At 44.4% G+C, this 72,089-nt stretch overlaps 2 protein-coding genes across 4 annotated transcripts in view; one reads left to right on the forward strand and one right to left on the reverse strand.

Moving 5' to 3' along the window:
* LOC147457315 (NF-kappa-B inhibitor-like protein) overlaps positions 1-15,547 on the forward strand; it is a 95,680-nt gene extending 80,133 nt beyond the window's left edge. The window contains exons 8-9 of one of the 3 annotated variants that reach the window (XM_086512234.1): positions 15,018-15,117; positions 15,202-15,547. In XM_086512234.1, the coding sequence (XP_086368360.1) occupies positions 15,018-15,117; positions 15,202-15,309 (208 nt within the window). In that variant the 3' untranslated portion in view covers positions 15,310-15,547. Of the gene's footprint in view, positions 1-14,960; positions 15,118-15,201 lie in introns of all 3 variants that reach the window. The other 2 variants (XM_086512235.1, XM_086512233.1) reach the window with 2 other exon arrangements.
* Positions 15,548-19,596: 4,049 nt separating this feature from the next.
* On the reverse strand, positions 19,597-53,485 carry LOC147457317 (1-acyl-sn-glycerol-3-phosphate acyltransferase CHLREDRAFT_174358-like). The gene is made up of 5 exons (XM_086512236.1): positions 53,151-53,485; positions 52,579-52,797; positions 20,754-21,160; positions 20,562-20,663; positions 19,597-19,997 (listed from the first exon to the last, which is right to left on the reverse strand). Exons 1-5 carry the CDS (start codon positions 53,287-53,289, stop codon positions 19,770-19,772), a joined length of 1,095 nt encoding a protein of 364 aa, XP_086368362.1. The 5' UTR covers positions 53,290-53,485; the 3' UTR covers positions 19,597-19,769.
* Positions 53,486-72,089: the final 18,604 nt, after the last annotated feature.

Below are 72,089 nucleotides of genomic sequence, written 5' to 3' on the forward strand. Positions count from 1 at the left end.
CAACACCACACCCACCGCCTGCCTCATTGACAGTCTCACAGGTATGAGCCTACTCAGCCGGTTCGGCCGCTACCGGACACACCCTCTACTTCACGACATCCGTCGAGAGCTACCTCACATTTAGCTATGGAGACTGACTTCCCACCTGCCATCTTCACCAACCCCTTCTCCCATTCCGTCCCCACCCACTGACACTACAATTCCATCACCCCCTACCACCCACCCAAACCCCAACCCCCCCACCCTTACCCATGGCACACCACCCTCTCCACCTCTCCTATGCACCCCACCACCCCCTCATGTTCCTCAATCCTTCATAGCTTCTGTGTCGCTAGCTTGGCAGCTCTCTAGAGTTGAGTACAACGGTGATAGGAATGGTCTGCTATTGGCTTAGCTGCACATTTTACGGCGTGCACAGTAGGCACGCTCTCTTGAAGGTAATCGGCAAAGTCCCATGCTCTCCTTCTCCCTACCTTTTACTGGCACGGAGACATGTACATAAGATTAAGTGATGGATTTTGTTATTTGCCACATCTAGACTTAGGCAGGTTGCATTCCATCATGCATTGCTATAGACAGACTGACATAGAGGATTGCTATTGTTTACCATTGGTTCATACTACCCCGACTACTTTGGTTTACAGCTCCTCACTCCTTTGCCCCAGGACAACTTCTACGACCACTACCACACGATGAGGATTGGCTCTCGTTTCAAGGCTTCGGCGAGGGATCAAGAGAGCTCGGCATTGATCCTTAGTCTTGTAGCCGTTGACACAGTTGATGTATGTCTTTGAGGTTCTGGATTCATCATTGGTTGACACATGTATTTTCTACATAATGTCACTTGGAATGTCAATGGCTTGCATCACACTAGCATCAGTGGTCTTAGATAGAATTTACTTCGTAGAGATTTGCATTCTCATGTAGACCAAGATGCGGATATACTCCTTGTGCAAGAGCACAAGTTATGTATAGACAGTTATCGTAGATGTAGCAAGTGGTTACCTCGGGACTCTCATACATTTTGGGAAAGTGCAATTGGACAGCAATATTCTAAGAGTTGTGTTCGCATTTCTGTGGGACCCCGTTGACGCCATTCTATACGTGACCATGATACTTTAGTACATGATAGAGCGACATGGATTACTTTAGAGATTGATGATACCCTGGTTGGTGTGATGTGTATCTATGCCCCCACTTCAGCTCATGAGAGAGCCAAGTTTTGGCAGCAGATTGTAAATGTATTGCGTATTGTGGATTCGTAGGTTGTTGGCGGTGATTTCAACAACGTAGAAACCAATTGGGATTGGCGAGCCATTTAGCCCCCATCTTTGCCATATGTAGCTCTATGTGAGAGAGATGCTTGGGACAGATTCCTTTTTGAAGTTTCTGGTACAAATGCCTGGCATACTTCATCTGTGGCTGGCACTCCATAGACATTGCAGTTTTCGTGGGGTTTTAGAAGGCAGTTCGGTCGTCTGCTCATGCGACTAGATAGGTTTTATGTTTTCCCTTGAGAAGCATCTCATGATGAGAGAGTTATGATTTGGTTTGGCACAATGCTCTCTGATCATGCCCCAGTTTCTTTTCATTTGAGATTTGAGACCTCTTCTATGCCTAGACGAGGATCGCGCTTACCTGACTTTGTCTTACACGATGCTTCATTGTCTCAGTTGATTCGGGATGTTTGGACACGCACTGGTTCTGTTGATCCTGCGTCCCATCTGGTTACATGCATCACTACGTCTTCCGAGGCTTACAAACGAACAACTACAGAGAGGTGACGAGGTCTATTCCGCAGGGAGCGAGCGTTACAGGACCAAGTTGCATACGCCGGCAACTCTAGGAGTTTCCAGCAGATGAGATCCTGGGAGAGCGCGAGGTTGACACCAGAGAGACACTTAGTCACAGTTTAGACCGAGAAGTCCGAATTTGTGTAGCAGGCTACAGTGTCACTTTCATAGGAGACACAGTCAGTACAGTTGATCTTTGGTCTGGTCTGGTTCACACTGGACGGACTCGTTGGGCAATGACACGTGGCAGGGATACGGACGGTGGTCTAGTGGACATCGTGGCTAGGTCACCACCACCACTCAGTTTGGAGATAGACTTAGATTGGTGAGCCGTTGTGGCTCTTTATGGTTGTATATGAGTAGTAGCATCATTTTATCTTCTTCATATATGGTCCAGTGTTGTTGTCTAGAGTAGCGAGTCCATACACACAGCACGTCTGCACCATCCTTGCACATCTGAGCCTCGAGACCCCCATTGTACCTGTGAGTTCTGGGTTGGAGCTGGGTGTGCTGCCACACCTGAGTCTGTATCGGTTCTTTGAGATAGTGGAGTCCATATGTTAAGCAAGCAGAGTTAATCGAAGAACAACCAATTACAATTGAGGACCTCAAGAGTGATCAACTGTAATACGACCAAAGAAAGAGTCCTACAAAATCTAGAACCATGCTCATCAGAGCAGCTGAAGGAGAGGGTACATGAGATACTAACACAAAGCGAAGGAGCGAGTTTTACAAAATCTAGAATCATGCCCACCAAAGCAGCAAGAGGGGTCCAAAGCAGTAGAAGGAGAGAGTGTATGAGATAGTGATGGGGAACATCCAGATCAACTTAGGGTTGAGAAGGCGGCGAGTAAGATCACCACTTGATTCGAGAACCTTGATTGTCAGCTTATAGAATTATTAACAAAGTGAATTCCCCTATCGCTGGTGATCTAGTACGTAGTTCTACACCCACTATTGGGCACTGACGACGTTAGTGGGGATGTCGTGGTATTTAGTTAATACTATGCATGATGGAGCATATGTTAGTACCTAGTTCTACACCCACTATTGGGCACTGACGATGTTAGTGGGGATGTCGTGGTATTTAGTCAATACTATGCATGATGGAGCTGATGGTTATATTGTCTTGTGGGTGACTACCATGGATCTATACCTTGCACTTTCCTTTATGGGTGAATCTGGGCTTATCCTGGATTCATCTAGGTATATGACTTCCCCTATCGTTGGTGATCTCCAGGGGACAGCCAAACCTACACAAAATATTTTCATACAAAAACTTGGCTACAGTATTGCCAGTGCCATCACTTGTCGCCAGTACCTCTGCCCACTTGGTTGCATAATCTGTAGCCACCAGTAGATACTTCCAATTACCTGGTTGGGCGGGGGGAGTAATTGGACCCACAAAATCCATGCCCCATCTCTCAAAGGGTTGCTATGGTGCTATAGTTGCGCTCTGCTCTGGTGAGCAGGCGACTTGCATAGTGAACAGGGCGATCTAGGTTGTACTTCTTACTAGGCTGAGTCAGCACAACACCCACAGCCAATTGACTGGCATCAGTATGCACATGAAAAGGGATAGACCAATCTGGAGCCACTAGAATAGGTGCTTCAGTGAGGCGTTTTTTGAGGTATGCAAATGCTTCAGCCTCAGGTTTTGACCATTGGAAGGGTACAGTAGCACTAGTGAGTCGGGTCAATGGTTGAGACACCTGTGCATACATTCGTATAAACCTGCGATGATAGCTTGTGTGGCCTACAAAGCTCTGAACACCTTTCCGATTGATGGGAGGTGGTAACTTCAAGATGGCCACGATCTTCTTTGGGTCAGGCGCTAAACCTTTGGCAGACACCACATGGCTTAGAAGTCTGCCCTCAGTGACAAAAAAATGACATTTGTTAGGATTGAGCTTTAGGCGTGCCTCTCTACACCTGAGGAAAACAGCAGAGAGCTAAGCGAGGTGCTCCTCTAGATTTTCCACTGGGGTTGAACATTGAGCACCTAAGGTCGAAAAATCATCCATGAAGATGCGAAGATGATCCGTAAGTAAAGGACAGAATATGAGATATACTACTCAATTGAAGGAAGGTGGAGCGTTTTTCAACCCAAACGACATTCTAATGTAGATAAAAATACCCCAAGGAGTCACGAAAGCCGTTTTAATCTGATCACCTGGACGGATACCCAATTGATTGTATCCATTGAACCCATCCATGAAACTGTACAATACATGCCCTGCTACATCTTCTAGCACACGCTCAGTGAAAGGAGTGGGAAAACCATCTGGGATGGTTACCTTATTCAGAACGTGGTAATCTACGCAGACACGGATTTTATTGGATTGCTTCTTAGGCGCTATCACCATAGGTGATAACCACCCAGAGTGCTCCACAAGTACAATGATCCTTGCCTCTTGCATTTTTTTTAGCTCTGACTTGACAGCCTCTGCATACTTTGGGTTGAGCTTATAAGCTCGGCCTCTGATAGGCTTACCCTTCAACCAGAGGATTTTGGTGGAATCTGTAACCGGCCTGTTCAATCCAAAAAGGGCGGTAGACTTTACTTTAAACCTTGATTTAGCTTTCACCCATTATTAGTCGTCTATTTTACCTGTACTTTCAAGACACAACCAAGGGGAGAGGGATACAGGCTGCTAGATTGCACCTGTATGAGTAGACGGACACCAGATTGGCCCCTAACTTAGGCGCCCCTTTCGGTATTTCTTTATTATTCAAAAGAGGGAATAAACGCTGTGGTTCCTACAAGCTGCCCCGCACAAACTCGGCTGAATTTCCACTGTTCCAGCCCGATTTCGGCAGCATAACTGTACTAGAACCCTTCACGGTCAGTATTCCCACGCATTGACTGACTTTCCCGACGCATACGGGCACTTTGCAAAACCTGGCGAGAATCTGCAGCACGCTGAATTCTCTGTTTTCAGCCCTGAAAATACGCCAGATCGCCTGTACAGCGGTCCCCTTGCGTCCCCGAACCTCCTGGGGGTATTAGGGTCCGTTTAGGGCCAAAACCCTAAACCTGCAAAAATACACAGCAGGCTGTAATTCGCTGTTTCGGGCTCCGTTTCGCGTGCCGGTCGCATCCCTAGCAAGTCCTCGAGCTCCCGCACCTGTAGGGCTACTTGCCCTTTGAATCGGACGAGATTTCTGGCGTGAAACCTCTCCGAATTCACCTGTACCTGCGGGGGGATTAGCCGCTAGCTAATCCAGTACCTGTACAAGAGGCTCTTGCCTCGGCAATCGCGCATGAACCCACACAACTGTACATTGGTCAAATGAAGAGCCCACTAGAGGGGCATAACATACTGCCAAAGGGGAGAGAGAGGGCAGTGCGTAGCGTGCAGGGCATCACTCCTGACACCGCACTGTGCATAAGAGGGAAAGCAAGCACTCCATAGCTCTTAACCTGTGACAAATCTGAAAATGAGGCCTTCTTCCCTTCAAATTCAGCGCCAACTCCTTCTTGCATTGGAAACTGCACCAGAATGTGCCACTTGGCACATTTACAAGCATTTTCCCGTTTCGGGGTTGCCGCCTAAAAATATCCCAACCGGTTGCCCAGTTGACTTCACGGCAGAGTAAGAAAATGTTCCCTTTGTCATTCCGGAGGTAATGACGCCAACACATTTTCAGGTCCCAAAATAGCAGTTCCCTAAATTTTAGGAGATGCTGCCATTGTATCTTTCTAGGTCATCCGACCCTCTTTGTACACTGCGGCCACATCCAAAACTGAAATGTAGCCTCTGTAGCAAAGGATTCCACTTTGGCTAGTCAATGACCCCACTTGGCTAACCATAGTCCTTGTCCAACCTTAGTGCTCTCTTGCCCTCAGGCCTGGACTCCCTCTGGACAGTTCCACACTAGCTATGCAATGCAGGGCAGTTAGATTTCCCGAGGGGTGTTTCCAAAAAGTGAAAGTAAATAGATAATAAGAAAAAAATCAACAAAAAGGATAGATAGTAGTCACACGCTGGTGACAGAATCCCTTCCAAATCCTTGTAGAACCAAGTAAAAACATCTTTAAAAGAGTGTATAAAAGAGACTACTTGATTGAGTGACGCGGGATGCTCCCATAACCAAGCTGCTAAGAGGACGTGCTAAGGGTTGTCAGGATCGCCCAGGTTGACTTCTTTGACCGGGTCAGGAGGTGTAGCTAGAGAGGGTGCCTCAGAAGATGAAGAGTGAGCTGCCTGTTGGAGCTTCAAGACATTTCTCTCTCTCTCTCTCTCTCTCTCTCTCTCTCTCTCTCTCTCTGTGTGTGTGTGTGTGTGTGTGTGTGTGTGTGTGTGTGTGTGGGTAGTCCAAGAAGGCGCAATATTCATCTCTCTCTCTCTCTCCATACCCCACACACACACTCACAAACCCTCATACACACACACACACACACACACACTCACTCTCACATAGGTTCTCTCTCTCTCTCTCTCTCTCTCTCTCTCTCTCTCTCTCTCTCGGAGACAGGCAAGAGACCACTAGAAATGAAAGCATTGCAAAAAATGTACACGTATATCATGAAGGTCAAAGCGATGCCTACTACTCGAATCCCCCGCATTGCATGGGAAACAGGATGTGCGCCACAAAAGACAAAAAAAAGCAAATTTCTGTCATCGAGCCTCATACAGGACATTAAGAAATGGTTCACTAAATGGAATGTAGAGACATATGTGGACATGCTTATTGAGGAGGGCAAGGAGGGAGAACACATGCTGAATTTTGAAATTGCATTACTAAATAGCCTCCACACCAAGTGGAAGACAACGCAACACCACTCGAAATTTGAATACTATTGCAAGCATGTCAACACAAAGTATTGGGAAGGCTATAGCACAAACCCAATGGAAGCCCAGGCCCACATACGAACACCCATGCCCCACATGGCACGAAGAGCCATCTCTTTGATGCGCACAAGGTCACATATGCTCAAAATAGAAAGAGAGGGCTGGCTGAAAATTGATGCTTCTAAACGGATATGCACATCATGTACAATGCAAGCTCCCAAAGATGAAGCACATGTGACATTGGAATGCCCAGAATACGCTCACATCCGGGCTAATTTTCAACCACTTCTAAGCGGTTGCTCTACCTTTGCGGACCTATTATCCAAGACAGACCCCTCCCCTACAACTCTCGGAACATACCTCACCCGCATACTTGAGCATCAAAAGACACTCATAGGAACACAAAAAGAGAATAACACACACCACACCATACACCCCCGTGAGGGGAGACTATGGATCACTTTGAGGTCCCATGGGTCATTTCTGGCCCCCGCGGACGTTAATACCAAATCAAATAAAATCTCTCTCTCTCTCTCTCTCTCTCTCTCTCTCTCTCTCTCTCTCTCTCTCTCTCTCTCTCTCTCTCTCTCTCTCTCTCTGTGTCGGTAGTCCAAGAAGGCGCAAGATTCATCTCTCTCTTTCCATACCCCACACACACACACACACACACACACAAACCCTCACACACACACAAACACTCACTCTCTCTCTCTCTCTCTCTCTCTCTCTCTCTCTCTCTCTCTCTCTTACACGTTCTGTAAGTATTTTGTCTGTTTTTGGATAATAGACACACAGCGTGAGCTAACGGCGCTCACTTCTCTCCTTCTCACGCTTCCTACTCCCTTCCCGGTTGTCACATTGCAGTGGCGTCTGTTGCGTTGCAACCGCAAGTAAGAGCTCTACGCATTGATGTAAGCATTTCATGGTAATCCGTAGCTTTTGGCGTCGTCGACCCGCGGCCTAATTTCATCATAAGTAGGAATTTAAGCTTAAAAATCATAAAATAAGTATAGGCGAGGTATTGGGGCATCATTGCTAAGCATTTAGATGCGTTCTGGGTCGAAAACGAGGAGATTTCTTTCCCCTTCGGTGATGTGTTATAGATTCACCAAGGCCGACGGCTTCCATCAGAGTAACACTTGAATCACGGTCATCAGGGACTAACACACTTGCTTCCTTGACTGGCACACTTCCTGATGTATTACTTGGGTCACTAGTGTCAGCCTGAGGAGCCGGGAGAGAGAGTGTTACGACACAGGTGAGGCTTGAATAGAGACCACATAGCACGGCATCGATGTGGTAGCTTCCAACCACGACAGCAGGTTTTCGTCAGACCTGTTAGGTGGGATAGGTTGCTCGGGGTCGGGGTTGGAGTGTACTGACAACGAGCTGTGATGAACTATTGGATCCATACCTCCTTCGAGTCGAATTGGTTGCATGGGGGAGCCAGGAGTCTGTATCCACATGGTGTCGTTTCCCCAATCATGAAGTGCCTTAGTATGCCGCAACCATGGTCTACCAATAAGCAAAGGAAATCCTCCCTCCACTTGGGAAAGACTGACCACCACAAAATCCAAGCTAAATGTGAAGTCTTGTACCTTCAGAGGCACCTTATCTACTATGCCCACTGGATAGACTGTCCTCTGGTCCGCCAATGTAAGAGTGAATGGAGCAGGGCGGAAATGCTGCAGACCTAAAGCCAACATAGTAAACTCTGGCATCAGATTGATCCCAAATCCACCATCCACTATGACGCCTGAGAATTGATGCCCAAGAATAGACACAGTAAAACGAGGACTTTTGTAGTCAGTGAGGGGAGCAGCTGCATAAGAAATCATGTAAGACTCTGAAGGCTCTACAGGGAGATACTCGCCACAGGCCCCGCACCCGGGTATAGAGACTAAAGGACTAAGAGGGTGTCACTTCTGAGGGTTGCATCTAGCCGGAGCATCTCATAAAGGGACACTTGTTGAAAGGTGTTCTTCAAGATTGCTTCCACTGTGGGCTTAGCTCCTTCAATCTGGGCTTCCTCTGGAACTTTGATTTGTTCCAAGTCAGCCACTGTTGCTAAGAAGGCTCCATCAATGTCCGAAAGCATAGAGACTGGCCTACTCTTAGCACCAATGAAGGGCTCGCCAGTTTGGTCAGGTTGTGGAAGTGGAGATGGACGAGATGGACATGTTGGCAAGTTGAGACCAAGAGCTGCTCTTTGTGCCGGAGTGAGTACGCCAGCGGGCTCCCCCACTTGTTGTGGCCGAACTTTATGAGTAGCAAGTGATGGCTGAGGGGTGGTGTTCACTGCGATCAGATTTATCTTCGGGAATGTGAATTCTTGTTGGTTCTGAGTTGGGCCTGAAGATGAGGATGCCCTTTGCTTGGGACTATCCTTACTGTAGTGGTCCTTAGACTCTGGACAATGTCTGCAAGGAGGAGACCCTTCAGGTAAAGGACACTTACTTTGGTAATGCCCATATTCTCCACATCTGTAGCATAAGATGGGCCGATTTGACGGACGAAACAAGGGACGAGGTGGTTTGCTCTTGTTGTTGCATGGAGTTGGGGGCTGAGGTGTAGAAGCTCTGAGGGGTTGAAGGAGCATGGGTATAAAAATTTTAAGACGGAAACGTATTTGACATACCTTGGACAGTATGGGTATTGAGCAAAGGTGGCATGTAATTTTGATGGCCATAGGGGGCAACCATATTGGATGTTGGTGCTAGCCCTTGTTGGAGAGGACCTAAACTTTGTTGTATTTGCCGCAATCCCTTGATATAGTAGCAATCCTTGTCTTCATGCCCAGACTTTTTGCAGAAGTGGCAATAAGCCCGAAGAGGGCAGTCCTGTGGAGGGTGTCCTAGAGAGCAACATGAGCTGCACCATACCATAGCCTTAGTCTCCTGCTGAGACCGAAGCTCTTTTAGCTCTCTCTTGATTTGATCCAAAGCCTCGAGATGTGGGGGTTTCTCCTGTCTAAGAGAGATTGATTTCTCTTCTTGAAGAGCACGTTGTAGTTTTAGGGCTTCAAGTTCCCTACGTAAAGAAGTCAAAGGCATCAGGCCGGAGATTCTCTCTCAGTTTTTTCTGAGAAGTCTTTGGAAGAGCCTTCTCTACCCATTTCTTGACCATGAACTCACTTGGAAGTTGGTGGTTAAGGAAGCTTGGCGACCAGAGACTTTGTTCGGGTCATGAGTTCTGCAAAAGTCTCTTTGGGCTTAAGCATCAGGTTGGCCAACTCATCCGGAACCCTTTCTTGGAAGTCCCCTGGTCTGAAAGCTTCACAAAATTGTTGTCTTAAAGCTGCCCAAGTTAAAAAGTGATTCTCTGCAAACTGACTGTACCACTTGTCTCCTAAACCATCCATTGTTGATGGAAACAGCACCAAATAAGCATCTTCTCTATTAAGACCACGACCTCTACAAAGAGATACAAACCTCCTTGCATGGTCGTCTGCATCTTCTGAGGAGAGTCCCTTGAAAGTAGGAAACTTAATGTTTACCTTGGCCAAAACACTGGTCAACGCCTCCATGGCCTCTTGCTCAGGAGCTCGTTGCTCAATAGCTTGCTGTAACAAAATGGGAGAGAGCTTTACCGAGGAAGGTGACTTGGAAGATGTGGAATCAGAGATGGAGAAATGGATGATGCCGTATGTGGAGGTATGGGTGATGAGGTTGGGGGACTTCTACTAGGTACCAAGGGTTGATGTCTTCTGTTGTTGTTCTGCAAAGGACTCAGTAGTGCGCTTTGACGCTCTAATGACCGCCTTGTATGTGCCATGCAATCACCACAAACCCAACCAAACTTTGGGCAAGAAGACCTTTAACTGGGTGAAAGAACACAAGTCTAGACTCTCTAAACCAGGGCAAGTGACTGGACCAGGGACGAGGAAGGGCTAGACTAGGGACTAGGACTTGGTTGGACGAGGGCGAGAGAGGATCAGACCAGAAGGGCGAGAGACTCGGTCAACTAGAGTAAGTTGTCTAGGGTGAAAACTGGACCAGCAAGCTGCACTAGGCAAGGCAAAGTAGGCGAGGCTAGGTAAAACCCAGCTAGCTCCTTGATTTGCACCTCAACAGAGAGTGAGACTTCAGTTGAGGTCGCACCGGGCGTGCCAAAAATGAGAGCACCTGTAGCGCGGATAGTGTGTCGTGCTCTCTACAGTGGGTGCTCCTCAGTGCAATGTGCATGACATCTCACTCAAAACAGCATGAAATCAAAGGAAACAATAGATAACGGCTGATCAACACAGAGACACAGCAGCAGACCCGAACATATGGACTCGACTATCTCAAAGAACCGATACAGACTAAGGCGTGGCAGCACACTCAGCTCCAGCCCAGAACTCACAGGTACAATGGGGGTGTCGAGGCTCAGATGTGCAGGGATGGTGCAAACGTGCTGTGTGTATGGACTCACTACTCTAGACGACGACGCTGGACCATAGATGAAGAAGATAAAATGATGACCCAACCGCTACTACTCATATACTACCATAAAGAGCCACCAATGGCTCATAAATGTCACCCATCTAAGTCTATCTCCAAACTGAGTGGTGGTGGTGACCTGGCCACGATGTCTACTAGACCACCGTCCATATCCCCGCCACGTGTCACTGCCCAGCGAATCCGTCCAGTGTGAACCAGACCAGACAAAAGAGATGAGATCCTGGGAGAGTGCGAGGTTTACACCACAGAGACACTTAGTCACATTTTAGACCGAGAAGTCCGAATTTGCCTATCATGCTTCTGTCTCGACATGGATATTCAAAGCGTATAAGATGAATTAGGATTTCTTTGCACAATTTTTGGGAGTGTCCCAAGGGGACTTCCATTAGAGCCTTAAGCACTTCTGTAGACATGTTACATATGGATCTTGATGTTGTCCTTGACATAGCTTCAGATTATTTTGAGCATTTGTTTACTGATAATATTTTGTTTGCGAGAGACGAGGTTTGGTCTCATGTGTAGCTAGTAGTTAGAGAGGTTATGTGCCATAAGTTACTAGTCCCCTTCCCTATGTAGGAGATGCATGACGCAGTGCTTGGCCTCAATGGTGCCTCTTGTCTTCGAGAGGATGGGTTGACTAGACAGTTCTTTTTGCAGTTATGGGATGCTCTCAGCCCTGCTATGCTTTCCGGTTTACAACACATATTTGACAGAGGAGAGATCCTACCTCTATGTGTTCAAGACTTATTTCTCTTATACCGAAAGGTGGAGATACATCCTCCCGGCAACACTGGAGACCGATCACTCTCATGTCTTCTATGTATAAGATCTTTGTTCGCATGATGAGCATGCCTTAAAACCCTTTATGGCCGATTTCATCCATGCTTCATAGATAGGTTTTGTGCAGGACCATTGTATTTGGATAACATCGTCCTTTCTATAAGCCAATTGAATGGGCTCGTCAAACAGATTAACCTTAGCATTCATGCTTCTTGATTTTGAGAAGGCTCGTGATAGAGTAGATTGGGGTTCTTGGAGCGCACTATGCAGAGGAAGGGTTTTCCCCTTGTGGTGGATCAAGGGTGTATCTGCATTATACCGTACTGCTTCTAGTGCTATCCTCTGTCTTATTCAATCCGAGGGATGTCCCTTGGCAGCCTACTTCTTTCAGTTTTTTGATGAGGCCATGTTTCCCTTCTTGCGCAGCAGAACACCACAGTTAAGAGGTCTTGCTATGCCTTGGGCGGACTAGCGAGATTTGCTGGATCAGGAGTATGAAGATGATACTATGCTCTTTGTAAGATATGACACACCCACTTTTGACAGTCTACGGGATCCTCTTGCTAGCTTTTGCTTGGCAAGTGGTGCTCTCATAAATTGGCACAAGTCTTTTGGTTTTCTTGTAGGAGGGGATGCGGATTGTCAGTGGGGTGCACATGATAATTTCACTTGGCTACCTAGAGGAAAGACTAAGCCGGATCGCTGCTATGGTGTGGGTCACGAATAAGAGGATAGGCTCAAGTATATATGGATGCTTTTGTAATTGGGAGCAATGTGGCGTAATACATAAAGTGTGAGCCTCCGGACTTTTCCCATGCTGTGATTCATTGTTGTTGTATGAAAGCCTGATTCACAATAGGGTATAGTGATGCATCATGAAGCAAGTGTGTTGCATTCTATTCCAAACCACTTCTTGATGTCTTGCATCCAGCCCAAGCTCAATATTTTGCTTCTATGAGTCTTGTGAACTTTGTTTTTGTGTCCCATGCAATTCTAGGGAGCCAATGTGGCAAGCTTTGGTGCATCTTATCATTCACTTCACAACTCTCTCCATGGCCATAGTCTCAATGGGAAGAAAGAGACGGAGAGTCATGCCCAATCCTCACACGGGGGCATGTTCACTGCGTCATGAACCCTAATTCAGCCCTGTGCAGGTCAACCTGTAAGTTGCCAACGCTTCTTGGGTCAGTCTTGTGCAGCTGTTGGGTCGCATGCACGATTCGGCTAGTGAAGGTCAAGCTGCTAGCCTCTCATGAGTCTGCGTGTTGTTAGTCCTCTCTGGCCTGGCCGCCTATGTTTCTTTCTTGAAAGCTGCTTGCAAGAGGCTACATGAGTAGTGCGCGGCTAGCCCTCTCATGAGTCTGTGCACTGTTGGTCCTGTCCACCCTGGCCCCCTGCGTTTCTCTGTGGAAAGCTGCTTGTGGGAGGCTACCTGCAACAATGTTTTGTATGGAGAGGCACAACGAAGAGCCAGCAGGGAGAGACCTTACTGCACAGGTTGAGGATCTTTTTGATTCCACCCTCTTCTGCACTTGAATCGTTTTGGTATACCGACACTGAAGGCTTGGTCACTGCTGCTTGTCTCGCCGCCGTTGGCATCAGTACAGTTGGCAGCCGCTTCCTACCAACCTACTTTGACCTCACTTCTACAATCGTTGGAGTGCTGGCTACATCCTTCATTGTCACATTAAAACCCGTTTCATCCCCTCGAAACGAAAAGAAATGCTTGGCAACTCTTCAAAAGAAACTTGAAACAGAGACAAAATGCGCCTCTCAGGTTCAAAAGAGAAAATGGTCTGATTTCCAAAATTCAAAAATAGCCATATAGTGTGTGATGGGCAACATATTTTATCATTTGTGTAACCATGTATATAGGATGTAACCACCTTCTGGACTCCCAAATATACATGTTCTACAGAACCTCCAGATACAGGTGTGTTCTGTATTGTGTTTCGTATTGGCATTTTCGAACCGAAATGATGAAACAACAAAACACACGAAACACTTTCTGTTACATTGCCTTCACAGTTACTTTCTTCCCTTGCTCAGAGAGCAAGGGCGAAAGAGCTGGCATGACTCCCGCAGGGTTGCCATCTTTTCATTGCGTCACTGTTGTTGCTGCCAGCCACGGTCTCCGCCCTCTCCACCACCAACACCATAGCCTTGCATTTCGTGTGCGCCTTGTTTGTGACTTTTGTTTTCGTTTTCATACTTTGATCCATGCTTTCAGGTGTATGTGTGGGTGCAGGTGTGTGTGTAAATGCATAAGTGTGTGGGTGGGTGAGTGAAGCTTGTGTCGGAATTTTGTTTGTTTCTTTTTTTTTCGTTTTCGGCTTCGTTTGCTCCCGCTCCCAGGATTATGACCCTCTCTTCATTGAAGAGAGGTCCGATTCGAGACATCAGACTACGCTAGTTCAGCTCTTGTATGGAATCTCCTTGAGTTATATATGGATGGAGACAAGGGATGGATCTTGCTAGCTTTGGTGAGGGTCTAATTCTTACTGTTAGATTTATAGGCCTCCTACCAGAGTTCTGGCTGCATCTTAGAGATTTCCAGTAGTCTGGGGCATGTCTTGAAGGAATGCTGGTGTACCATCTGATGGCGTCTACACTCCCAATCTGTGATTAATCCCTAGCCCCTCTCTTGTGAAGAATCTCCCTGGGTTCATCTCTCTCCCTACTATACATGGAGGGGACATTCACCAGAGAGTTTTCTTGATTGGGCTTCGGGGACACTGTTTTGTCTGTATTAGTAGAGCAGGGCACTGCAGCTGGATCAGGTGCAGATAAGCTAGAAGGGAGGCAAAGTAAAGGAGGAGAAGGTGACAGAGGCAAACAGAGGCTCCTTGAGTCATGTAGGTTCTAAGGAGCAGGGATTGTTTTTTACAAGATTCATCCAGAATGAGGCTCTTGGGGATGTACCTACATGTAGCTCAGATAGAGATGGGATTCCTCTTGTGCTTGTGACACATACAAGGAAAATTTTCCGCCTCTATGAACTTTTGGATCACACCTTAGTGGTGATCGATATATCTTGTATATTTATCTTGAGGACTGCGGTTGAGATGTTTATTTTAATAGAAGATTTTTTCTTTGGATGGAGAGAGAGAGAGAGAGAGAGAGAGAGAGAGGTGTTGTCATGGAAGCAGGATAGGAGTTCGAAGTAGTGACCTTCAAGATGCTTTTGAAAAAACTTTTTTTGGTAGTAGCTTCGCACTTTCTTCTCCTCGCCTTGTGATTCCGGTGGCACTGTATGGTTTATGGACATTAGAACACCAACTTGGTCAGTTGCAACTCGACTTACAGGTAAATTCTCTTATCTATGATTTTGTCTGCGGAGCTTCCGCATCTTTTTCCACTAATGGCTTGAATATTTCTATGTGCTTGCAGATTACACCATTGATGTTCGGTTTCTTTGCATACAAAGCAGCCGTACTGGTGCAAACTTTTCGGGAGAATCAGAATTTGGCCATAAATTTTGAGAAGGACAAGTATTAGAGTAGCTTGGGGGGCTAGCCATAAGCCATGGTTTTGTAAGTGTAAAGACATTCAAGACCTTAGAAGGGCATTGATTCCCACAATTTTTTTCTATTAGGTCATTTTGAAATATCGATTTTTATTTACTGAGATGTTACATATGGTTTGCGAACCTGTCGAACACCTTATCGCTAAGGCAAGATCTTATCGGTGTACTCAGCTTCTTGTGGTTATGTGCATTGCTTACTGTTCATTGGTATGTGTAGATTCATGCTGCATCTCTCTCTCTCTCTCTCTCTCTCTCTGGTCAGAACAAAAAACAAGTAGAAAGGGTAGGCTGTCGCTTAAAATTTCACACTGGTCTGCAGAAGGGGACAAGAGCTAAATATTAGTCTGTTTTTCAAAAAGTTTGTTATCAAACATTATCATCAATAAGCACATGATCGTTCCATTTTAACTACCATTCTCCTTCAAACATTTTTCTTGGAACAGTTCCCACTATAATGAAAAAAGATATACAAGTCTGGGCACCTACATACAATATGCCAAAAGTTCATTTATTTCAAGTTTCTTACATTTTAAAAGTTAGGATAGTGAAGGAACTGGACTAATCACAATTACAAGTCAAGGTTTTAAGAGCAACCTTTGCACTTTCTCGACAATCACCCCAGCTATGCTAGTTTCATGGCCTTCATGATATACTATTCAAAAGATGGTCAAAGCCTCAGTAGACCTTAGCTAGCTTTTGTGGGGGTCTGCCCTTGAGCTTTCGAAAGCAATGCCCACACTTACGTGAGTTTTCATATGTAGTTGTGCAAGGTTTTCACAATTCATCATAAATCAAAACAAGTTTCCTAGTGTACTATTTGCTCTACCTTATATTTCTTGAATGGGCCACAAATCATCCAAGCATTGTATTTTAACATTTGCAATTCTGGAAATTCCAACACATGGCTCAACAAGGTGACATTGATTTTGGGCTTAATGTAATCCGCAGTGAGGACATTGGATGGCACCAAGTTTTCTCTTTGATCTTTATTGGCCAAGCAAGTTCTTGTGGCTCAAAATCTAGAAGATTTGCGATGTACTGTTTTCCCTTGCTAGGAGATCTTTTCCTTAGCTTGTATATATGCTTCTCTATCTTCAACTTTCTTACTTAGAACAATTTAATGTTTGTGTTCAATCCACAGAACCCCATACCCAAAATGCATGTATAAGAGGTTTCTCTTGGTTTATTTTCACCTTGCTTGCTCCTCAATCGTTGTCACCATTCTCGAAGGCCCTTCTGCAACTACCAACAAGCTTGACAAACATGCAAGCGCATGCAACAATACCACATGTAAAAGAGAGAGGCACTGGCATACCTTGCATATACGCGACGGTCATATGAGCGATAAGTGAGAACAAGATTTGAAGATTTTCGTATTGAAGAGTTATCATAAGTGTTTTCATAGTTAATCTTAGGCCATTGTCAACAATTTCTTCACTACAAGCCTAGTTTCACCTTTTTTATGCTCAATTTATCTTCAAATCTCATTGGTAAACAACCAATATTATTGCTAAACTCACTCTTGTCAATATTTGAGGAAAGCAGGTTCATGTCACAAGCTCTCTATAACATCTTCTAGTATGAACTATATGGGATGTGTGTGTGGTTGTGTCTGGGTCTGGGTGTGCGTGTTATTACTAGTGCAAATAACACAAAAGAACACATGCAAGTCAACGAGACTAAAAGACCTAGATAGGACGTGTACAAATTTCTACATGCTCTAAAATTTTGTACAACAGTATGACCAGAATGGAACTTTAATCACTCGTACCTTAATGCTTGCCAAGTGGTCTCATAAAGGAATGTCTTTCCATGAGAGCACGCAGGCACAACCACCATGAAACACAATACCATTCAAGAAAAAATATCATTTCCAACAAGTATCCATTAACATCTACTTTTCAAAATACTTTCTTAACCCGAGCGAAAAGTATAAGTGTTTATATTAAGGATATGTGCATTTTCTTTTTGGCTTTCTAAAAGAAACCCTTAGTGTTGTGTTGGCTTAGGGAGACTTTCATTGTTTTCAGTGCATGATAGAGATTTACCTTTCATTTCATATCCTGCCATGTCTTTACTTTTCTTGCATTCTATTGGTTTGGAATGCTAATGTGAAGCTTCACCTTGCATAATTTTAGTAAATTTCACACACACACACACACACGCATATATGTTTTTTTTTGCATTCTATTGTTTTAGAATACTAAAGTGAAGCTTCACCTTGCATAATTCTAATAAATTCTAATATTAAGTAGCTCTTTTTATTTCACCTTTCATTTCACAACTTCACATGGCTTTACATTTCTTGCATTCTATAGTTTGATTCCAATCAATGTTAACGTTCGTGAAAATCTTTTTTATTAAGCAACTGCTGGTCGAATTTCCTCCTCACAAGAAAACCGAAAATACTAACAATTTTTTTGAGATTAGCAAAATTTTTGAACAACTTGCTCACATATTTCATCAATTTTTCTTCCGTTTACCATGATTTGCAGCTAGCTAGTCTCGATTTTCAATAGGCTCAAGACCAAGCTGAGGCAATTCTTTCCCAAACACTGAAACCAATTTCATTCAACCTAACAATTCTATCACTTTCTTATTGTTTTTGAAAGCCGTCATTACTCTTCCAATTGTTTTAGCTAGTATCATAATCATTCACTTGTGCTGCAACTTTCTAATACTTGCTACTATACAAATTATCTACTCATTTGTCTTTTCAGCAACCCATCATAAAAATGACAAAAAGCTACTCCCAAAAGCACTCTCCTCTTAAAGACCGATCGATGATGTTCTGTAGCTTTCTTCTACATTACTTTTGTTGCTTGTGGTAGACATTTTGATGTCGTTCAACAAACCAAAAACTTCCCAATTTCATGGGTCTATTATTTTGGCTCATTCCTTGCTACCGCGTACCACACAAGTACTATCTACTCACAATCAGCTTCCTTTAAAGGAGCATTTGTGTTGCAAATGTCCTTGAGATAGTACTCACCACTTGCAAACATTAATCATAGACTTCCCTTACTGAAATCTTTATTTTGACATGAGCACAATTGCACACGAAGTCGAGCAGCAAAACTGATTAAGTTTCAAGTATATTAGAACGACTATGTATGAATTTTAATGTACCACACATTCATAAAAATGTAAAGCCTTTAGAAGACCTATACAACAAGCTCGTAAGCCACAATAATTCACCTAAGAATTGAAATAGACAGTCATGCTCAATACAGCTTCTAAATTTCCACTATAAACAGTTTTGAGAATCTGCAGACCCCTTGTACGTCAACCAAAAGTTCATGTCTTTGGCATATGCAAATCACGACAAAAGTAGCAAATCAAAACTAGCTTTGAATAAAGGATCCATATACAAACTACAGAAAGGCATACAAAAATTTGTAAGCCATTCTCCCCTCTCCTCTAAAGCATGTTCTAGCATGATAAAACGAAGATCCAACATTGTCCGAGTGCAGAACAGGCGGGTAAGTTGCAATTCCCATTGAATTTGTAGGAGTAACAGATGCATCTGCTAAGGTTCTTGGCATCAGCAGAACGAAAGCAATGTGCAACAATTCAAGACTAGAGTTGTTAAATGATGGCATAGATGAACGCCTTCACATTAGACTAAAAGTTTCCATGTGACAGGTTATGTTCACCCGAGCAGCTCATCAAATGTGAGTTATAGACTGATTCTATTTAAAACCACACCAAATTGCATTGTGGGTGCACCTACACATGCCCATGTGTGAATGGAGGGGCATGAGAGAGAGAGAGAGAGAGAGAGAGAGAGAGAGAGAGAGAGAGAGAGAGAGAGAGAAGAAGAAGAAGAAGAAGAGTAATTTGACGTCGTAGGAAACTATCCCAAGAGACGTTAAAGATCTATCCGACGAGGAGAGCTGAACTCAAGACCTGTGTGTGTGTGTGTGTGTGTGTGTGTGTGTGTGTGTGTGTGTGTGTGTGTGTTTTGAACGCTTTATTTTATTCTTACTTGTAAAAATTCTGCGAATGCCGAAAAAGGTCTGTGTATACCCACTGAAATGTCTTTTGGACTTTGCTTCCTGAGAGAGAAAGATATCCGAAAGTGCACGCGGCAAAGGCCCCGGTGGGGGGGGGGGGGGGGGGGGGGGACTTGATCCATCAAACAGAACTTGATGGGGCTAGTATGGAACTATCAGAATTCTCTTCACAACACCACCGGGATCTTGACTTTGTAGTGTTGTGCATCTGAACGTTTTCTCTCTCCTTTGGCAAATGACAAATGGCCATAATATAACATCTTTCATTGCATTACACATGACAGCTCTCTTTGGCTTTGTTGCAAAATTATGACTAGCATAATCATGGGCACATTTTTGTGACAGATACACCAACCTGTGTTGGAATGAAGCTAGAAAATGTGAGATACGTGTGAAGCTGAAGCCCTACAAGGATGTCAGTGAACTTCGAGTCCATGTTGAAGAAGAGATTTGGAAATGACATTCCTAGACTGCTCGCAAAGGTCGTCAGGATTACTTCCTCGTATTGGTGGGTGTACAATCACCTTCACGGAGCCCGGTCGTAGCGTTCCCTCCAATCCATTTGGCATTAGTTTTCCGGTCCCAACCAGACTGATAGGAACTACGGGGACTTGTGCCTTGGCAGCTATAGTAAATGCTCCTCTCTGTTTCACAATTGCACACACAGAAATCTAGACGTTAGACCCTGCCGAAACATCTTGTCAATCTCTTCTGCCAAACATAACACAAATCAAGTAGACCCACTAACTTACACCGTAGCCCTTTTACACATGGTCATCAGGGTTCGAAATATACAGCTCAGGGGTCAGGAGCCTCATTATATCTACACTCATAAAGTGAAAGTAATCTAAGCCTTTCTAGCCCTCAACGGGTAAGAAACAATTTGAAATTTGATAGAAACAAAAAACGTAACCATCACAATAATGGTCTGTCTAAACTAAATAAATATAGCAAAAATAAAAGCAATCATGACAAAATTAGCCATAGCAGTAAAACAAAATTCTATCAAAGCTGAAATTTTGAAAGCACAAAAACCAGAAACGCAAGAAAAGAGAAGAACATATATAATAACCATCACAGAAGTTATCATACTCAAAAGTAGATTCGTACAAAGTGAAATGAACACAAAAGATAGACAGCATGACAGACAAAAGCTCAGTTGGAATTGATGTTTCTTTTTTACTAAACACGGCCTTCAGAAACCAAACCTTGAATTGTGCCATTTTTCCATCCCTCGACCGTGTCCCTTCAGGAAAGAAGAAAACTGGAACCCCTTGCTTGATCAGTTTCTGACAATGCCTTAGACATTCCTATATTCAATCAATGCCACAGTAAGAAAGGGACAAACTAAAAGAAGGATTGCAACCCACATTCCACACATCCTTAGTCAAAAGGTTTACCATCTGACTTTTTGTATCCATGCGACGCAATGGAATATGACCGGTCAAGTACATTGACCACCCAATAATAGGTATTAAGAAGTTGCTTGTCTTGCTAATGAACTTAAAAGGTCGTTCCAGAAGAAATAGTGTGTAGATATCAAGAAAACTTTGATGATTTGAAACGTAAACTGCTGCCTCATCAGGCCCTGGTAAGTTCTCAAGACCTTCGATTTCTGCTTTGTAAAACAAACGGATAGTTAAGCTTGCCCATAATTTGTTGATGAAATGCTGCAACTTCCGCTTATGTCTGTCGAGCATCAGAACATATGGTTGTACGAACAACATAACAAAGAAGAGAGGAAAGGCAACCACATAGGTTGTGACGTAGAAACAAAACGCACGAACCCTTTGCCTAAAGGTTGGACCTGCAAAACCCCACAGTATTTTAAAAGACATTCTACAGTAATGTGTGGTAACTACCAATGCAAAAAGAATACTGTCCTTTCATCTTTTAAAAATTGGCCAATGCATACGAATAAATTTGTCCACCTAGAGGGCCCGCAGTCATTACATACCTTGCAAGATTGGAAAAGATTGAACAGGATCATTTGAACAAGTTGCTCAAGGAAATCAAACCAATTTGTTGGAAATGGAACGTGCAGGGATTAGGTGGGCCCCAGTTTCAGCTCCAGCGGGGTTGATTGCGTCACGAGCTTCAGCATTGCCTTGTAAGCGGAGAGATTGATCTTCTTATGCTGCAGGAGCATCATCTTTGTGAGAGCCGCATTAGACAATGTGGTCAGCTTTTGTGTGGTCAATATGAGACATTTAGGTCAGCTGCATTTAAACCTGGTGGTATCCAAGGAGGGGTAAGTATGACTATTGCGGACTCATGGCAGTAGGCCATTGTGGGCAGAGGTATTATAATTTATTGTGCCTGGCAGGGCTCAATGGATTACTATGCAGGTTCAACGTTGCCTCATGGGCTTCCTGAACATCTATGCGCCCAATGTGGCAAGTGCACGTGCAGAGTTTTGGTCTCACATTGTAGAGTCTCTGAAACCGGCCTGTTCAATCCAAAAAGGGCGGTAGACTTTACTTTAAACCTTGATTTAGCTTTCACCCATTATTAGTCGTCTATTTTACCTGTACTTTCAAGACACAACAAAGGGGAGAGGGATACAGGCTGCTAGATTGCACCTGTATGAGTGGACAGACACCAGATTGGCCCCTAACTTAGGCGCCCCTTTCGGTATTTCTTTATTGTTCAAAAGAGGGAATAAACGTTGTGGTTCCCTACAAGCTGCCCTGCACAAACTCGGCTGAATTTCCACTGTTCCAGCCTGATTTCGGCAGCATAACTGTACTAGAACCCTTCACGGTCAGTATTCCCACGCATTGACCGACTTTCCCGACGCATACGGGCACTTTGCAAAACCTGGCGAGAATCTGCAGCACGCTGAATTCTCTGTTTTCAGCCCTGAAAATGCTCCAGATCGCCTGTACAGCGGTCCCCTTGCGTCCCCGAACCTCCTGGGGGTATTAGGGTCCGTTTAGGGCCAAAACCCTAAACCTGCAAAAATACACAGCAGGCTGTAATTCACTGTTTCGGGCTCCGTTTCGCGTGCCGGTCGCATCCCTAGCAAGTCCTCGAGCTCCCGCACCTGTAGGGCTACTTGCCCTTTGAATCGGACGAGATTTCTGGCGTGAAACCTCTCCGAATTCACCTGTACCTGCGGGGGGATTAGCCGCTAGCTAATCCAGTACCTGTGCAAGAGGCTCTTGCCTCGGCAATCGCGCATGAACCCACACAACTGTACATTGGTCAAATGAAGAGCCCACTAGAGGGGCATAACATACTGCCAAAGGGGAGAGAGAGGGCAGTGCGTAGCGTGCAGGGCATCACTCCTGGCACCGCACTGTGCATAAGAGGGAAAGCAAGCACTCCATAGCTCTTAACCTGTGACAGAGACTTGCAAAATGAGCCTCCCAACTATAAATCACGTTTTTGCCTTCTCTATAAGTAGTAAACTGGCCTCAAAGTGCCAAGTGTCACTCATTTGTGCATTTTCCCGCTTTAGACCCTCGGGTCTAAAAATATCTCACCTGCAGCCTCTGTTGACTTGGCCACAGAGTAACAAAATGATCCCCATGTCAAACTGCACGTAATGACGCGAAGACATTTTCAGGTCCCAAAATAGCAGTTCCCTAAATTTTAGGAGATGCTGCCATTGTATCTTTCTAGGTCATCCGACCCTCTTTGTACACTGCGGCCACATCCAAAACTGAAATGTAGCCTCTGTAGCAAAGGATTCCACTTTGGCTAGTCAATGACCCCACTTGGCTAACCATAGTCCTTGTCCAACCTTAGTGCTCTCTTGCCCTCAGGCCTGGACTCCCTCTGGACAGTTCCACACTAGCTATGCAATGCAGGGCAGTTAGATTTCCCGAGGGGTGTTTCCAAAAAGTGAAAGTAAATAGATAATAAGAAAGAAATCAACAAAAAGGATAGATAGTAGTCACACGCTGGTGACATACCCCCCTCTTGAAATCTCAAACGTCCTCGTTTGCATCTATGTCGTACATGCTTACTGTCAACACTGATGTATTCAACACCTGTCGACACATATACGACACATACATGCTCATTGTCAACCCTGGTGTATTCAACACCTCGTCGACTCATGTATTGCCTGCGTGTGAACCCTGTCCCAATGACATAGTGGTAGCTTCGCACTCTGCCATTGCTTTGAGTCACGAACTTTCCAATGACAAAATGGTAGCTGCACATTTTGCCACTGTCTTATAGTACACGTTGGATCCCGTAACACTTTCGAGCATACCCAAACCGACAGTTTAAGAATGCAGTTACACATGTACTCCTGAATAGAAGCAACCATTGTATCCTTGACAAACTGACAAGAAATACTCACTTCTATAGCACTAACCAAACTTTTGGACATTCCATAAGAGCAATTGCCAAACTGACAATCTGTACAGCTCTAACATTCATGTAACAGGTATTTGATTTGAGCTCACTTTAAATACCATGTACATCATTTGTTTCAGAAGCCATTGTCACACTGACAATCCATGTAGCTTTGAAACTCAAGGGGTCAAGGTAGGTTGCAAATCGAAGGCTTCCAGGTAAAGTGATAACACAGTTGGTGACTCTGCAAGTTCACCTTCTTCCATCCACTTAGCATCCATTGGTGGATAGTTTCTGAACTTTACCAAGTAACGCCTAGCAACCTTGCCTTTCACTTTCCTTTCTTTGTGTGCCAAAATCTGTTCAGGGACCAAGATCTCGTCAAGTTCCTCGACTTCCGGCTGATCTTCAGCTGGTATATCTTCTGGCACATCACCCACATAGGGTCTGAGAAGACTCACATGAAACGCATTGTGAATCTTCCAACTGTCAGGCAATTTCAGCCTATATGCAACATCACTGATTATGTCGCACACTTGAAAAGGCCCATAGTAACGCATGCTGAGCTTTGGAAACACTCTTTCCTTGCCCTTCATCTTCTTTAACCTTGCCTTTTCAAAGCGTAAAAGCACCCAATCACCAAGTGAATATACCACTTCACGACGGTGACGATCAGCTGCTTTCTTTTGCTTTGCCTGAGTCCTTTCTAAGGCCACTTTGACCTTCTTGTACATTTCATCCATGTCCTGAACATACTTATCTGCTTCAAATATCTTGTCCTTTGTATGCAGTATGGGAGGAACTTTCTTGCCACCTTCAACTATCTCAAAAGGTGCCTTGCCAGTTGATGAATGCACTGTATTATTGTATGCATACTCCACCAATGGCAAATACTGCTCCCACTTTCCTTTATGCTCTGACACATAGCACTTCAGCAGATCTAGGACAGTAGAATTTGCCTCTTCTGACTGTCCATCTGTTTGAGGATGAAATGACGAAGAGAATTTGAGCGTGGTACCCATATTCTCAAACAAGCCTTTCCAGAACAAACTAGTCATGCGTGGATCACGGTCGCTAATAATCGACTGTGGCATGCCATGATACTTGAAAATATTGCTCATAAACAAGCGTGCCATCTGATCTGGCTTTATCTTCTTCCTGACAGGAATAAAATGAGCCTGTTTGCTGAATCTGCAAATAATGGTCCAAATACCATCATTTCCTGTCTGCGTTCTTGGAAGATCAAAGATAAAATCCATAGCAATACTTTCCCATGGTTTATCTGGAATAGGTAGTGGTTGCAATAACCCTGGTGCCTTTTGCCTGTCAAACTTGACCTTTTGGCATATTAGGCATTCTCGCACAAAGGCATCCACATCCCTTCTCAATGTAGGCCAATAGAAGAATGTCTCTACCGCTTTAACTGTAGCATCGATACCACGATGCCCTGCATACGGTGGGACATGACTCTCTTCCATAACTTTGCGTCGCAATGGCTTTGTGACACACAATCTGCCATGCATCATCATGAACCCGTCTTTAAGAAGATAGTGTTCATGACGTTGTCCATCCATTAGTTGCTCGAAGACCCTTGCAAAATCTTCATCATTTGCATACTGTTCTCTCATATCATCAAGTTCATGAAGATAAGGAATCGACACAGCTGAAATTTGTGGCTTCCTTGACAAGGCATCAGCCACAACGTTCTTCTTGCCTTCCACATGCACAATCTGAAAATGGAACATGGACAAGATATTTGCCCATCGCATATGCTTCTCAGATAACTTTGTTTGTGTCAAGAAGTATCGCAAGGTCTGATGGTCCGTTTGGACAACGAAATCTGCACCTAGCAGGTAGTGTTTCCAACTTAAGAGCGCATGAATCACAGCCAGTAACTCTTTCTCATAGACCTGCATGGTCATCTCTGGCCCTTGCAAAATTCTGCTCTCATAGGCTACTACCCTGCCATCTTGCATTAGCACTGCACCAATGCTACTACCGCAGGCATCACACTGGACCACAAATGACTTCCTAAGATCTGGCAACACAATGACTGGATCCGAAGTCATCTTTTCCTTTCTTGTCTTCCTTGTCTTCAGAATCAGCTGGCCTTTTCTTTGTAGGACAGTTGTAAGCAATGTGGCCAGGCTGCTCACATATAAAGCATTTGTTCTCTGTCCTCAGGACCTTCTTTTGCTCTTCTGACTTGCGAGGAAAACGTCTTTTCCATTTCTTTGCTGGTCCTTTTTCTGATTCAGCCGTAGCTTTGTCTTTCCCTGCGTTGGCCGACTCCTGAGTCCCTTTAGGAGTCTCATTGGGAACGTGCTTCTTGGCTGAATTTTTCTTGCCTGATCCTGCCTTGACGCCAGTGTTAAATTCACAATGTTCTCCCTTGAGCAAACCATTGCCAGTGTTTGCTACCTCGATGAGCTGCGTCAAAGTAGTGACTTTGGTCTTTGTGCAGTATTTTCTCAATCCTTTGGGTAGGCCACAACAGTATTTTTCTATCTGTTCTGTCAATGGCACAAACCTATAGGAAGTTACTGGAAGTAGAGCTTTCCAAAACTTCCGATTGTAATCATCCAGATTTCTGCAAGTGGCAGCATTAAGCTGGTGCCATTCTGTCATGACATCTGCTTCGAAATCATCAGATAACCATGCTGCTGCAAAAATCTGCTTGAAGTAAATCCATGTGGACGGAGCTTGCCCTTGAAGCAATAAAGTTGTCCACCATTGTCCCGCATTCCCTGTCAAGAAAGTGGCTGCCTTGCGGACCTTTGAAGCCTCTGTAAAGTTTCCCCCTGCATAGGCCTTGTCAAACTGCTGGAGGAATGAAAGAGCCTTCTTCCTGTCATCAAACCCTGTAAAGGTCGTGAATGACACTCCTTTGCCACCTTCTTTGTACGGAGTTGGCCTCTCCAGCGGCGTTAAATTGTCATATGGAAGTGACTGAAACATGGGAACACTATTAGGGTTCATCTGTGTTCCTTGGCCGCTATTAACTTGACCTGGAAATGCCATATTTGGCTGCTGATTTGTAATTCCAGCCATGCCAAAATTTGCTTGTGGCATCCCAAATTGTCCCTGAGTGCTTTGAAACCCTGGTTGCATACCCATGACACTGTACATGGGGTTAGGCATCATCGTTTGAGCACCCCCAAACACTGTTCCTGGCGTATAAAACTGATTTCCAGGTGCATGACCAGCCATGCTCTGGAATACGGATCCACCTCCAAAATAGCCAGGGTGTACTGAAGGTGGTGGGAAGACCTGTTGCATAGCCTGTAAGTTGCTTCCCTGCCCATTAGAACCAGCTATAGGCTGCTGAAAGGTGGCGGGCTGAATTGGTACAGCTTGAAAAACTGGCATCTCAGCCACCTGTTCTTGCACCTTAGGCATACGTTGTGGAGACTGCATGTTCTCCGTCAAGTGTACAGGTGTTTCCATTGACTGTGCGGTATGAATCACCTGTGTTCGAGCCTTAACAGGCTTTTGAATATGATCCAGTGACCCAACTTGCTGAGACGGAACAGGAGGTTGCAGAAAGGCTAAAAACCTTGGGTTCTGCATTACTTGTGTGAACATAGCCACAGCAGTAGCCAACTGGGTCCTGAATATATCATCATCAGTCTGTGGTGGTCTTGAGGACTCACCCACTTCATGTGTCTGTTGACCCTGTGAAGAGGAAACCTCTTCAGTCACATCATCTGGTCTGTCAGCCATAATTACAATTCCCTGTGTCTCGTCTATGATCCCCTGTGTCTTCAAGCCGAAAACTGCCCAAGGCTCACTTCTATGGGAAAAAGTGATTTAATCCCGGCAATGGAACCATGAAACCGGCCTGTTCAATCCAAAAAGGGCGGTAGACTTTACTTTAAACCTTGATTTAGCTTTCACCCATTATTAGTCGTCTATTTTACCTGTACTTTCAAGACACAACAAAGGGGAGAGGGATACAGGCTGCTAGATTGCACCTGTATGAGTGGACAGACACCAGATTGGCCCCTAACTTAGGCGCCCCTTTCGGTATTTCTTTATTGTTCAAAAGAGGGAATAAACGTTGTGGTTCCCTACAAGCTGCCCTGCACAAACTCGGCTGAATTTCCACTGTTCCAGCCTGATTTCGGCAGCATAACTGTACTAGAACCCTTCACGGTCAGTATTCCCACGCATTGACCGACTTTCCCGACGCATACGGGCACTTTGCAAAACCTGGCGAGAATCTGCAGCACGCTGAATTCTCTGTTTTCAGCCCTGAAAATGCTCCAGATCGCCTGTACAGCGGTCCCCTTGCGTCCCCGAACCTCCTGGGGGTATTAGGGTCCGTTTAGGGCCAAAACCCTAAACCTGCAAAAATACACAGCAGGCTGTAATTCACTGTTTCGGGCTCCGTTTCGCGTGCCGGTCGCATCCCTAGCAAGTCCTCGAGCTCCCGCACCTGTAGGGCTACTTGCCCTTTGAATCGGACGAGATTTCTGGCGTGAAACCTCTCCGAATTCACCTGTACCTGCGGGGGGATTAGCCGCTAGCTAATCCAGTACCTGTGCAAGAGGCTCTTGCCTCGGCAATCGCGCATGAACCCACACAACTGTACATTGGTCAAATGAAGAGCCCACTAGAGGGGCATAACATACTGCCAAAGGGGAGAGAGAGGGCAGTGCGTAGCGTGCAGGGCATCACTCCTGGCACCGCACTGTGCATAAGAGGGAAAGCAAGCACTCCATAGCTCTTAACCTGTGACAGAGACTTGCAAAATGAGCCTCCCAACTATAAATCACGTTTTTGCCTTCTCTATAAGTAGTAAACTGGCCTCAAAGTGCCAAGTGTCACTCATTTGTGCATTTTCCCGCTTTAGACCCTCGGGTCTAAAAATATCTCACCTGCAGCCTCTGTTGACTTGGCCACAGAGTAACAAAATGATCCCCATGTCAAACTGCACGTAATGACGCGAAGACATTTTCAGGTCCCAAAATAGCAGTTCCCTAAATTTTAGGAGATGCTGCCATTGTATCTTTCTAGGTCATCCGACCCTCTTTGTACACTGCGGCCACATCCAAAACTGAAATGTAGCCTCTGTAGCAAAGGATTCCACTTTGGCTAGTCAATGACCCCACTTGGCTAACCATAGTCCTTGTCCAACCTTAGTGCTCTCTTGCCCTCAGGCCTGGACTCCCTCTGGACAGTTCCACACTAGCTATGCAATGCAGGGCAGTTAGATTTCCCGAGGGGTGTTTCCAAAAAGTGAAAGTAAATAGATAATAAGAAAGAAATCAACAAAAAGGATAGATAGTAGTCACACGCTGGTGACAGTCTCTACCGCATGCAGAGCAATGGTGCATTGGGGGTGACTTCGACATGTTGAAGGAACCCACTGACAGGATTGGAGGTAGCCATGCTACTGTGCACGGGGCTGAGTTGGCAGCTTGGGAGAGGCTATGTATGACCTTGAGGGTTTCAGATGTTTGGCAGCATTCTGGTTTTGTGACGCCCCCGGACAGCTTGGCCTTCTCTCGCTCGGACCGCAGAGTAGGAGGAGTGAATCTATCTCGGATAGATCGCTTCTACGCCAATGACCACATCTGTGACATGGGTGGATCTCTTTGCATTCTGGCTGGGACATCTTTTTCAGACCATGCACCAGTGATCCTCACTGTGACAGACAAACAGACAGAGGAGGGGGGAGGGGGAGCACGATGCTACACATCCCTGAGAGGATGTTGTGTAACCGGCTTGGACACGCTTAAGTAAGAAATAAATAGAAACACACGAACAAAAACCTCAAAATCACTGAACTTTAATAGAAATAGAGTGAGAGAGTCGACACGGCCCGGCGGAGTTCCGTGCCCAGAGGTATTGGCCCCAAAGGCTTTTCTTTTTATATTAATCTTTGAGCAAAGTACAACTTCCCGCGGGTGCTCGCTCTCAAACTCTGCATCCAGATGCTCTGAGAAGTGAGCCCCCTTGGGTCACTTATAAAGGTTACAAGGGGTGCTAAAAGCAGAACCCCAAAAGTGTTAAACTAAAAAGCAATAGATTCCCAAAAGCTTTTGACTCAAAATCTGCCAGCAAAAAGCAACAGCGCAATTTGCGGAATTTCCGTACAATTGCCACGTCCGAGAGCCACAACAAAAGCAAGCGTCCGTACAATGCCACGTCAGCAATCCGTACAGGTGTCACGTCAGCAGTCTGTCAACCTGTCCGTACAATTATGTCCACGTCAGCAGGGGTTGTCAATAGGGTGATGCCACGTCCTCAGTTTGCGACATACCCCCCTCTTGAAAGAATTATAATCACCCTCGATTACGCATGCAAAACAGAAAAAGGCCATAAACCAACTCAGTAGACACTAGTAGACACTGACTAGTATCGATGCACTAGACCCGACACATCTAGCACTTGTACAAAGACGACAATCACATCACAGGACATCACATGACAAATCATAGAAAAATTCATTCCAAATCTCAGACCATGACTGCCATCAACGTATTTAGTAACCGCATCTAGATCCATCCCGAACCTCACTAATGCCGGATTTACTAATCCTTATTGCGATCATGTCTATAGAGATTTATGAGACTGCAATGTTGCAGTCATTTCGTCTTTCAGTTCCTACACTCAAACAAGTCAAATGAGAGAGTACAAATAAATCATGTTCAATTTTGGGAATTCCGTTTCATAAAGTCATACAGCAGAATATTGTCAACCCAGCAATATCCCTAAAACCCAAAGGGGACATCAGTGACCTTATTCAATCGAGGTAATCTGTTGACAAAGGAGCGGAGTGACTCTCCTCTTGTGCAATCCCTTTGAACTAGATTCAACCTTGTTGATCTGGGGGATCTATCGGAGTAGACGATACTAAACCGAATGCTTCAAGATAAGGTTCCAAAATCTGAGGAGTATCTGCTAGGTCCTCCTTCTCCTCCATCCACTTCGCATCTAATGCAAGATAGTTCTTGAATTTAACCAAGAACCGCAGGATCACTTTACCTTTCATCTTTCTTTCCTTGTGTGCCAAAATCTGTTCACGAACGAGTATCTCCTCGCTCTCTTCCACTTCAGGTTGCTCATCAGGCTCCCCATCAACTAGCACCTCGCCATTAAAAGGTTTCAAGAGACTCACATGGAATGCATTGTGAATCTTCCAAGTATCAGGCAACTTGAGTCGAAAGGAGACATCATTTATCTTTTCTTTAATCTGGAAAGGGCCATGAGTCCTCATGCTAAGCTTTGAAAAAAGCCGCTCCTTTCCCTTTCGTTTCCTTAGGCGTGCCTTCTCAAAACGTAAGGACACCCAATCGTCTTCCTTTAGTTTCAAGTCTCGTCAATGTTGATCTACTACCTTCTTATGTCGTTCTTGAGACTTCTCTAAAGCCTCGCGGACCTTGGCATAAGCAATGTCCAAGTCCCTTGTGTACTGGTCGGCTTCAAAAGTCTTCTCCTGGGTCTGGGGAATGTTCTGATCTACCAGCTGATTCCCTTTTTCCGTTCTTTCCTTGTGCCTTGGGACCTACGGGCAGCGTCTTCCACTTTCCCTATCCATTGGCACGTCAGAGTCAATCATCAGAACCCTATCATCTAATTCCTCTTTCTCTGGAATGCTTTGATGAACTTGCATCTGGTTCCCTTAGTTCGTCGAAACCCTCTGATTCTCCAGAATCCGGTGATGAACTATCATCTGGTTCCCTTAATTCATTCTCTTCACTGCGCAGACTCTTGCCTTTTTGAAGTGGATACTATCCTGCCCGTCGCATAAGTCAATGAGCCGGCATGCATTTCAGTTTGTTGCTTAGTCATGTCACGTAAGTCTCTGAATGGAGTCAGACTTTTGGTTTAAAGCATAGTCTTGAATCTCTTTGGCAAACCTTAGCAGAACCGCTCAATCTAGTCTTTCAAAGTAATCTTCCGAAACAAAGACATTGGCAAACAAGTATCCCAAAACCTTTGGCAGTAGTCATCCTATGTATCTTTCTCAGTCATTTTCAAGTGATGCCAAGTCGTTATGACATCTCTGGCATATTCATCTAATATCCAAGTTGACGTGAAAAAAAGAATTTTAATCACGTCGCAGGTGCTTCTCCGCGTAACAACAGAGTAGACCACCATGTCGATACAGTTCCTTTCAAGTAAGATGCCGCCTTTCACACCTTGGATTGTTCTGAGGACTGTCCTCTAGAGAAGGCGACGTCAAAACTGTTGTACAAACTCAAGGGCTCAATGGATGTCCTGGTAGTGTAAAAATGTCTCAAATGTAACAGCCTGACTCCCTTCCTTGAACTCCTTGGTTTTGTTGTTGATTTGGTCACTATCCAAAGAGGATGAGCTCTCCTCCTCTAAACTGCTAGATGGCCTTCCATGCCTTCTAGACTTTTTCAAAAATCTGCTTCAAACAAATCTTGCCTTTGGAGCTTAGAAATTTAGGAACCTTCTTAGCACCTTCGAATACTTCAAATGGCGCCTTTCACATGTGTTGTTGTAGGCAAACTCCACCAAGAGCAAATACTTCTCCCATTAAGTCTTCTGATTCGAAATATAAGACTTCAACCAATCCAAAACCATTTAATTGGCTATCTCACATTGCCCATCTGTCTACAGGCGGAACGAGGACAAGCACTACAACCACATGCGAATGTTCTCCTTGATTCCCCTCCAAACGCCTCTTTTGATATTTCTTTTTATACTAATCTTTGAGCAAAGTACAACTTCCCGCAAGTGCTCGCTCTCAGACTCTACGTCCACATGCTCTGAAAAGTGAGCCCCCTTGGGTCACTTATAAAGATTACAAGGGGTGCTAGAAGCAGAGCCCCAAAAGCGTTAAACTCAAAAGCAATAGAATCCCAAAAGCTTTTGACTCAAAATCTGCCAGCAAAAGGCAGCAATTCAATTTGCGGAAGTTCCGTACATTTGCCACGTCAGCAAGACAGCGCAAAAAGCGGGCGTCCGTACGGTGCCACGTCAACATGTCCGTACAATTCTGTCCACATCAGCAAGGGCTATCCGGCAAGGTGATGCCACGTCGTCAGTTTGTGACATCTTGTTGGACTCTGAGCTCACAGAGCGAGTGGTGGCTCTTTGGACAGAGGGCTTAGACATGCAGGACTCCCCTGCTAACAGAGTGGCCTTTGGACTTGCTAAGCTTAGTCGCTTCTTCCTCCAGGAGTCTACGGCTCGCCAGGCTGCAGTGAGGGAGGAGGAGAAGCGTCTCCAACGGGGCGTTGCTTCCTTGCAAAGGATGCAAGAGCAGCACCCGGACAGTCCTTGGTTGCAAGAGCAGTTGCAGCAGGCTTGTCAGGAGCTAGCCAGTATAGAGGAGCGACGCCATGAGTTTGCGTTCCATGGACAGGCGTCTCAGTGGACCGAGATGGGTGACAGAGTGACTGGGGTGTTCTTTGAGACCGTGGGACCTCTCATGCACACACCAGCGTCATCCATTTGAGGAGACCCGACGAGTCGTTGCTTCAGAGCCAAAGGATGTGCATGCAATTGCTACTGACTTTTATCGTGACCTGTTGTTAGCAGAGCCTAAGTCAGAGCGTCAGGATGCATGCAAAGAGCAGGTTTGGGCACAGATGCCTTGTCTTGTGACTAAGGAGATGCGCCAAAGGCTTGAGCTGCCTCTACAGCTAGAAGAGCTCCATGAGGCCCTCAGAAGCACTTCCCCGAGGTACTTGTCCAAGTGAGGATGGTTTGACTCCCAGTTTTTTATTGGAGTACTGGGACTTGCTTGGCTTAGATCTTTGCAACGCTTTTCAATACATCTTGCACACATGAGAGATGCCTGACAGCATGAGTGAGGGCTTGATCTACCTCATTCCCAAGGAGGGGGGGCTCCTTGGACGAGATTCGACAGTGGCAGCCCATCACCACAACCTACAAAATTCTAGCCAAGGCTCTGGGCTTGAGGATTCAGCCACTTCTAGAGAGCATTATACACGGGAACCCAGATAAGTTTTGTCAAGGAGCGCAGTATCCTTGACAACATCTTCACTTTTTGGGAGGCGTCAGCCCTTGCACCCCTCGGAGGTGAGGATCTGGTGATATTTCTTCTCGATTTTGAGAAGCCTTACGACAAAGTTGACTGGGACTTATTGGAGGGCACTCTACGCAGGCTGGGTTTCTCAGACGCTTGGATCAGAGGTGTGTCCTTTAGCCACCCTCTTTCTGTTCTATGCTGGGATTGAGCAGATTCTCGGTTTCACAGCAGGTTGGTCTACTTGGCTTAGCGCTCCCTATTCGGGGCGATGAGAGATGCTGATTAGGAATTTTCTTTGGTCGGGGCGTGAGACCCGGCTAGCCCGGGCCAAAGTAGCATGGCTTCTCACGGGGGGTTGGGGATCATAGACCCAACACAGCATAGCAGAGCCCTTCTTGGGAAGTTTGTTTTCAGAGGACTGCTTCCAAGGGAGGAGCCCTGGAAGGAGTTTTTGCTTCAGCGGCTTAGAGCTCGAGGGCCTCATGCAGGAGGCCCCTGGAGACCTTCCATCAAATGGATCTTTACACAGATGCGCAGAGTTGGTATGAGCAGGAGACTGGAGGATTGATTTGCTACGAGTCTGCTTCGCTCTTGGGAGCAGTTGCGATGTGGCCTGAAGCAACATCCGCCGACTTGCACGACGGAGCGCTTGAGACAGCCCCTCGTTTGGAACCCCATGGTTAGCACTTAGACAAGCCACTTGGTTGGTGATAGGCCACATGTTTCTTGGGGTCCCATGGCAGAGAGTCCAAGACGCACTCTAGGTGACTGGCTTCGGTTCTCAAGTTTGCCAGAGGAGATACAGAGCATCCAGCTATCAGGCATGATAGGGGTGCAACTCATGTGACAGGACATCACAGAGGCTCTACCAGCAAAGTGGCTGACTCCTCTAGAGACAGCAGCTTCCCGATGGATCGGGGCCTTCACGCAACTAGAGATCCTCATTGCACTTCGAAATTTGCGCTTGCTCAGAGTCCGTACCTTCGTGTTCTTCGAGATCCAAGCCGAGGGTCGACTACACAGTCTCAGTAGAGGCTCCAGAGGTTGCAGATTGTTGTTTTCAGAGGATTCAAGTAGTAGGAATCTGTGGGAGGATTAGTGCCAACGACCCTGACCTAGCAGATCTTGAGACTAGCCACTGGAGGCTTTGGGCTTGGGAGAGCTGCCCTCTAGCACAAGTGCAATGGGATCCTGGAGAGTGGTTTTGGAGAGACCCCTTCTCTTCAATCGACCACCCTCGGATCCCTTTCTTTTAGTACACTGTTCGACTGGGACGTCACATACTGGCAGCAAGGAGAGACGCTCGTCTTGCTGCAGCACTTCATTGGCAAGAGGAGGGTCTCACAGCTGAGTTCTTGTCAGGCTTTTAGGCAAGGTAGTGGGACTCCAGACAGTCGCGGCGAGTCACTTTGTTCCAGTGGCTAGTTGCACACACACCTACAGGAGTGGAGAGCTGGCTAGTACATAGTGGCCTTTCGGTAGCATGTGCAGCTTGTGACCATCCTTTGGAGAGTCAACGTGGGACTGCCCTATGGCACAGCAGGTTTGGCTTCGGGTCCTTCGACTGATGCCAGTTCTTTCCACAACACGACAGTACACTTGGGGGGCAGTTGATGGGTCCACCCTCACGGGCCCTGCACTACAGTTTGAGCTATCTTCCACCAACAAGATGATAGTGATCCAAGAGGGTCGACCTACACTCCAGCCTGCTATAGAGTTTACCCCCCAGGAGTGGTGCAGTGAGAGAGAGGTGTGTTGGGAGCTCGTTTGTGGCCTGAAGCTTTGGTTCATTTGACGGGCCCGTTGCTTCCACATCTTCGAGGCTCACTCCGTCCCACCAACGGAGACTGTTCGCGACTTTTGACTAGAGTCGATCCATACTCTCAAGGGATAGTTAGAGAGACTTCAGGGTAGCTCCGACCGCATGTGAGAGCACAGAGAGGCGTTCCTACGACTATGGCACCCTGGGCCTTTCTTCATCACTGTCCGCTGTGAGCCCAGATGGCACTACTGTCCACTTGTGTGGCTTTTCCCTCATCCCAACTCTTGATTTAGCCCTCATTGTACATGTGTTGTTTTTTCATTGGGAGAGTCTCCCCTATGGTAGATTTAGTCATGATGGACAAGAGCATCAGTAATGCGTGGGCACATTTTTTGATGACATCATTGTTTTCTCCAAGTCCGAAGCAAAGCATATAGAGCACTTGTCATGAGTGTTTAGAGTGGTGAGAGGACACAGATTGGTGATCAACTAAACACATCCCGACACGAGAAAACAACCTTAGCTTTTGTCTTTTAGGGTTTCGCGTCCCACTGCCAATGCTTCATAAGTTCTTCAAGTTAGTCCGTTCAGTTTATCTCGTCCACTTCGCCATTTCTCTGTCAAATGGTCATGCCACGTCATCACTTTGTGACAAACACTATCCATGTTGTGCACAAAATCTTCTAAAGCATCGTCAAGTAGCGGGAGAAGTTCTATTATCAACTTCTCCTTCTTCTTGCGTTGATTTACACGGTAGAGCAAGTTCTTGGTTGTCTTGTGCATCATTCAAAAGATCATAAGCTCTACATCTGCTTGCACTAGCCAAGGTTCTTGCAGACCGCATTCTTGACGGTCTTGTGAATCCCCTGTAGGCTTAGCATCATCACTGGCAAGCTATATAGAAAGTCTTGTGTTTACTACAAACTCTCCGTCCATGACACCCTCCATTAGATCCTCTGAACACCAGTAGCACATGCTTCAGCATGCATCAAAAAGATGGTAAATTTATTTCCCAGTTTAGATCATCATCGTCACTTGAACAGATATGAATCATAATCAAAAACCTGCTGACATTCCATGTGCATGATATCTACTTGTATACCCGCAACAAGGTAAGAATCACCTTCAATCCCAGCATCAATTGAACCACCCGCTGAAACATTTGTAGCATCAAGCATCTGTGAACAAGACGATTCATCCCTGAAAATCTCATTGGGTTGCTTGAAAGAATTCTGGCCACTATTTTGAAAGTTCTCAGGCTCACTTCTTCCATCATACACTCTGAAACTACCATACCCAGCCCCAACTATGCCCATGTCTTCACTATCTAACAATTTGTCATCCCCCAAATCATACAAATCTAGGAGAGATTCTAGATGGGTCCATACTGTTGTGGAAACACTCGATTTGTCTTTTAAATCATCATCACATTGCCTTTGTTTGTTGGATGTAAAATCATTGATCTCAAGTTCCAGTACCGCAAAGCTTGCATGGATCAAAGCATTTGCAAATTCACTCCATTGTTGGAAAGAATACTCTATTATCTCTTGGTACACTTCTTTGAAACTCGAAGCAACAAGTTGCCCAAAAGCCAAAATCATTAAGTCCTCAGGTACACCTCGGCTTGTCATCTCTGCTTTGTAACATGCAAGGTAACCTTCGGGATCATACCCTGAAAAACATTCCATTCTTCATACACACCATCTAGTGCCATGTCAAAAGCTTCATCTATCCTTTTCTGCTGTGTTTTCTTGGTTTCCATCTCTTGTAGATACCCTTGTACCAGCTCCAACATCTTTGTATAGTCTAGAGTCACTGTCACAAGACGGGAGCGTACACGAGCACTTAGAAATCTGAAAAATAAAATACTTTGCAAATGTGAGAGAAGGGAGAAGATCGACACAATATTGGGGACCAGAAGATGGGCTGGTCCCCCCCCCCCCCCCCGTCAAGAGTATTCTTTATTCAAGGAGAATTCGTATACAAGCACGAGAACCCGAGGAAACCCCTCCGTTCTGTAATCTTAGACCAGAAGGTCGTTCTTTCCCGTAAAGGGCTTAGGCACCAGGCCGTACTTTCCTGTAAGGGACTTAGGCGCAAAGCCGTACTTCCCGAGAGGGACTTAGACGCAAAGGTCGTACTTCCCGTGAGGGAGGTTTCCTGCAAAAACAACCACACAAAGCAATACTCGCGATGTGTAAACGACAAATTATACCTGTTGCTCCTCGCTCGAGAAAGCGACTTCCGCACTCCGTCGGCACACGAACACTTGCTGAATTTCCTTCGCAATGACTGCTCCAAATTCTCAGCGCTAACTCCTCCTACTGCTCCTGGCGTGTGTAAAACTGGAACGCTAACTGCCCTTTTATAGGCCCTTGCACCCGGCGAGAATAGGAGCCGAAAAGCAAACGCCTTGCGCCCCTAGCGAGAGGAGATAGAGAGATCGCTGAATTCAGCCACCCTTGCGTAGGCTTTTTTTATAGAGTTTTAACGTAGGATTTTTAGAGCATTGTTTTTTTTATTATAAGAGGGCTGGTCACTTAAAAGTGACCGGCCACTTTATTTTAAGTGACCGGCCACTTTATAAAATAAAGTGTGAACTTGTCTAAACTTTAAAAACTCACTCAGTTAGTGAAAACAATGCTACACGAACACATTCCAGGCGTCCCCGGGTGCAGAACACGCGCACAGATGCAATGCAGACACAGACTCCTCGCGGGAAAGAATCAGCCCTCCCGCGAAAGTTCCTGCTTTTCGTAAAAAGCTACCCATCTTTATTCTTGTGCTTGCATTCTTACGTGTATTTTCTTACTCGGTTCGGATTTCCTCCTCAGCCCCCTTTCTGATGCACCCGTCACCCATCATGTGACGCATCAGGGCCACTCGTAACCCGGCCCTTTCCACCGAACTTACGGAAACTCCTTCGCGATGTTTACCGTCACCCATCAAATGACACATCAGAGTTGTCCGTTCTTGATGGCATTTCCTGTAGCTACAATCTTTTAACAGTTCTTAGTGTACACAATAAAATATCCTAGAAAAAGAAATTAGTCATTAAAAATAAGAAAATAGTCCAATTAGCAACATCCCTCTGGCTTCTAAACAGTTGACCTCAACTGTAGTGCTTGGACATATACCTCCAGTATCTCGGGATAAGCTGCTAATTCCTCCTGCGTCATCCACTGAGCATCTAGATTCGAATAGTTCTTAAACTTAACCAAATACTTCCGTGTTATTTTTCCGGACTTGAGGGGCCGCTCCTGATGACTTAGTATCTGCTCCGGTTGGAGTATTTCTTCTATTTCCTCAACCTCAGGAGGTTCCTCAGCACTAGGCTGACTCAGAGGCGGTCCCACATACGACCGGAGTAAATTGACATGGAAAGCATTATGGATCCTCCAATTAGGCGGTAGCTCTAATCGGAATGTGACATCATTCACTTGCTTAGTGATCTTAAAATAACGGGTAGAAAGTTTTACCACCTTCCCCTTATGAGACGCTTGTTTCTTAAGTCTTGCCTTCTCAAACTTGAGTAAGACTAATTGTCCGATTGTTAAGTCTAGATTCCCCCTGTGCTTGTCTGCAGCTTTCTTATGCTTTTCCTGAGAGCGTAGAATAGCTCTCCTAACTTGCCCGTAAGCTGTGTCCAAATCCCGGACAAATTCATCTGATGCAAAGATCTTATCCTTAGTTAAAAGGATCGGTGGAAGCAAAGGCTTACCATAGAGAATCTCAAAAGGTGCTTTCCCCGTCGATGAGTGTATGGTATTATTGTACGCATACTCGACAAGGGGCAAATATTTCTCCCAGTCAGATTGCCGGTCTGACACATAAGCTTCTAACATATCCAATACTGTGGAATTGACTATCTCACTTTGCCCGTCCGTTTGAGGATGGTAGGCAGATGAAAAATTCAACTTCGTACCAAGATTATCCATCAAGGCACGCCAAAAATTTCCTATCATGCGAGGATCTCCATCACTCACAATAGACTTAGGCATTCCACGATGCTTAAAGATCTGTGTCAGAAAGACCCTAGCCATATGATCTGCTTTGATCGTTTTCTTGACTAGTATAAAGTGTGCTTGTTTGCTAAACCTGTCCACAATGGTCCAGATCGCGTCATTTCTAGTCTGAGTTGTAGGGAGGTCCATGATGAAGTCCATGGCAATACTTTCCCAAGGTTCATTAGGCACAGGCAACGGTTGTAGCAACCCAGGCGTCTTATGCCGATCATACTTCACTTTTTGGCAAACCAAGCATTCCCTTACATACTTATCAATGTCTACTTTAAGGCTAGGCCAAAAGAAACATCTTTCCATTGCTAAGGTCGTAGGGAGAATACCACGATGACCCGCATAAGGCGAAGCGTGTGCTTCATCCATGATCTTCTTTCTTAATGGTTCCGCCACCCATATGGCCTGATGGTGGTAGAGATAACCGTCCTGAATGGAATAGGGAAACTCATTCTCTCCACGATGTAGCTTTCCCCAAACGGTGGAGAAGTCTGGATCATTCAGATACAAATCCGGTAGTGCTTCTAATTCTTGGTGATACACCGAAGTGATAGCGTTCACCCTTGGCCGCCTAGACAATGCATCCGCGACCACATTCTTACTCTTAGCCGTGTGAAGGATCTGGAAGTGAAACATAGACAAAAAGTTTGCCCATCTCATCTGCCTCTCAAATAGTTTCCTTTGCGTAAGAAAATACCGCAAACTCTGGTGATCAGTCTTGATCACAAAATCCGCTCCTAGAAGATAGTGCTTCCAGTTGAATAAGGCGTGAATCACAGCCGTAAGTTCCTTTTCGTAGATTGATGCTGATAGCCGTTTTTCGGCTCTCCATAATTGCCATAGTAAGTTACTCCACCCTACCAAATTCACCCAAACGCTATGGCTATCCCTACCATTTCACTGTACATAGGCGTGTGTGAGTTAGGGAGCTTTTCCCATATCTTCTTAAAAACCCTCAGCTAGCTAGTCACTGGGCTAATTGAGCCAAAAAAATAAAAAAAATAAAAAAATAAAAGTATATTATGACCTCTTTGTGTGTAAATATTTCATTGTATATATGGCCTAAATATAGGGATTTTTTATAATTATTTTGGTATTTTATTTAAATATTTCTACTTGGGTGTGTGTTTTATTAAACCTATGTACACCTTCTTTCATCCTCTTACACCATAATTATATTTTTTGCCAATATGTACATACTCTAACCTCATATTTTTCCTTTATACAAATCACTCCCACATTTTCACCCTCACTCTCGTGAAAACAAAAAATTGATTTCTACTCATTAGTTACGTTTATTATATTATTTACTTGCATACCTTTTCCTCTTTCATCCAAAATAATTCAAGGAGGGACCATATCATATGATTCCAATATCTTTCCATATCCATAACTCCTCCATATTTTTATTATTATTTTTACTCATTATTCTAACACCATGTGCTCATTGAGCTAAAGTCCATGTATAGTCCATACACTAGTCCCACCATGTATATATTTCTTTATTCACCAATAATCCTCCTCCATGCATGGGTCAAGGGCAACTTGGATGCTTTGTATTATAATATGACAAAGGAGGGGCTCACTCTTGGATGCATTGTACAAATTCAACAAAGGAGGGGTCCCCTAAAAGACTTTTGCAGGCATAAAAAACAGGCTTTTTGGTGAGAATTTTGGGACCTATCTCCACTCCGAATTTGGAGCGGTGGTCAAAAGAGAAAATGTAGCCCACGCTCTGAATAATCATCTCAAATTTTTTCATGATTTTTGGAGCTACCAGCGGTGAGCTATGATTTTTTGAGTGGACCCCAATCTGCCCACTTTTCTCACAAGTAGCCCTTAGTCTTCTCTCACCCTTCCACACACCTACTCACTCTTACACATCCCTCCCTCTCCTTCCCTCACTCAAACCTGCAATTTCCATGGCTTCTCTCACCCTCTTCACCATTACCCTTCTCTCTCATCCCTATAGTTCTTTTATGAACCTCTACATACATACACCCTCTCCATGTCTCTCTCTATTGCTTCTATGTTACAATTTCATTTACCTCTCCTAAAAATATCTAAAATTCAGCATCTTAACCATGATAACTTCTGCAAATTGAGGATTTTTCATCAACAAATCCTCTTTTCATCGTGGTGGTCAACCGTGGCGGCGGCGTAAAGAAGCGAAGAAGAAGAAGAAGACCAACGGTCATTTTTTCCACAATCTACACAAGGGTGAGTTCAAGCTTCTTCAAAGCTTCACCATCTCAATGATTCTCTTTTAATTCAACCCTCTTCCTTCATCAAATCAACTCATCCTACCCATTGTATATGTATCACTAACAATTCTAGTGATTATTACCACTAACAACTAACTTCTCTTGTAAAAATGCACCCACACTATCAACATATGGAGTAGGCAACCGCACAAGTAAACCAAATTCACTCACTCCCATGGAAGTTTCTCTCCTTTCACCACATCAATAATTCTCTTACTTGAACCCACATCCATGTGACTCAAGAGAAAAGAGAGACCCCATTCTCATTTGAAATTCATAAAAATTCGTAATCCTTGATCTTTCCTAATAAAATTGATTAGGCTTAATCCTAATCAAGGATTCTAAAACCTATAAATAGAACCCATTCCTCCTTGTAAAAGACATCACTATACCATTGCACACTAGATTGAGCGTAGCACACGCCAATTCTATCTTGGTTGTAAAGAGAGAGTAAGCTTTCTATACACCATCACTTTGGTGCATAGAAAAGCTTGAGCTAGTTTGAGTGAGTGCGAGTAGAAGATATTCTTCCTACCATTGTTGTATCTACCCCAACATCAATGAATTGGTAGTTTTGGGTGCAATTCATGTCCAAAGGCTCATGCTTCTCCTCCAATTTGGCTTGGCAAACTCATTCAGCTTCATAAGGTGACTTGTTTCATTGAAGGTTGTTGTTTTGTTGCTTGTGATTCATTGGCTATTGTTTGGCTACCATTGTAAGAGGGTGGATGGTGAGAGGGCTCCCATAACCCTAAGACAATGTGCTAGTGATGCTATAACCAAATCTTGTCACTTGATTCCGCAAGCTTTAAGTTCCTTTTTGTGCAAAATATAAAGTTGAAGCTAAGTTGTACACCATCTCTCTCTCTCTCTCTCTCTCTCTCTCTCTCTCTCTCTCTCTCTCTCTCTCTCTCTCTCTCTCTCTCTCTCTCGTGTTTTAGTGTGTGAGAGTGTTCCATTGGTGTTAGGGTTAGTGTAAATTCCTTGCTTGTTTGTGGGTTGCTCTAACGATTCTCCTCTTTTGCGTCCTAGTTCGCTCTTAAACTAGGTGGTGCCCCTTGTGTAGTTGGGATTTGGCTGTGGGTTTGTTGTTTTGGTTTGAGTTGTGTTGTGCCCCAGCCCCATTGAGCAGCACGGGAGCCTTGAAGGGTGTCTAGAGGTTGCTCTTCTTGTTGCCCGCCCCGGACCGCCTCAATGCATGCAACTCTGCATCCTTAAGTCATCTGCTTTCGTAGGCCACTGCGTGGCCTTCTTGGTTTAACACTACTCCGATGCAATCGCCTGAAGCATCACAGTGAACCTCAGATGGTTTCCTTAAGTCAGACACTATCAAAATAGGTCCATGGCTTAGCAAGTACTTGAGCCGATCAAAAGCTCCTTGTTGTCTCGATCCCCATCTGAAAGGAATCTTCTTCTTTGTCAAATCATGAAGTGGTCCTGCTACATGGGCAAATCCTCGGACAAACCTTCGATAATACGAACATAATCCCAGGAAGCTACGTACATCATGTACCGTAGTGGGAATAGGCCAATCTTCTACCACTCGGATCTTGGCAAGATCCATACTCACTTGATTGTGAGAGACTATATGGCCAAGATAGTGTATCTCTGAGAGAAAGAACTCGCTCTTCTTTGCATTCACATGCAACTCATGCTTTCGCAATTCTTGAAACACTAGGTCCAAGTGCTTCCGATGTTCCTCTTCTGACTTAGGGAAGATGAGTATGTCGTCAAAGAAAAGCTCGATACGGGCTGAAAATGTGGTCCATCATGCGATTGAACGTCGCAGGAGCATTGGTCAAGCCGAAAGGCATTACCAAAAATTCATATAGTCCAAAGGTTGTGCGGAAAGCAGTCTTATGGACATCCTCATAGGCGATCCGTATCTGATGATACCCACTCTTTAAGTCTATGCGACTAAAGACACTTGCACCCTGCAACTTATCAAGTATATCATCAATCCGGGGGATCGGAAAGCGATTCTTGACCGTGATCTTATTTAAAGATCTATAGTCTATGCACATTCGAAACGTGCCATCTTTCTTCTGCACCAGTAGAACTGGAGAGCAGTAGGGTGAAGCACTTGGCCGTACTAACCCTTTCTCTAGAAGCTCGTTGACTTGCTTCAAAATTTCCTCTTGCTGAGCAAGACTCACCCGATAAGGGGGTTGATTGGGAGACGAGCTACCCGGTATGAGATCTATGCGGTGATCTTCCGGGCGTACCGCAGGTAGTTCATCAGGGAGTGTTTCTGTGAAACAATCTTTGTACTTTTCAATAAATTGAAAACGCTTAATTTCCAGGCTAGAGAGTGAATCCCCACTAGTTTTATCCTTCTCACGTGCAAAAATCAAGTAAGCAAAAACATACTTCTTCATTTCTTTCTTAATGGAGATGTGACTTACAATTGGGAACTTCCAATCTCCTACATCAGCATGAATCTTTATTTTCTTACCCCCATGATCAAAAGTGAGGGTCTTTTCCACATAATCGGGGACAGGTGTCATGTGGAAATGCCATGGCATACCCAAGATGATATCACATCCCTCGATGGGTGCCATCAAAAATGATTCGCGGTCCTTGTACTCGCCAATCCGAAGATTGAGCTGTCCTTGCACGGGAGTTGCATTGGTCGTCAACCCCTCAAATGCCGATCCGGATATAACCGGTGTGCCAAGCTGAGCCGATGTGAGGCACAAACGTTCTGCAGTATCCAGGGAGATGAAGTTATCCGTGGATCCTGGATCATAAAGAATCAGTACTCGCTGGTTGTTCAAAGACCCCCAACCCTTCAGAAGCTGACACTTCCCTTTCTCCGTTTCTGTGTTTCCTTGAACATCTGGAATAGAGTTCGAGCTTGGTGGAGCGGGTTCCTTCCTTGCTTTATCTTGCCTCGTAGGGGTGTGTTCTTGCCGTTGCTGCTTTAACGGGCAATCCGGTTTCATATGTCCTTTCTCGCCACAGTAGAAGCATCTTCCTTCCTCTCTGAAGGTTTGGAGTTGAGTAGGAGAGAGATACTTAGTTCGCTTGCCATTGCCCTCTGGCTTCTTAGAATGATCAGAGTCCCTAGATGGAGGACGTTTTCTTCCTTGGCCCCCTTGGTCATCGTAGACCCCTCTTTGTCTCGCACGGTAAGTGCTATGCTCCATTTTTCTGGGCGTCCCAGTTGAGTGCAAATCCTCAGCAATGATTGTTGACTCCATCATCCTCTGAAGAGTGTCATGCGGATACACTTTCATACTCTTTCGAAGCTGCGGTTGGAGACCCGCTTCGAACTTTCGTTTCTTTTCCTCGTCGACAATCTTCATGAAGGGAGTGACCTTTAGAAGAACCGACCAATACTTATCCACATAGGTCGTTACTCTCTCATGTTCCTTTTGGGCGAGCCAGTCCCATTCCTTCCGTATGTCCTACTCGAAGTCAGGCGGAAGAAACTGTTCATAAAATTCAGATTTGAATCTCTCCCAAGTTCTGGCCTGAGAACCTTCCAGAATCTTGGCTAACCACCAATTACTTGCCATTCCCTTGAGGTGCATCCCCACATGGCGCAATTTGGATCTTTCTGTGAAGTGCCCATTGGTAAAGGCGACTTCAAACTGTCTGATGAAGGACAGTGCTTTGGAGATATCTCTCCATCCGTTGTAGGTTTCGAACTTGATGTCCTTGTCGCCCGATTTGAAGACTCTCATGCGATGTTGAGACTTGCGACCATGCTTCTTGAATCGAGGCTTATCTTTAGGTTGATGTAGGGTAGTAGTAGTAGTGGCTTCCTTCTTCTGGCGAGAAGATTGAGAAGTAGAAGTATAATCAGGGGAGTAAGATGGAGATGAAATAGAGATGTCCTTGCTCTCGTCTAGCAAAGAGAGCGCTTTTTCCTGGCCTTTCCTTGGAGTAGGCCGTTCATTCCGATCCGAAGATCCTTTGTGCACCTCGGCACAAAGGATCTTCTCTTTCTTCCTGTGGTCTCACGCCAACAGTGTGGTCTGGATGCCCGGCTGCATCGGTTCCATTCGTTCTCTTCATTCCGCCCAAAAGCTTTTGGACATCTGGCAATAGTAAGATTTGTTGCAAATCCGCAAGCTAAGCTCGCACTTGTTGAAGCTCCTCTTCAACACTTCTCCCTTGGCTCGACATGGTTCCTCCCGTTCTTCCCGGAATCGTCCTTCTTTGCAGAGAAAGAGAGGAGTCCGAGCTCTGATACCACTGTCACAAGACGGGAGCGTACACGAGCACTTAGAAATCTGAAAAATAAAATACTTTGCAAATGTGAGAGAAGGGAGAAGATCAACACAGTATTGGGGACCAGAAGATGGGCTGGTCCCCCCCCCCCCCCCGTCAAGAGTATTCTTTATTCAGGGAGAATTCGTATACAAGCACGGGAACCTGAGGAAACCCCTCCGTTCTGTAATCTTAGACCCGAAGGTCGTTCTTTCCCGTAAAGGGCTTAGGCACCAGGCTGTACTTTCCTGTAAGGGACTTAGGCACAAAGCCGTACTTCCCGAGAGGGACTTAGACACAAAGGTCGTACTTCCCGTGAGGGAGGTTTCCTACAAAAACAACCACACAAAGCAATACTCGCGATGTGTAAACGACAAATTATACCTGTTGCTCCTCGCTCGAGAAAGCGACTTCCGCACTCCGTCGACACACGAACACTTGTTGGATTTCCTTCGCAATGACTGCTCCAAATTCTCAACGCTAACTCCTCTTGCTGCTCCTGGCGTGTGTAAAACTGGAACGCTAACTGCCCTTTTATAGGCCCTTGCACCCGGCGAGAATAGGAGCCGAAAAGCAAAAGCCTTGCGCCCCTAGCGAGAGGAGAGAGAGAGAGAGATCGCTGAATTCAGCCAGCCTTGCGTAGGCTTTTTTTGTAGAGTTTTAACGTAGGATTTTTAGAGCATTGCTTTTTTTATTATAAGAGGGCTGTACACTTAAAAGTGACCGGCCACTTTATAAAATAAAGTGTGAACTTGTTTAAACTTTAAAAACTCACTCAGTTAGTGAAAACAATACATTCCAGGCGTCCCCGGGTGCAGAACACGGGCAGAGATGCAATGCAGACACAGACTCCTCGCAGGAAAGCATCTACCCTCCCACGAAAGTTTCTGCTTTTCGTAAAAAGCTTCTTTGAACCCATCTTTATTCTTGTGCTTGCGTTCTTACGCGTATTTTCTTACTCAGTTCGGATTTCCTCCTCAGCCTACGGAATGCCCCCTTTCTGATGCACCCGTCACCCATCATGTGACGCATAAGGGGCACTCGTAACCCGGCCCTTTCCACCGAACTTACGGAAACTCCTTCGCGATGTTTACCGTCACCCATCAAATGACACATCAGAGTTGTCCGTTCTTGATGGCATTTCCTGTAGCTACAATCTTTTAACAGTTCTTAGTGTACACAATAAAATATCCTAGAAAAAGAAATTATTCATTAAAAATAAGAAAATAGTCCAATTAGCAACAGTCACCTTCATCCCATCTTTTTGGTTTTCCATCTTCACTGCTCTCACCTGGTTCTAGTTGTTCTCATCTCCGCAATCTCTCACCCCGTCCCAAGTTTCGTGTCGATTTCAACAAGTTGTCAAGGATTAAGTAGTTCTGGGAGTGGGACACGCTAACCACGGGGGGCTCCTTGTTGCCACAGAGAGAGAGAGAGAGAGAGAGAGAGAGAGAGGATTTACACTCAATACACGCTTGGGACACACAAGTTGACAAAACCTTGTAGCTTGTTTAGTTCCGAGAATCTGATTACAAAAGAATAATTTTCACTAAGTGCGCTCTATAGGCGATGCACTGTAGTGTATCCTATAGCCTCCTAATACAATAGCTCACAACATGCAGCTTACGCCCGTGTAGAGGTATCCCAATCCAATTCCCTAGTTACAAGAGGATAACTCAAGCTACAGGTGGAAAAACTATGCTCCTTGAGCATGAGGGAGAGAGAGCTTAATCAGGCTTATGATGCTTAAAATAATCGGGCTACGGTAGCTTGAGGAAGAGATAATCCGGCTCAGGGCTTAATAGAGAGATAATCTGGGTATGATCGAGAGATGAACGAGCTTAATTGAAAAATAATCGAGTTATGAGAGAGAGAAACGGGCTTGGGAGGTTTAATTGCAAGGGATTATTGGGTTATGAAGGCTTGCGTTAGAACGAGAGGAGAATAGCATTTGATATGAGGGCGAGCTAGGCCGCTTGAGAGAAATTAACGAGCTATTTTAGCTTAATTAAGAGGGATAAAACGGCTATAACCACTTGATTGAGAGCAAGGAGAGAGAGTGTCGTAACAATGGCTTAATTAAGGGCGAGAATCGGATTATGGCAGCTTTCGTTCGTTGCCCCTTTCTTTCCGGCACATACCCACTCTGCATAACCTCCCCACAACCAACGCTTTTCTCCTTGGAGCCCCCCTCCAATCCTTCTCACCTACAGGCGCTCCTACTTGCTCGACGGTCCTACGAGGCAACACGCTCCTCCGCTTGGATTCCAACGTAGGCAACTAGAGTATCAACAAATGTAAGAATGGGGAAGCCATGATGGGTAGCATTTTGCATCATCCTCAAAGCCTTCCTATACCCATTGGGAGTAGGCATAGCAAAATTTCCGTAGATGTTCTCCTTGGTATTTCAATCTTTTTGATGGCCAATGAACATAAAACTCATACCCTCAATTTACCCAATCCCTGTGACAATAGCAGGATCATCATATCCTGCTCTATCCCCGTGAAGCTCAGCTGCTTGTCAATGATATTGAGAACATGGTCCAAGCATGTAGGTCTCATCAGACTTTTCTTGTAACTCCTTCAGTTGCATAGAGAAGTACATGCATGTGCTATTTGCAAGCTCACAAACTTGACCACTCTCTTGCACGTCTCCCTTTTTCCTACTACGCTCCCCTTTTGTCCACTATTGGCTGCTTCCTCTGGAGTCTCCCCTCGACCTCTTCACTTGCAATGGCAACCTCTTTCAAGTTTCCACAGCTCCTTAATGATGCATCTCCCCCATGCAGTGCAGCGTGCCCCACCAATGCCTGCTTACTTTCAAGCTTCCTCTGTAGTCGCTCGCTCCCAGCTCATGCAATAGGCCTCTCTCCTCGTTCTGTTTTTTTCGGTATCAACTCCCTTCTTCCCTGAGTTGCAGCCCTCAGTACTCCTTAGTACAACCCACTTCTCCTCACCTGCAATTCGTGGCAACGCTTCCCATGTGCTCCTCTGCATGCAAAACATCGCGCTCCAACTCCCCGACACAATCTGGCATCACTATGCAATCATTAGTTCAGCTCCTAGTTTTGGTCTTGCATACCAACCTCCAAAATCGATGTTGAAAAAAACTCCACCTTGGGCACCTTTCCCACCCTCGACCACTCGGTGAACATCTCGCTTCCAAGTCTCAAGAAAAAACACTATGGTAACCCCACTTCACACCTTCCCGAAAGCCGACCTTCCATTGCCATGTTAAAAAAAAGATCAGGCTTGGCTTACATATCAACCAAAGCATTGCTTGGCATAACATGTTCGTTCGATAACTCCTGCCGAACAATCTCGCCATTATTCTCTCATCTGGTAACAAAGCTTTGAAGATTTTGCATTAATCCTCTAATCCCGAAAGATTTTTTTTTCTCTCTTGTGTTTTTGGTTGTGTTGGCAGCCCTTCGGTGTATACTCCTCCCTAGGCCATAGTTACCGGGGAACGCGTTCCCTAGGCCTTCGAACGCCGGAACGCAGTTCCCTCCTCCCTTGCAAGGCCGGAACATCCCGAAATGTTTTGCCGTTCCGCGTGACTAGTTGATACCGGAACGACCGGCCGGATCGGCTCGGAAGGGCCTTGGAACGGCCTACTGTCAAATGGGGAGAAATAGGCAGTTTTTTGCAAATTTGTAGTGAACATTAGGTGTTTTTAAGAGTGTGCAAGGACTCAAAATGCACCCCCTCACACCCATTCCCTTCTCAAGCAAATCCACATGCCCTCAACTTTCAAGGTCTAAGGCTTAAGCCTTAAGCTCTCTCGACTCAAGCTCACCCCCTCTCACTCTCTCAAGCTCTCTCCCTCTCTCTCTCTCTCACAAGCTCTCTTCCTCTCCTCTCGAGTATCTCCCTATCATCCATGGCCTAAGGGTCTTCAAATCGAGTTTTTTGTGAGTACTAGAGTCAAAGGACTCTAATACCACTTGTATTCAAATTTCAAACATGTAGAGCTAAAAATTGCATTATTTGGGAGTTTTTTATGCCTCCCGTTCCGCACCGTTCCCGTTCCGGACCCCTAGCTGTTCCCCCGTTCCGCGAGGGTCCTCGTCGCCGTTCCCGTTCCGCGTTCCGCATAACTCTGCCCTAGGCAATCTGTGATATAGGAGTGGAGTGGCTCCCCACCTGTGCAATCCGCACCGCACCAAATTCAACCTGCTGATTCATTGATAACTTTTGGCATAAACGCTGCTAATGACCTAAAAGCTTCAAAGTACAGCTCTCTCTAAAGAGAATTTGCAATGCTCTCCTCCTCCATCCACTTTGCATCGAGGGCCAAAAAGCATAGTAACAAGGAACGGGTGTCACAAACTACTGACGCGTCAAAGCACTGAAGAATGGAGCCAACTTGCAGATGCCGGTTGAGAGGCCTAAACCCTAAGAAGAACAAGTAACAAAAGAAGTCCTACCAACTTATGGGGACCCCGTCCAATGGGGCCCCAAGTGACATAAAGGATTAAATAAAGCACAACCCACACATATAGAAAGAATTGCGTAGCAGCTGATGACGTGGCAGTTATACGGAAAATCCAAAAATTGCGCTGACATGATGACGTGGCAGACTATACGGATTTTCGCATTTTGCGCTCACTACTTTACGAAATTTTGTGATTTACGTTGGCAGCTTTTTGGCATTGCTTTTGGATCAGATGATTTTGAGTTGGAAGGCTTTTCACTATAAATTGTTTTTGGGACCTAGGACCTTTAAATATGAGGCCATGGGCTCATTCTCTGGCATGCTCCCTGGAGAAGATGCAGAGTTTGGAGTATCGGCGTGTACTGAGTTGATGCAATATAAAGAAATACCGAGAGGGGCGCCAAGGTTTGGGGCCAATACTCTCTGAGGTGGAATTCCGCCACTCCGTGTCGCGTGTCGTCTCTCTTTTTCAATTCAGTTGTTATTTGAAGTGCTTAAAGTTGTTCAGTCTGTTCTTTTCTATTGGCACGTGGTGCCCGTCTTGTGACAACGGGAACGGGGGATGACATGGATTGCCATTCCCTGTGACTATATATATAGTCACATAGAATGAGGACCGAAACGGAAACGAAAACGAAAACGGAAATGGGTTCGACAAGACTAAAAAATGGCCATGCTTTGTTACTATAGCAAAAAGTACCCTTGACCAAACTACTCGGTGAACCTATATACCTTCATAAGTTCAGAATAGTCTGAACTCACGAATTATAAGAGGGAATAAAGCACTCATAAAACTATAAAAGCAAGGGACACCATTAAAAAAAAACAAACAAACAAACAAATAAAACATGTTTTTGGTGATGGTCCTATTCGTTGGGCTTCTTTTAAGATTGTCTTAGTTAGTACAAGTTCTTCCATAAAAGCCCTCAATCGTTTGAGGCGTTTAAGGAAAAAACACCTTGTGGTAGATCGTCCTCTAAGTCTGGTTCATACCTCTCAAGTTATTTATGTTATTTATAGTATTCACGATAGTTCTATGATGTATGTTGGCCAAACCTTTCGAACAGCTTTTGTCCATTTTCAAAAACATGTAAGAGAAGCGAGAAAAGTTCAAAGTAAGAGCACCGTACATGAAAGTGTGAAACCCTTGTATGCGGCAATAGCAAAACATGGCTTTGAGTCTTTCCGTTGTTTCCCCATTGAGCACATAGAGGGTAATTTTAGAAACTCTAAAGAGTTCTATAAATCAGCGTGGCCTCGAGAGTTGTTTTGGATGAGAACTTTGCATACTTTTTTCCCTAAAGGTTTCAACTTGGAAGGAAAGTCTTCGTTACGTAAAAATAAGACAATTTACCATAAGAATCCTATGCTTGTGCGAAGGCATCCCAAACCCGAGTTAGTTCTCCCTTCAAGTCAGTTTAAAAGAACTTAAATTCTTAAAGGTTCTTGTTCAGATCCACCTTCTATCCCTGAAATCAATCCAGTTGTTTTGCACAACACTATTTCTAGTAGAGTACAAGGTCTCCCTAGACCTTCAATCTCTAGAATTTTGACCAAACTATTCGGTGAACCTAGCTTACCTTTCTATTCTTTCTTTTTTGGCGCCTTGTGACCTGTTGGCAGCCCTGCTGGCCTCCCTGTCTTGGGCACCTCAATCTGGGTGTTTGGAATTCTCTTATCTACCAGCTGATTCCCTTTATATTCTTTTCTTGTGCACTGGGACCTATTGGTAGCCTTCACCGCCTCCCCTGTCCACTGGAACTTCAATCTCAATCGTTGGAATTCTCTGATGAACCATCAACTAATTCCCCGACTTCGTCGAAATTCTTTGATGAACCATCAACTAATTCCTCGGCTTCGACAGATCCTCGGATGCACTATCATCTGATTCCCTTTCTTCTCCGGAATCCTCTGATTAACTTCAATTGGTTCCCTTGGATCATCGGAACTCTCAGATGCACTATCATTTGATTCCCTTTCGCCTCCAGAATCCTATGATGAATTGTCATCAGGTTCCTGCCCTATTGAGGTGGACACTAACCTGTCTATGAGTAAGTCGAATTGGAATGCTTCAAATGTCTCTACAGGTCCTCTACAAGTTAAAGTATCCCAACCGGTCCTCTATAAGAAAAAGTCTAGTAATATCAAATATAAGCCTAAGTTTGCACTATACTTAATCATGCCCATGACATGCTTGGAAATAAATATTCCAAAGTAGAAGAACTTAATCTTAAAAGTACCTGAAGGAGCTGTACTTCCACTCCAGTCTGAATTGGGAGCTTGAGAGACCTGAGCACTAGCAGTCATTTCACATCTGGCTGCTCCTTTTTTTCTGCCAATACGCCAATGTGTTTTCTTTCTCCAGGCACAAAGGCCATATCTACTGCAGGCCGAAACATCCCAAACTCCTCGAAAACATGAAGACAAGCTCTCTTTCTCTAGCTGGGCTACCAGCATACCTGGTAAAGAGCCAGATAGTAGTCAACAAAAACCTTAGGCAGTACCTTTTTAACATAGCCATGCTTCACTCTATGAACAAGATGTATTGCCGTTTGTGTCCGATGCTGGCATACAAGCTTGGCTACGCTGGTAAAGCTAGCCCTATGGATGGCTCCATGCCTGCAACTACACGCACATGCACACATACTTCGCACAAATATATGGATTGCTTGCAAGCGTTATACACACACCTGGTACCTGCAGAGCTCATTGAATACCCCAAAAACAGAAACAAGTTTCAAACAGAGAGCGCAAATGCATGAGAAGGCATGCAACGCTGAGACACGCATTACTCTTGGATAGCATGGCATACCTTTGTGGCAACGTCGTAGAGAGGCTTGAAGGCGTGCGCAAGTTTGAGAGAAGGAAACAAAACCAGGCCTTTGCGAGGGTGCACGCAGGTACGCTGTGGGAGAGGGCAAACCAAGGAGAGGCTTGCGTATTGCATCCATACCTTCACTTTGGTAGTTTCTGCTAAAGTTTTATGCCATGGTGCTGGATGTGCATCCAGCACAAGCTAGAAGGCAGACGGAACTGCTGCGTGGGTGTGTATGGGGGCGGGCGTGGGGGAATGTGCTTTGCTAGCTACCTGTTGGTGGATATGTGTGTCAGATAAGACCACCAATGCCGCGAGTCACACCTGAGACCTCTTTCAACAACGAAATAGAGGGTAGGCCCTGCGGAGGGGAATCTTAGAAGATGCTCTTTGTTGATGCCACAAGTGCCTCACAGGTTGGGGGTCCGATCTCTATTTGGAGGACATAATTGCTTGCATGCCCTATGGTGTTAATCTTGACATTGTTAACCTGATGTGCAAAATAGTGAGGTGCCATGAGGTTGTTGATGGGCCTCGAAGTATGATGGAGGTAGCCACAAGGGTATTGAGAGACCTTGGAGTTCGATGGTGGTATCTGATGTTCTTGGGAATAACGAAGGATGGTATGCAGGTGGGGTGCAAGTAATAAGACTATTGCACGTTCGACGTGTCTCTTATCAAGGATGTCTAAAGAGTCCCTTACGTCCAAGTGACCGTGATGCTCAGGATTGTCACCCCAATCGAGAGAAGTTTCGACATCCCAAAATCACAGACAAATAAATATGTTATGACGTTCTACATAAATCAAAATGATATGGCATGTTGCCTATGATTTGCACTATGAAAACGCACGACAATATTGTCCTTCTAAGGGGGGCCTACCCAATTTATTGTGGATCCTAACTTTCTTGTCGATGTGTCTGTAATAGGGACACATGTTGTTGTCCCTCTCTCTTCTATCGTGCCATCTCAACTTGGCCTATTTTGGATTTTCTATTGCAACTTCGACTGACTAATGTAATCTCTCACGCTTCTAGTTTCAATCGAGGGTATCGAGGTTAATTCACAGCATTTGGATCACAACAGTTTGTTGTCATCGATTCAAGCATTCTACATAAGGTAACAAAATCCTATTGCCTATGATACTCTTGAAAACGAGTTTTTGTTTCTTGGAACTTCCATTTAAAGGGGGAGAAGCATTACTACCATCCATCTTAAAAAAGGAAATAAGAGGCATCTAGATTGCATGATTAAAATGAGAGTTACTTTATATAAGCTTACTTGGGGCAACCCTTCTATCTAGAAGTTGAGTTTGGATCATATATTTCTTTAATAATGAATTTATTAGACCTTTGACAATAAACATGAGGCTATGAATTGTGGAATTGATGTTGAAGTTGTGGGTTTGTCATGTTCAATCATGAAAGGGGAGGGCCTTGTCTTCATATGCATTGGTCGGCGTGTGTTGTAAATCCATGCTTTGGCAGGTTTTGCTCCTACGTGACATAGTCTCTTAGGTGGGCGATGGCCAATAAATTTCCAAGGGGACTACTCTTTTTGGATTAGTGGTGTTTCAAAGGGGTTTCCCAAACCTTTTTGTGTTCTTGTAGTGCTCTTTCAACGCTCTTGGGTGGCATCGCTATAGAGGTGTTTCAATTTGCTTGTTTCCCAACAATGTTTTGGTGCTCGCCATTGAGGAATTGCTTCAAGTTACCTTCAGTTTACAGGTTTTAGAAGACATGGCGTTTAATTTTCCAGAGTTTAGTGGGAAATCAAATGAAAGTTCCAAAGGTTTCATTGAGAGAATGGAGTTTGCTTGCCTTCTTGCTGACAAGCAAGACCGAGCGTTGGTGCTACGAATCTTCTACTTCTGTTTGAAGGGAGATGCTAGGGAATGGTTGGAAGGCTACGAAAAGGAGCTACAATCAGCCCAAACTCCTCAAGTTATGACTTATAAAATGTAAGGCATGCTTTTTCTTACACACTTTCAACAGATGGAAGACCCACAACAGGTATGGTAGTCTATTCAAGGCTTAGTACAAGGTGAAGGCCAAACCATAGAAGACTTTGTGAAGGCGTTCAATGCATTACGGACAAAGTGGTGTACATCTTTGGGGGCTAAAGTTCCTCCAGCCATGTTGAAAAAGGAAAGGTTTCTTGCAAGCTTGAGGAGTAACCTACGCTTGAAGGTAGAGCTTAAGCAGCCAAGGACCTTTGAGGAGGCAGTTGAAATTGCAAAGAATAAAGAGTGGAAAGCAGAGCGTCTTCATCAACTTGGAAACAATGTCGAGCCAAAGCTTGAAGTGAAAGCGGTAGAGCAACCAAGGGTCCTCATCAGGGAGCCAGGTTAAGATCAACAAGCTTCTCATGATGTGAATGCTTTTCGCAAGGAGATGCAAGAGGTTGTAGGTCTTATGAAGAATCTTAGTGTGCATATGATGGGAGGTGCAAGAGGTCAAAGTTATGGATATGGACGTGGTTATGGAAGCAATGAGGGTTATACAGGTGGTAGAGGAAGAGGCATGGCTGGAAGAGGGGATATGTTTCAATGTTACAATTGTGGTGAATGGGGTCATAAAAGCTCTCAATGTGACAAGCCAAAGAGAATGGGTAGCAACATGTTTCCTCTTCCTCCACAAATTCCTTCTCGAGCTCAAGATTATGGTATTGAGATTAAAGGAGAAGCAGGTCCAAGCGATTTGACAACTGAAGAGAAGGGCAAAACAAAAGTGGTAAGCATAATCTGTTTGGAGAAGAAAGAGGATGATTCGGGAGCTATTGTCATGCATGTAAGTAAGAGGGTCACAAGAGATCATGATATGAGTGATGCAAGTCCCAGCCATAAAAGAGGGAAGCAGGTCGAAACAGGTACAGGTAAAGAGAAGAAGAAGAGAAAACCCAGGCAACATTACAATGCATCCGACTTTCCTTTGGGAGAAGGGAAACCAAATTATAGTCTAAGGGCTGATTTGGTGGGTAGAAAGGCTGATGTTACCTTTGGGCAACTCATGGAGATGTGTCCCAAGTTAAAGAGGCAATGGAAGCATGTAGTCAACCCCATAAGGAAGGAGCCTGCAAGGGGGTCAGTGAGAGTCTTGTCTTTGAATGAGCTACCTGATATATGTCCTACTATGGATGCATGGCATAAGAGGAAGTGCATTGGAGAGGCTTATATTGATGGAGGTGCACAGGTATGTGTTATTACTCAAGCTTGTGTATCAAAGTTGGGACTCAACATGGTGAAGAATTCAGGTTTTCGAATAAATCTTGCCAACCAATCAAGGGTGAGGTGCTTGGGAGTTGTAAAGTACTTGGAGGTGGACGTATTTGATGTGAAAGTGCTGGTCAATTGCCATGTTATGCCCGCATGTATTGGTGCTTTCCCTCTCATCCTTGGAAGACCATGGTTATAGGCAACCAAAGCTGTACAGGATTGGGGACATGGTACCATCACTCTCTAAAATAGAAGGGGTGATAAGAAGAGGTTTGACATAGCTAGCAAGAAATCTTTGGATGCTGATTTTGATGAGAAAAGTGATGAAGAAGAGTACTCAAGTGAAGAAGAAGACAATGGGGATGATGGCAGTGAAGTGGAAGATAGTAGCGATAGCGATCTAGATGTTTCCTCCTTGTTTCTTGAAGAAGAGCATGATGAGAAACAAAGATTTATTGGCCTTATGGAGAATGAGGATATGAGAAAATTGAAGAGTTGATGCAACCCAAAGTTCAACCTAATGTCAAACAGGAGCTGATACAAGGTATGTTGTCTCCCGACTTGACTAGTCATGAGAAGGGTGAGTATCTACATATGATACAACAATTTCCCCATTTATTCATCACTTCTTATGAGTAAATTAGAGGCTTTAAGGAAGAGGAAATTCACATTCCAATCAAGGAAGGATCTCAGTCCATACGCCAAAAGCTAAGGAGAATGGGACAGGTACAACTTAATGCTTTAAAGGAAGAGGTAGACAAGCTTCTTGAAGCAGGTTTCATATGTCCTGTGAATACTGCAGAATGGGTGAGTCCTGTGTTGTCACACCCAAGAAGGATGGAAAGTGGAGGATATGTGTTGATTTTAAGCCCCTAAACGTAGCCATGAAGAGGGATCCATACCCTCTTCCTTTTATAGATGACAAACTTGATTCTATTGCAGGGCATGAGAGGTGTAGCGTATGTGATGGATTCTCTGGATATTTTCAGCTCACCTTGGCTTAAGAAGATCGAAAAAAGACCACATTTATCACACCATGGGGATGCTTTTGTTATTGTGTGCTTCCTTTTGGTCTTATGGATGGTTGTGCGTGGTATCAAAAGCGCGTCAACAAGGTGTTCTCTCCCTTTCTTGGCAAGTTTGTGAAGGATCTTATTGATGACTTTTGTGTTTATAGCTCTAGAAAGGATCATTGTGCAAATCTTGGGATGGCATTGAAGCAATATGATGAAAGTGGAGGTCAACTCAACCCAAAGAAGTGTCATCTTGCTCAACCAAGAGTGAAGTTTTTGGGGCATATTATCTTAGAGAATGGGATTGAAGTGGATCCTGACAAAGTGAAGGCTTTGGTGCTCCTCCTATCACCTAAAGATACAAAGCAACTTTCTAATTTTATTCAAAAGGTGAAGTATATGGCAAGGTTCATTCCTTTGTCCTCTCTACTTCTTTATCCTCTACAACAAGTAGCAAGGTTGGATCCTCTACAATGGACAAATGAATGCGAAGAGGTTTTTCAAGGTATCAAAGAGGTTTTTGGTTCTCTTCCTGCTATGCAAGCTCTTAATTGGGATAAGGAGTTTTATGTGAATCCATCAGTACGTGAGGATGCTATTGGAGCTATGCTTCTTCAACGAGGTAACAATTCCCACTACATGAAGCCTATCTATTGTGCTAGCAGGGTGAAGCTAGAGGTGGAAAGAGGCTACACCGAGGTGGAGCTCATCATGGTGAGTGTGATTTATGCATGTAGAAGGTTTAGGCACTACCTTCTCCCTAAACCATTCACATTCCTCACTAGCTACACTCTTTTACCTCAATTGGTGAATAGCCCTACTTTGTCAAAGAGGCTCATGAAGTGGATTGTGGAGCTACAGGAATTCCAATTGTCTTTTCTTGTTGAGGAGAGTACAAGGGCTACATTGGCTGGTTTGCTTACTTATAAGGAAAGCCCTCTTCTTCTTAAGGAAGATGCAGTGAAGAGGCAACACATGGAAGCTCCTAACATAGACAATGCCTATCTATTGTTTTTTGATGGATCTTACAGGAAAGCGCATGGTGAAGCTTCGGGAGGTGTTGTAATTTATGATCCTCAAGGTACGTTGGTAACTAAAAGGAGTTTGAAGCTTACAGCACAAAGCAACAACGAAGCTGAGTATGCTACTTTGGAAAAAGGTCTCAACCTTTGCCTTGAGCTTGGCATCCGTCGTGTGAGGGTAAGAGGTGATGCTCTTTTGGTGGTTAAGCAAGTACTTGGGGTGTGGCAAAGTAAGAATCCAAGGCTGAAAAATATGTGTTTTCAAGTGAAGAATCTGCTTAAACATTTTGAAGCTTGGAGTTTAAGGCATGTAGATAGGTCTCAAAATGAAGAAGCACATGGTGCAGCGCAAGCTTCAATTGGGCAATTGTATGTGATTAGGGATGATTCTCCTCTTTATTTGGGAAGGGAAGCTTTAGAGAGGGAGGAAGAGTTTCTACAAACAAGTATGCTTCCATCGGAGTTGGAGAAGTCAAAAAAGTACGCCTTCCTACGTCGTGCCAAAAGGTATGTGCTACTTGGTGATGCCTTGTATATGAAGGGGGCTGATCTTGTGATAAGAAAAGTGCCTTGGAAAGAGAAAATTTACAAAATTTTAGAGGAGAATCATGAGGGTTCTTGTGGTGGTCACTTTGCTTCAAAGATCACTTTGCATAAAGTCTTGCAGGAGGGGTATGTGTGGCCAAGCATTCAACGTGATGTTCATCATTGATGCAAGTCTTGTAAGAGTGTCGAAGCATGGCAAATAGGGTTCTCAAATCAGAAATCAGAGGCACCATTGTGGCTTATGATGTGTTTGAGAAGTGGGGTATTGATGCAATAAGTCCTCTACCTATGACAGCTAGAGGCAAATGTTACATACTTACTGTTGTTGACTATCTATCCAGGTGGGCCGAAGCCAAAGCTGTTAAGCACATCACGAGTAAAGAACTTTCCTTCTTTATATATGAAGATATTTGCTTTAAATTTGGCATGCCATTGGAGTTACTTTTCGACAAGGGTCAAGGTTTCAGGGAAGAGTTGGTGGATTATCTATGTGAGAAGCTTCATGTGCATCGCAGGTTTACTACTCCATATTATCCCCAATGCAATGGCATGAATGAAAGGTTTAATGGAGAGCTCATAAGGATACTTACAAAGATGACAAGAAACAATGTGAAGACTTGGGATTTAGAGCTACCTTGTGCTCTATGGGCTTACAGGACTGCCATCAAATCAGGTACTGGTTTCTCTCCCTCCATCTAGTTTTCGGCAAAGAGGCTTTACTTCCTATTGAGGCGGAGATACCAGCTTTGGAAATGATAATAAAGCTTGAAGAAGGGACCAATGATGCATTCAAGGAAAGGCTTCTATATTTGCAATGTGTACAGTTGGATAGATTGTTGGCTTTTGAGCAGGTCTTGAAGAAGAATCAAGCAAAGGCAAATGAGAAGGTGAAGGACAAGGACATCAAGAAGGGTGACATGGTGTTTCGTTACAATAGTAAGCTTGATAGCACTTTTCAAAAGAAATTTCAAATCAAGTGGCAAGGTCCTTTCTTGGTCTTAAACCGGTTTCCAAATGGCACATATCAACTTGCTGACTTGGATGGTACCCCACATAAAACACGTGTAAATGGCTACAGGTTGAAGAAGTATATTGCAAGGTTGACGACTGTGATTGAAAATGAGCCTTCTTTTGAAGAATTTTCTGATCATGTGGCTAATGATGAAGATGAAGTGAAGACTCTCCCATGTGGTTTACAGGATCTCTTTTGTGCTGCTGATCATGAATGATCTAGCAGGCTGGGGTGTGGCAAACTATGTTGCATGCATTTTGAGAACCCCGTTTTTGGTAAATTTGTACATATGGACATGACGCCCGATGTCAAAGGGTGTATGGGATTTCTTTTTGTGGGTTTTTTAGCTTGCTTTAGCAAGCACATGTACATGCATTGCAAGTCGCTAGTTTAGTGACAGCTGTCGGGCTATTGTAAGTGCCCATGAGTGAGTTTTTTGAAGGGAGACTTGTATATAACTAAAACTCATGTACAAACTTAAAAAATTTCAGCCAAACATCAGAAATTTGTAGGTTTTAGCTCGTTGTGTCTCCTTGGTGCTTTTGGATGCAGTTTTTGCCCCGACTAGCCTTCTCTACGTGTAGTTGTGCTGGGACAGCTTTCTGTTCGTGTCAATTTTGCTCATGGCGGCGTATGGAATCAATTTTGGTAATCTTCATCTTTCTCGCCAATCATTTTTCAATCTTTTTTCCAAGCTTTAAAGTGCCCCAATTGGAGTTGTGCTCTTCAGGTTACGACTAGTTCTCTGCAGGGTTATGGGTATGGTAGCCTAGTGGCAAATTGTGTGCAGACAGATTCGGAGGGCATGTAGCTATGAATTGTGGAATTGATGTTGAATTTGTGGGTTTGTGATGTTCAATTATGAAAGGGGAGGGCCTTGTCTTCATATGCATTGGTCGGCGTGTGCTGTAAATCCATGCTTTGGCAGGGTTTTGCTCCTATGTGACATAATCTCTTGGGTGGGCGACGGCCAGTAAATTCCCAAGGGGACTACTCTTTTTGGATTAGTGGTGTTTCAAAGGGGATTCCCAAACCTTTTTGTGTTCTTTTAGTTCTCTTTCAACGCTCTTGGGTGGCATCGCTATAGAGGTGTTTCAGTTTGCTTGTTTCCCAACAACGCCTACATGGATACTTTTTCCAAAGACAGACCCTTCGTCTTATATCAAATCACTAGCAAACGAACTCAAAAGATTGGTCTTTAAAACAAAAGTGAAAGATACAATAGAGTGCTCCCCAAAAAATAGTGATCACAAAATATAATCATATGGATGTGTGTGCTTCGGAGCATGCGGTTCAAGATCTTCTCAAAAGAGAAGGGGTATGGGGTGCTTCGTTCTTTGCATATGCAATGCCATGGACACTGGTGTTATACCTAGAGGATGAGATAATGCACTTTTGACCGGTTTGGGTTACATTCAAAAGCCTCCCACTCTGGCTGCATGATCACATTCAAGACATTGCCTTGTCGTTGGGCCATATGTTGTTCCTCCCTAAGATGTAATGGATGAGATCTAGATTGGATACCAAGGTGTGCATTTTGTGGAACATGGACAGACCCATTATGAAATTTGTGGAATTGAACATGGGATGCTTTAATGCTTTTCAATAGGAGCTGGTGTTTGCTTCATTCCCCAATGCATGCTACAAATGTCACAAGGGTGGTCATTATGGTAGGAACTTCCCTATGATTGGGATTGTCAACAACTCCATGGTCAAAACCATGTGGAGGTGGGTTGATAGAGATCTCAAGATGGTTGAGAATTCAAGCATTCCCTTGGAGAAAAAGGTGTCAAGGATATGGTGGAAGATGCAATCATTTAGGAGTTTGGCCCACTAAATCATCATGTAAATCTTTGGTAATAAGATAAGATACTTTGTCTTCCACAAGGTTGAGAATTGCCTTTCCTTTGTCTTGGACTTGAGGTCCTTTTTTTGGGGGGGAGGGATATTGTTTGTAGGGTCGATGGTTGTTCATGCCACAATGAAGTGAAACGTTAACTTGAAAGCAATCTTTGCTAAGATGATTGATTATACAACAATGGATGCCTTTTTGCTTTGACTTAGTGCTTATAAATATGTAAACGCTATAAACATTGGGTTACTCATGTTGTTGTATACTCTTCCCTCTTTATTTTGGGAGTTGATAGCATGAATAAGGTTTGGGCATGGCTTCTTGATAGGGTCGGAGTGTGCGTGTGTGGAGTGTCCAAGAGAGGGAAGAAGAAGGGGGGAAGGGGATGAAGAAGAAGAAGTTGCACAGGGAGTTGGGTTAGTGGAGAGGAAAGTGAGAGAGTAAGTCAACTCTCTCACTTTCTCTCCCTATATTGATTAAGGGAAAAAGTGTAAGGGTGGTTTCCCACGGCCACATGGCCTACATTACATCCCAACAACCTCCCACTTGAAGGTCATGGTGGCCAATAGTGGCATCAGTATAGTTAGTCTATACAAAATTGATGAAGCATCCACTAGGCTTCATCGTACACCCATAAGTTCTATGCAATGTGTAAATCGATCTGAGGCTAGGCTCTTCGTGAGAGCATCTGCGGGGTTGTCGTCAGTGCGAACCTTGACAAGCTCGATGCGCTTTTGCCAACCAATGCATTTCGTATGACATGGTATCTGACCTCTATGTGTTTCAACTTTGAGTGAAACATTGGATTCTTTGCCAAAACAATGGCACTTTGACCATCATAATGCAGTACTAGAACCTCATGAATGCCCAAATCTCCCACTAGACGAGCTAACCATATGGCTTCTTTGCTTGCATCAGGCGCAACAACATATTCTACCTCAGTGGTAGATGCAGACGTGCCAAGAGATAGATGCTCCTGCAAACATGAACATATAGCGAGATGTGGATCTTCTACGATACACTTGCTAGCTGTACTCTTCAAGTATCTAAGGATTTTCTTCACTGCTTTCCAATGCTTCTTGCCAGTGTTTGCCATGTACCTATTAACCACTCCCACTGCATGTGCAATATCTAGTCTTGTGGCTACCATAGTGTACATTAAAGTGCCAACTGTAGAAGAATATGGCAGTTTCGCTATTTCCTCTTTCTCAGAAACTGTCGTGGGAGAATCGTCCTTGCTAAGTTTGGAGTATGATTGCATTGGGGGTACTCAGTGACTTCCCCCCTTGCATACTAAAACGGTGCAAGACTTTGTGGATGTACTTTTTTTGAGATAATTCAAGAATTCCACGTTGCCCGTCACTCTTGATTTGCATACCAAGAAAGTGATTGGCATTTTCCAAATCTTTTATGGAAAACTGAGTGCTTGGCATCTCTTTCAGCTGATTGATCTCATAAATTGATTTGCCCGCGATAAGCATATCATCTGCATACAAGATCAAGATGATTGAAGAACCATCATTCAATCTCTTTGTGTATAAGCAGTGATCCTCTTGACTTCTTATGTAACCCTGAGATTGCATGAATCTGTCGAATTTTTGATACCATTGCCTTGAACCTTGCTCGAGGCCATAGAGTGCCTACTTAAGTCTACAAATCAATTCTGCCCTGGTTGGCTTTTGGGTTTCGCATACGAAACATCCTTTTGTTGTTTCATGTAGACATCTTCATCTAGATCCCCGTGAAAAAATGTCGTGTTTACATTCATTTGGACAAGTTCCATGTCCTAGATAGCAACCAAGCCAAGCATAGTGTGAAGTGTAGTCATTTTGACTATTGGAGAGAAAATCTCATCGAAATCCACACCTTTTTGTTGCTTGAAACCCTTGACAACTAGACAAGCCTTATACCTAAGCTCGGGATCTTCCGCTGTATACTTATTCTTGTATACCCACTTGCAAGGTAAAACATTTTTGCCTTTTGGTAATTCAACCAAATCCCATGTCTCATTAGCCACAATCGAATTGTATTATGATTGCATAGCCTGCTCTCACTTATCGCTATCGTCCGTTTGTATAGCTTCTTTCTAGCATTTGGCTCTCCATTGTCAGTGACCAAAATGTGGTGTATACTCGGCTCAAACCGCACATGATACTCTTATAGAGCATCTCAGTGCTTGATTGTTGGACTCTGCTCTCTCCTGAGCAATATTAGTATCTTTCACTTGAGGATTAAGTGCAACACTACTGAACTGAGTTGGTTCGGAGGCTACATCCTTAAAAGGAACGCGTATGTATTCAACTTCCTTAATGGGCTGCTTGTGTATTTTTTATTCATTGAAAATCACATGTGAGCTACGAATGACTTTGCAGGATTCTTTGTGCCAGAGACGATAGCCCATCTCTCGATTTGCACCAAAGCAGATAAAAATGCATTTGTGTGATTTGGGATCTAACTTGCGAGACAAAGTTCTTTAGGCACATGTGCATATGCCTCACATCCAAATACGCGTAAATGCTCATAGCTTGGCGTTTTCCCAGTCCATAATTCCTCTAGAAGTTTGAAATTCAAAGGAGAACTAGGTGACCTGTTTGATGATGTGGATTGCTGTTAGAATAGCTTTTCCCCAAAACTTTGAAGCTTCGCCATAGACATCATAGAGGTAACTCGCTCTTGAATCCTGCGATTCATTCTTTCAGGTATCCCATTTTTTGTAGGTGTGTATGGAGCAATAAACTACCAATGAATGCCTCTTCGATTGCAAAAATCCTTGAACTCCGTGGAGACGTATTCTCCACCATTGTCCGTGCGAAAAGCTTTGAGCTTTTTTCCTAATTGGTTCTCAACCATGGCGAGGAATTTTTGGAACGTAGAAAAGACCTCCTCCTTATACTTAAGGAGATACACCCATACCTTTCTGGTAGAATCATCTATGAACGTGAGAAACTAGTCCCCACCCCCAGAGTTTTATGTAGCATTGGGCCACACAAATCACTGTGCACTAAGTCTAGGGGTTCGCCTAGTTTCTTGTTCAATGGCAAGGATGTCAACCTAGTCTGTTTGCCATAAGAAGTTGAGCATGGTTCAAAAGGTTATGGTGTATTTTTATGAGTTGAGCATGGTTTAAAAGTCTATGGTGTGTTGATGTAAGTCTTGAACATGGCTCAAAAGTTTAGCATATGAGTGTGACTTGGAAGTTTTTGGCACTTGCTATAATGGATGTGAAACTTATGCTAGTTTGTCATTCTACATGTTTTTCAGATGGCAGTGGATAATGAGAAAGCAAAAAAGGCCTTTAAGCACCTGAGGAAAATGGTTGTCCCAAACATGATCAAAGACACTACACGCATGGACGCATCTCCCAAATGGATCCTCGCACATGCATTGTAGTGATGGAGCTTACTATGGATAATCCAATGTAGGATTCATTGCTAATACATATGATTAACAAGACTAGTTATATGCTACCACTTAATAGAGAGAGAGAGAGAGAGAGAGAGAGAGAGAGAGAGAGAGAGAGAGAGAGAGAGAGAATATTGATGCAAAGTGGATACTAGATTGTTATGCATAGGTTTTTACAACACAAGTTTGTTTGGAGAGCTAGAATGGATCTTTCAAATGTCACACATGCAAGCACTCTTAGTGGCTAATTCTAAGCCATACACATCATCGTTGAATAAACTTTCCACCACCTTGCACAAAGAAGGTGCTCACACAGAAGGTGCAACAAAAGCTCACTCCCAATATGTAGTAGAAAGAGGTGACCAACGCAATAGATAAAGAGACGATGAAGACCGTATGGTCCAACGCTTAAACCATGACATCAAAAAGGGTTATCTGAAGCTCTACCAACATAGTGTGCTACATATCATTGACCATGCAGGGTGCATCTACATAAATGTGATGGGACATGCCATGCATCATGACTGCCCAATTTCATTTGCCAAAATGCTCTATCTATAATTTGTGGATAACAAAGCAATGTTGAATGTCGTTTGCCAAAATATTATATCTCCACACCTTCACATGGAGGACATTTGTAGAAAGTCTGGCACTATCCAAAGGGATGAGTTCATGTTTGCAATGGCTAGAGATGCTATGAATTTCATCAAAAGGTGGAAGAGCTACAAATATAAGCCAACCACTAATAGACAACCCACTCTAGTCAAGGAAAACCAAAGAGTTCAACCTTGTCGAGTGGGGTTATTTTTCAAAATGTGTATCATATCACATGAATAAACTACAGAGGAATATGTGCATCACTCCACTCTAAGAGGTGCACTTTCACAAGGCTCTTACGTTTTTCTCTTACTCTCTCACATCGTGTACCATTCTTGACTATGTGCATGTTGGAGAGGGGGAATGGGAACACACCATTCTCGACCATGTGCATGTTGGAGAGGGGGAATGGAAACACACCCAAAAACACACGAGATTGCCTTTCTATAGCACAGGGTACTCACAACACCCTACTCTTCTCCAAAAACACCTTCAAAATGACACATTCTCCAAAACACGGACCCTTGACGATCACACACCAAAAAATGCACACACCTTGGCTTCTATCATGCAAACCAACAACACAAAATACATGTTCTCTCTCTCCCTCCCTCTCTCTCTCTCTCTCTCTCTCTCTCTCTCTCTCTCTCTCTCTCTCTCTCTCTCTCTCTCTCTCTCTCTCTCTTCGCACCACAAAAATGCACACACCCTTTGAGAATCAACACCCATGCACCATTTTGCACTGCTTCTATCATGCAAACCAACAGCACAAAACACATGTTCTCTCTCTCTCTCTCTCTCTCTCTCTCTCTCTCTCTCTCTCTCTCTCTCTCTCTCTCTCTCTCTCTCTCTCTCTCTCTCTCTCTCTCTCTCTCTCTCTCTCTCTCTCTCTCTCTCGCACCACAAAAAATGATTCGGGGGGCACACGCAGACACCAACATGCCAAAGAGTGGGAGTAGAAGAGAGGAAGGGGGGTGGGGGAGTAGACAACAAGGAGGAGCAATGGAGCTTGATTCCAACAGAAACACCATACATAACTTTCTCACCACTTTCGATAGACTTGCCGAGCAAAAAAAACTTTTCAAAAGATCTAAGGGGCCCCTTATATGGGGAGTTTTTACATGTTTAGCAACTCTTTCCTTCACCAGATAAGTGTCCAAGCCTCTTTTAGCATGCTTGCATGAGAACTTGATCCTTGTAGAGAAGCCCCTTATCCGACACTTCATCTCACTCTCACTACCCCCACAAAAAGAACCCCCTCCCTTAAGCAATAACGCCCAGTGCCACTAGGGGGAGAGTTTCTTATCCTCAACAAAAGGGGAAGGCCTTGAGGCCCCCTATCATATCAGTCCTTTATGGATGTCATCAAACTACCGCCACTATGCCGGGCAGCGCCACCAAGAGCTTGCGCATGCCACAAAGACACCATCATAGCACCCGTGTAGCGTGCCCGCAAGGGGAAGAGGAGAGCTCCATAGCTTCTCTCTCTCTCTCTCTCTCTCTCTCTCTCTCTCTCACACACACACACACACACACACACACACACACACTTGGATGCGTATAGTGATGTCTCAACCCCCTATAGATACCCCATGACTTCCCCTGTCCACTGTACATATGGTCCACTCTACGAATTTCCCAGTCCACTGTCTCAACCCTCTATAAATACCCCACGACTTTCCATGTCCACTATCCACTATACATATGGGATAATGTAGCCGCACATTCCATGCACCCCCTTCTTGGGGTCAAAATAACCAACACCAAGTCTTGTTCAAAAAAAAATTGCACCACTTTGAAGACCTCCCCTTTCCTACTCACATATCAAATTGACCCATTGTAAAAACCCATCAAAAGCTCAGATTTTTTATTTTGACTCCCAACGCCTGCTTTGCGTTCTGAATTTCTCGTGTCCTTAAATGCTGAGCCACAAAATGGAAAAAAACTACCAAATTCCTTATCGCGCCATTGTCATCCACCAAATTCAACTGACATATCTTTGTACTCGGAATTCCAATTGAGGAGCTGTCAGTTCCGACTAGTTCCACATGTTGCATACTACCTTTGTAAACCTTGATGGATATGGGATAATGTCTCAACCCTCTATAAATACCCCACTACTTTTCATGTCCACCAACCACTTTACATTATCCCATATTCACTGTCCATGTCCATTGTCCACTAGTTCTACATGTTGCATACTACCTTTGTAACCTTGAGGAGGTCAAACCCCCCCCTGATGGCACACTTCCCAAAGTGACCAAATGGTATATAATTGGCCCTCAAAAAAACTTCGAATGCCAGTATCTGGTGTTGGAATTAGGGTTGCAGAGAAACGCACACAGCTTGGAGAAGACGAAGGAAGCTCAAGGCACACAATAGAGAGTGTATTACTTAGTGTGCAATGAAAGATGGATAGCCCTAGAGTGATGGGCGTATATACAATGCATGGGGAAAAAAACCTCCTCAAGAGGGAAAAAATGCCCCGGCGGTCCTAGTGTGTTCACACACATCACTACCACATGTATATGGTAACGAATCCCCCCTCGAGTGATGCGGTGAACGAGAGCTGGCACATGAGTAAAGGGAAGTGCCATGCCCTAAGGACATGATCAGTCCACAAAGGGGAGTAAGCCCAAAGCTTTGTGGAAAGATTCAAGCTTCTCACGAGACAATGCCTTTGTGAAAAGATCTGCAAGGTTGTCCTGTGTTCGCACATAAGCCAAGCTAATCTCTCCTGCTGAGAGCCTCTCCCTGACATAGTGGTAATGCACCTCAATGTGCTTTGTGCGAGCATGAAAAACTGGGTTCCTTGCAACTGCCAATGCGCTCTGACTGTCAGTGTAGATAGTGTTGGCAGTGTCCTGTCCAACACCCAAATCAGCCATAAGGCGTCTGAGCCATACACACTCAACCGTAGCTGTGAAGACTGCCCTGTACTCAGCCTCACAACTCGAAGTGGCCACAGTAGGTTGCTTCTTGCTCAACCATGATATACATGAACTGCCAAGAATGAAACAAAAACCACTTGTGGACACTCTCGTGTCAAAACAACCAGCCCAATCTGAGTCCGAAAAAGCATGTAAGTCTGGCGGCAATGATCCCCCCTTGGGATAAAACAATCCAAGATGTAAAGTGCCACTAAGGTAGCGGAAAATCCTCTTGACAGCCTGCCAATGCTTAGACCCTGGTCTATGCATAAATCTGTTGACCTGTGAGACTGCAAACTGAATATCCGGCCTCGTGTTGCATACATAAATGAGGCAGCCAACAGTAGTTTGATAAAGAGTGACATCAGTAGGATCGCCAGCATCATGTAGACTCAACTTCAAACCTGTTTCCATAGGAGTGGCAATAGGTTTGCAATCCTCAAGTCCAAACTTACATAGCAATGTCTCTATGTAACTTTTTTGACACAAGGCAATACCACCATCACACTGCTTAAATTGTATACCCAAGTAATGATGCAACAGCCCCAAATCTTTCATCTTGAAAGTAGCATTCAAATCAGCTTTAAATTCAGCAATATGTCTCTCATTTGGTCCAGTGATCATCAAATCATCAACATAAAGAACCACATTGAGAAGTACATCACCCTCACGCTTTACATACAATGTGCTTTCTGTTGGACTGTTACGAAAGCCTTGTTTGACCAAATGAGTGTCAGCTTTCTCATACCAAGCACGAGGAGATTGCTTCAACACATAGAAAGCCTTGTTACATTTGCACACTTTGTCCTCTTGTACTTTTATGACAAAACCGCGAGGCTGCGTTACATAAACTTCCTCAAATATGTCACCATTCAAGAAAGCAGTAACAATGTCATATTGATGTACATCCCAACCAAAATGATTTGCCAATGCACATAGAAAATGCACAGTAGTCATACGACAAGTGGGAGCAAAAGTCTCTTCATAATCTATGCCTTTTTGTTGTGCATAACCCTTTGCAACAAGTCGAGCCTTATGGTGATCAATCTCACCATCCGACTTGCGTTTCAACTTGTAAACCCACTTCGTACCAATGGCCTTTTTGCCAGGAGGCAAATCACATAAAGTCCATGTGTCATTTTCTATGAGTGCATCATATTCTGATTGCATGGCAGCCATCCAATTTTCTGAATTCTGTGCTTCATCAAAAGACAGAGGCTCCTCAACATCATGTAAGCTAGACACAGCCAAAGCATAACAATCTGATGCATAAGATGCATGGCGAGAGCCTGAACGAGTACAACTACACAAAGGTGCATCCAATTTACTGTCACACAAACTGTGCACCAGCCATTTTGGCATACCTCTACCCTGCTCATTTTCAGTCCTTTGCTCATCAAGTACATCATGTACATCTGCATCAGTAATAGGCTGATCTATAACATTTTCAGAAACCCCCATAGGCTGTACATTTGCCTCATTGGAAATTACATTCATATTTCCACCACTGAAAAGAGGCAACAAAGTGTCGTAAATGTCATATGAGCTTACATTAATGTCTCTAGTACATGACAGCAAGAGCTGAACAGAATCTTCCACAAACACTACATCCCGTGAAACCAGAATACGTTTTGTTTGCGGATGAGACAACCTGTAACCTTTGCTTTCAACACTATAACCAACAAAAATACATTTGACAGCCTTATCATCCAATTTTCTGCGCTGCACTTGTGGCACCAAAGCACATGCCAAACAGCCAAAAACACGCATGTGCTCAATAGAAGGCTTTCTATCATGCCATGCTTCATATGGAGTAATAGACTGCAAAGCTTTCGTAGGACACCTGTTAAGTACATAAGTGGAACACATGATAGCCTCAAGCCAAAAAGAATGCGGCAAAGCTTGACTTTTGACCATACATTGTGCCATTTCCGTCAGTGACCTGGTTTTCCTCTCAGCAACACCATTTTGCTAAGGTGTTTAAGGCACTGTACATTGGTGTTTTATCCCACGACTAGCCAGAAATGCATTAAATTCATGAGACATATACTCCCCCCCTCGATCGGAACGGAGGGTGCCCATAGTACATTTCGAGACATTTTCAGCCATAGCTAGAAATTGTTTGAAGCACATAAAAACTTCAGACTTCGCTTTAAGCGGAAATACCCATGCATGCCTGGAGTAATTATCATGAAAGTCACGAAGTACAGGTAATTGCCCAAGGACGGAGTTTGCATGGGCCCACAAACATCACTATGCACAAGCTGCAACCTGCATGTGGCCCTAACTGAACCATCCTTTGGAAACTTAGAACGTTGCATTTTACCCAGAATACAGCCTTCACAAACATCTTTGGCAGGTGCTTCAAGAGGCGGCAAAGAGGCAACCATATCAGATTTCTGCAAACGCAGCAAAATGGCAAAATTCAGATGACCAAAACGTGCATGCCAAAGTTTTGCATCTAAAATAGCCCTTGAATCTGCAACAACATTTGCAAAATTTTGTCCACACTTGTCATACCAAGTGAGCTTATACAGCCCACAGCACAAAAGCCTAGATGCAACAATTTCATCACCAAAAATGAGATCATGAACTATACATCTGTCATCCACAAATTTGACTACAAGTCCAAGTCTAACAAGTGTGGATACAGACAAGCGATTCTTCTTGATCCCGGGTACATAAAGTGCATCAACAAGTGTGAAGGAGCTGCCATTAGCAGCAGTGAGCACAATCTTTCCAACTCCCTGAACTAGATAAGAGGCATTGTTGGCACAAGTGACTGAATTCCCATGAGGGACAGACTAGAGAGAGGTTAACAATTCACGATGTGAGGTAATGTGCTTTGTAGCACCACTGTCGAAATACCACACATGTGAATCTGCAGCAACTGACAAGCATGCATCATGGACAACAGGATTGTAAGTGCACTCTGTGCTAAAAGCCCATTCTGCATCAACATTAGCATTACAGTCTCCTTTCACAGAAGACTCAACAATGGCTGCATTTGTAGTGGAACCAGCATTTGCAGTGGAACCACCCTCTTTCTTCTTAGCCTCTTTGACCTTCAACTTAGGACACGACTTGACCAAGTGATCATTAGCTTTACAATAATGGCAACGCATCTTCTTTTTGCCCTTGTCACTAGAATTTCCAGATGAATTGCTGCCAGCAAAAGCATTAGGAACAGAATTTTTGCCACTCGCAGTAGAACCATAAGAAGTGGTTGCATTACTGTTACCACCCTTTCTTTGAGAAGCAATAAAAGCTTGTTCAACTGTACGCTGCCTAGTCCTGTTTTTTCTGGAAAGTGACTCTTGCAACAGCAATGTGCATAATGCATCAAAC

This window comes from Adiantum capillus-veneris, chromosome 5, assembly GCF_014529385.1.
Source record: "Adiantum capillus-veneris isolate H3 chromosome 5, ASM1452938v2, whole genome shotgun sequence".
NCBI lineage: Eukaryota > Viridiplantae > Streptophyta > Polypodiopsida > Polypodiales > Pteridaceae > Adiantum > Adiantum capillus-veneris.

Excerpts from the sequence above, each read along its gene's own strand:
- LOC147457317 (XM_086512236.1), bottom strand. The coding sequence starts at position 53,289 with ATGGATGCAATACGCAAGCCTCTCCTTGGTTTGCCCTCTCCCACAGCG. Across the intron at positions 20,664-20,753 it reads TGGATACAAAAAGTCAGATG|GAATGTCTAAGGCATTGTCA; the intron begins GTAAACCTTTTG and ends GATTGAATATAG. Across the intron at positions 19,998-20,561 it reads GAAAAATGGCACAATTCAAG|AGAGGAGCATTTACTATAGC; the intron begins GTTTGGTTTCTG and ends ATTGTGAAACAG.